This window comes from Nicotiana tabacum, chromosome 16 (assembly GCF_000715075.1).
Source record: "Nicotiana tabacum cultivar K326 chromosome 16, ASM71507v2, whole genome shotgun sequence".
Classification (NCBI taxonomy): Eukaryota; Viridiplantae; Streptophyta; class Magnoliopsida; order Solanales; family Solanaceae; genus Nicotiana; species Nicotiana tabacum.
In genome coordinates, this window is record NC_134095.1 from 131,707,797 (window position 1) to 131,779,885 (window position 72,089).

Below are 72,089 nucleotides of genomic sequence, written 5' to 3' on the forward strand. Positions count from 1 at the left end.
ATACTGGCCTCGTCAGTATATCATACCAGATCTAGAGGCTCTCCACCTCCTCCTCCTACAAGCAACACAAAAGGCAGATGAAAAGCAAAAATGGACGACTTAAGTGGTATCCGAAAGAAAAATCATGGTACCACCTTTGGGCTCGGATACCAGTACGTATGGAAAGAATACAGGAATTGGTCGCCTCCTTGGCGTGGACTATATTACCCTCTTGAGCAACCAGTGCCACGTTCGGAACAAGCTTTCCACCAGGCCGACACAATATGGGGAACTGCAGAAGAAGAAGCACTAGCTAGGTTAAAGAATTTATTCTTGGAAGATGAGGACATGGACTGCGGCTCCATAATTGAGGAGGAAAAGGAAGAAGGCCTCACTATTCAGACTGTGGCGAATGGAACTCTTCTTAGAAACTGGACCGCCACACCATCCCGAGCCTGCCGAGTTCTTGGTGCTATTATTACTTTTCCTGATGAACCAGTGACTGCGACATGTAATGAGGCAACGCAACATGAGAACAGTGACTCAGAGGAAGAAGATGAGATACCCGAGGAAATTGTCAGGGAGGTTGAAAACTTTGAGAATAAGCCTAAGTCCAACCTGGACAAAACAGAAGCAGTAAATTTGGGAAACGCCGAGACCGTCAAGGGGACCCGCATCAGCATTCATTTGTCACCAACAGAGAAGGAAGAGTACATTCATTTCCTCAAGGAATATGAGGACATCTTCGCATGGTCGTATAATGACATGACCAGTTTGAGCATTTCCATAGTAGCTCACAAGTTGCCTATTAATCCCATGTGTCCGCCAGTCAAGCAGAAACTCAGAAAATTCAAACCAGACATGAGTCTGAAATTCAAGAAGGAAGTTACCAAGCAGATCAAAGCCAAGGTTCTCAGGGTGGTTGAATATCCAACCTGGTTAGCTAACATTGTGTCAGTTCCAAAGAAAGACGGGAGGGTCAGAGTATGTGTTGACTACCGAGATTTAAACAAAGCAAGTCCCAAAGATGACTTCCCACTGCCAAATATACATACCCTGATCGATAACTGCGCCAAGCATGAGCTCCAATCCTTTGTAGATTCCTTCGCGGGTTATCACCAGATTTGCATGGATGAAGAAGACACAGAGAAGACAGATTTTATTACACCATGGGGTGTATATTGCTACAAGATGATGCCATTCGTTCTGAAGAATGCTAGAGCCACTTACATGAGAGCCATGAAAACTATTTTCCATGATATGATACACAAAGAAATAGAGGTGTAAGTGGATGATGTCATTATCAAATCCAAGAGGGTCGCAAATCACATAGCGGACTTGAGAAAGTTCTTTGACAGTCTCAGGAGGTACAATTTAAAATTGAACCCCGCAAAGTGTGCATTAGGGGTTCCCGCAGGAAAGTTATTGGTATTTATCATCAGTCGTCGAGGGATCAAACTGGATCCGACTAAAGTCAAAGCTATTCAGGAGTTACCACCACCTAAGAGCAAAAACAATGATGAGCTTCCTAGGACGTCTCAACTACATCAGTCCCTTCATAGCATAGTCCACAATCATATGTGAACCCATCTTTAAGATATTAATAAAGGATGCCGAAACGAGCTGGACCGAAAATTTCCAGAAAGCTTTTGACAAGATCAAGGAGTACCTGTCCACACCACCAGTTCTGGTCCCGTCAAAACTAGGACGACCTTTGCTACTTTATCTGTCTGTATTGGATAGAGCCTTTGGGTGTGTTTTGGGACAACATGACGAAATAGGAAGAAAGGAGCAAGCCATATATTACTTGAGTAAGAATTTCACACCTTATGAAGCACGGTATTCTCTGCTTGAACGCACTTGCTGCGCTCTGACCTGGACAACCCAGAAATTGAGGCACTTCTGTGCCTACACTACATACCTCATATCCAGGATTGATCCTCTGAAGTACATATTTCAGAAACCCTTGCCTACTGGGAAGTTGGCTAAATGGCAGATACTACTAAGTGAGTTCGATATCGTTTATGTAACTCAAAAGGCGGTCAAGGGACAAGCATTGGCAGATCACCGTGCTGAAAATCCGGTGGGAGGAGAATACGAACCCTTGAAAACGTATTTTCCTGATGAAGAAGTACCATTTGTAGGAGAAGATATTACCGAAGCATATGATGGTTGGAGAATGTTCTTTGACGGAGCTGCAAATTTCAAAGGAGGGGGCATTGGAGCAGTTTTGGTATCAGAAATAGGTAAGCATTATCCGGTATCTACTAAACTCAGATTCCCCTGCACCAACAACATGGAAGAATATGAAGCCTGCATACTAGGGCTCAACATGACAGTCGACATGAACATTCAGGAGTTGTTGGTAATCGGTGATTCAGATTTTCTTGTGCACCAGGTAAAAAGAGAGTGGGCCACCAAGAATTCCAAGATATTGCCATATATGCACCACGTTCAGGAATTGAGAAAGAAGTTTACAAAGGTAAAATTCCGCCATGTGCCTAGAATTCAGAATGAGTTTGACGACGCATTGTCCATTTTGTCATCCATGATACAACATCCAGATAAGAACTACATTGATCCCATTCCGGTGAGGATCTATAATCAGCCGACATATTGTGCTCATGTCAAGAAAGAAGCAGATGGAAAGCCTTGGTTCCATGACATCAAAGAGTACTTATCAAAAGGAGAATACCCGAAGCATGCAAATCACATCCAGAAACGCACACTCTAGAGATTGTCAAACCACTTCTTCCACAGTGGAGGAAACTTGTATAGAAGAACTCCTGATTTGGGTTTACTAAGATGTGTCGACGCAAACGAAGCTTTTAAGCTACCTGAGGATGTGCATGCTGGGACCTGTGGTCCACACATGAATAGTTTTGTCTTGGCTAAGAAGATACTCAGAGCCGGTTATTTTTGGATGACCATGGAAACGAATTACATTCAGTATGTCCGCAAATGCTTTCAATGTCAAGTGCATGCCGATATGATAAAAGTGATGCCAAATGAGCTCAATGCAACAAGTTCACCTTGGCCATTCGCCGCTTCGGGAATAGATGTTATTGGTCCGATTGAGCCCACTGCTTCAAACGGACACAGGTTTATTCTGGTATCCATTGATTACTTCACAAAATGGTTAGAAGTTGCATCTTACAAAGCTGTAACCAAAAAAGTTGTCACAGATTTTGTCAAGGATCGTATTGTCTGCCGATTCAGAGTTCTCAAGTCCATTATTACTGATAACACTGCCAATCTCAATAGTGATCTGATGAAAGCTATGTGTGAAATTTTCAAAATCAAGCACAAGAAATCCACAGCCTACAGACCTCAGATGAATGGAGTCGTAGAAGCCGCCAACAAAAACATCAAGAAGATACTAAGGAAAATGGTAGAGAACCACAAACAATGGCATGAGAAGTTACCCTTTGCTCTATTGGGGTACCGCACCACGGTTTGCACATCAATCGGGGCAACTCCCTACATGTTGGTTTATGGTACCGAGGCTGTCATCCCAGCTGAAGTGGAAATTCCTTCTTTAAGAGTCATACAGGAAGCTGAACTCAGCGATGAAGAGTGGATAAGGGGCCGTTATGAGAAATCGGCCCTTATCGATGGAAAGAGGATGAACGCAGTATGTCACGACCAACTTTATCAGAACAGAATGTCCAGAGCTTTCAACAAAAGGGTCTAACCAAGATAGTTCGCACCAGGGCAACTGGTGCTGAAGAAGATCTTCCTATATCAAGATGAGGCCAAAGGGAAATTCTCTCCCAACTGGCAAGGTCCATACATGGTTCACAGAGTACTAACAGGAGGAGAACTCATACTTGCAGAAATGGATGGAGAAATTTGGCCAAAACCGATCAATTCAGACGCAGTCAAGAGATACTATGCTTAGATACTTTACATTTCCTCATTTGATATATTGAACTACGCTTGACTTGATTCCCATTTAAGAGGGGATACGTAGGCAGCCTTATGTGTTCGGTCATATCATAATAAATTTTTCATTTTCCCTCAAGCTTAGAAACTGGGGCAGAATTTTGAGGAGGACCCTCAAAATTCCGAAGCAAGTTCATCCAACACCAACATGTGTTAGACAGCCAGTAATCAGTTAAGAAATTGGGTAAGAATTTTGAGAAGGATTCTCAAAATTTCGAAGAAGGTTCAGCAAGGCCTACTATCCGCAAACAGCCAAAGGATCATCTACCAAATTGGGGCAGAATTTTGAGGAGGACCCTTAAAATTCCATAAGAGAATTGCAACGTCTTTGAGTTGTGTCGCAGTCACTAGTTCATCAAAATTATTAGATATATCAATACGTTTCCAAAACAACTCTATTTTTTTTATCAAATTGTATATTTTCGAAAACTCTACTTCCATAACAGTCAGGTGTCACCTAGTGGAACTCGAAAGGCTTTTAGAACGGAGCAAAGCAAAGCCAACCGACAGAAGCACGAACCAACCTTCCCCCCACAAAACTTACAATTTTTCTTTGAACGCAAGCACGTCTGACGTAGCGATAGCATCCGCAAATATATACACGTAACAAATTCGCTATCAATTAGGCTATCAGACACCGAACATACATCTCCAGCTAAGAAATACACTACTCTTATCTGTTATTCGCTCGTTGCATGAGTCTAATCCCTAAATCCAAATTTACATGAGGCTAATCTTTGCTTCCCTATTTGCATAAGTCTAATCCCTGACTCCCACATTTGCATGAGGCTAATCCTTACCTCCCTATTTGCATGAGTCTAATCCCTGACTCTACATTTGCATGGGGCTAATCCCTGCCTCCCTACGTGCATGAAGCTAATCCTTGCCTCTCCATCTGCATGAGGCTAATCCCTGCCTCCATACTTGCATGAGGCTAATCCCTGCCTCCCTATTTGCATGATTCTAATCGTTCACTCCCCACTTGCATGAGTCTAATCTTTGACTTCATATCTGCATGAGGCTAATCCTTGCCTCCCTATTTGCAAGAGTCTAATCCCTGACTCCATATTTGCATGAGGCTAATCCCTGCCTCTATATCTGTATGAGGCTAATCCTTGCCTCCACATTTGCAAGAGGCTAATCCCTGCCTCCCTACTTGCATTAGTCTAATCCTTGACTCCATGTTTGCATGAGGCTAATCCCTTCCTCCATATTTGCATGAGGCTTATCCCTGCCTCCATATCTGCATGAGGCTAATCCTTACCTCCATATTTGCATAAGGCTAATCTTCGCCTCCGTACGTGTATGAGTCTAATACTTGACTCCATATTGCATGAGGCTAATCCCTGCCTCTCTATTTGCATGAGTCTAATCCTTGCCTCCACATTTGCATGAGACCTAGCACTGTCCTTTTTTGCATAGATATTGCTCTATTTTACTATCTATTTGCTTTCCAATCGGGCTAAGCTCTGCCCTCCATTTCAAAAGACTAATCATTGTCTTGATAACATCATGGCTATTGCATATCATGGGCTGAAATATAGCCAATCTATCCGAAGGTGTCATAGTCTAAAGGCATCATCCTCATAGCCGGAAGACACCATGTCATCGCCTAAGGATCTCTCAAATTTGCATATCATTATTCAAAGGTGTCATGGTTCGGAGGCACCATTGTCATGGACCAAGAACATCATTTCATGGCCTGCGAATCCCTCACTAAACAATTCATGGCCCAGGACTTCATGGTCCAAGGATGTCATCTTTAACCGTCCAAAGACAACCTTCATGGTGCAAAGGGAATCTGCATCATGTTTAAATTATCGAAAATACGTTTGTAGCATCTTTTATCTGCAGGTAACCAACCACTATCCTAGTAGGAGCGATCTCGATCCAGTTCCTTCAACTATCCCGAGCTTTAACCACTCACCATAGCCGCTTCCGCATCGTGTGTCCGTTCTTGCAATAATTTCATCGGCATACTCTGCAGATGAATCCAGAACTATACATGGCCTGATTCCTATAAAACCAAGGATATATAGGCTACTCGAAAACCGTAGTCTGGCCTATATCTTTCAAACATCCCATCCGATAAAAATTGGCCATCATTTCTTTACCCGAAAACTCTTTCATCATTCCCGGGTAAAGATGGACAGTTGTTGATACCCAATTTTTTCCTATATTTTTTATATATGCATAAATACCTTCAAAATAGTATATATATGCATATATAGGCATGCACAAGGTTTTTATAATTTTTTCCATAATTTTAAAGATTTAAATTGATTTATTTCCTTCCCTTTTATTCATAAAATCCCCAATAATTATCTCTCAAATTATTGTTGTGATGATTTAGTCATTTAATTTCTATATTTATTCCAAAATATGGTTAAAATATTTTTTATGCATTCTTATAATTGCATTGGTATTTTTAAAACTAAATTGCATATAATTGCAATATCAGCCCATTTAAGGTATAATTACATTTATATGCATAAAATCGACCTTCTATATTTTTAAAATGTTAAATATATATTTTAAATCATTTTTGTATACAAAATTATTTTCTAGAAATTATTTATTATTTATTATAAATTATATAGGGAAAATTGGTTATTTAAAATATAGCCAGATTTGCATTTCAATTGTAGCCTAATTTAAACCCAACCCCAACCCAATTTCTAACCAAAACACCCGACCTAAACCTGAACCTACCTTCCCGACCCAAGACCCATTAAATCCTAGCCGTTGATCTAAAAGATCAACGGCCCTCATGAGTTCTTTCCTTTTTTTATCCCAAACGACCCTCTAACCCTATCTCATTTCTCAAATTTGCTGCCTCTGTATTCTCTCATCTCCTCTCCTCTCTCAACCACTCAACCTAACCTTAGCTCCTTCAACTACCGACTCCCTTCTCCGGTCTTCTCCGGTGACCTCCCTTCAACTCCTAAGCATCCAATGGCTCCTCTATTGCCATGCTCGCCTTCTCTGAGGCCTTCAAGGGCCCTGGGCCACGCCGACTTGCATCTAGGATTTGCTATTTTTCTGTTCTTGGCTACTTTAGTTGATTTTAAGTGAAATCTTGTTGTACTTGTTACGATCTTGGAGATTTTAGACATGTTCTTTCATCTTTACTTGGGTTTCTTCTGAAACCCTAATTTTTGCTTACATCTCCTAGATCTGTAGGATTCTTAAACAATTTGAGTCTATTTCTTTGATGTTTTACACTCTCCTGGTAACTCTTTACAAGAATCATCGATTTCAAAGTGTTTCCACCTTCTTCTAAAATTAGGGTTTCCAGAACTTCTTCTAAAAAACTTGTTTAAACTGATTCTTTATGTTAAACTTCTATCTCTTGCATATTTCGATTGATTCTATGATTTTACTACCTTTTCAACTTGCCTATGTTGAAAACCCTAATTTCTTAGTTCCAATCTTGGGTTTCTGAGTTTTGTTTTGATAGTGTGTTCAGTTAATCTATATGTTTCTGTGATTCTATGATTTTACCCTGTGATTGCTTGCTAAGGTTCCTAATTATGGTTATCCCTGCCTATTGTGTGATTTTACCCTATTTTGTTCACCAATGTTTCTGATTCTTCACTTCTTCTACCTGTATCATGCTTATTCTATTAATTCAGACTATGCTCTACATGAATCCCTAATTTATATACGATTTTTGTCCTACTCGACCTCTTAGAGTTCTGGTTTTTGCTTACTATGTGCTTGTTCTTATAAAGTGGTGCTAAATCAGTATTATTTTCTACTTTTGAATCCTTGAGTCTTTGTGATTGATTTTTCACTGATTTCGCGTGATATCTCTACTGATTTTTAACATTGTAAAATATTTTCTAATCTTATTCTACGGTCAATTATGCTATTAATTGATTTCTTAAGTCTTTTCCTTGATTGAAATATGCTGAACCAAGCCTCTATTACATGTTGGGTACTGGTACTATGCAAAAATATTTCCTTATTTGTTATGCTCAGCCTTATAAGATTTCCTTCCTTATTTGCCACATGTTTATTACCATTTGAAGTTGACTCCTCAACTAAAGGAGTACTTACCTTGATTTCGCGACTTATTGATTCTGAGTCCCCATAATTACGGATGAACTTTAACTTTTACCTTATTTACTACCTGCTTTCAAACTATATATACACACACTCTTATTAGCACAAACAGACGAACACTCTTGGTTCAAAAGCTCTCTCTCTCTCTCACTTAAACTTTCTGCTCTCTCTCTCTCTCTCTCTTTTGTGCTACTTCCTACTATTCTAAGTTAGCCGGCTGCAAGCCAAGGCTAACCATTATATTCTCCTGCTCTTTCACTTTGCTTGATGTCTTCTTTACTGGTATGTTCTAGTTTCAATTCAAGTTCCAACAACAATATGGTTCTTTTATTGCTTCAGTTCATCATGTTTCTAGTTTGCTTCTATTTATGGTTTTGCTATGAAATTTGTAGTTGATATGTTTACATTATTAGCATGTTATGTACTCCCCTTCCTTAGGATCGGTATATTACTCCCTCTATGTTGTTTCTAAACATGTCTGCAACAATTATCTCTACCTGTTATGTGTTTACCATCATGTGCTCCATGTACCCCTCAAATCCCTATCACCCATGTATGTAAGTTTGTTCTTTATGTCTGGTTCTATGACTATGTCTAGTTAGTTGTGTCTCGGCATGTCTATACCAATTCCTAAGACCTTTACTTGTAATGTGTGTACCATCGGGTGTTCTATATATCCCCAAATTCCTTGACCCCTGACTACTGAACCTGCTTTGGTTATGTGACCCCTGGCTGTGTATGAACCTATCTTAAAGGCGTTGTGTTTGGATTGTTGTTTGCTCCTCCACTATCTTTTCAAACTGTCTCTGTTGTTTTACTAAGTTATTTCAAACAAACTTCCTCTTAGTACAGTCTTCCCACTAAAACCTTTCAACTTGTGTCAAGCACTTTCACTCTACTCCTAAGTCAATAAGTTCCGCCCCTCCAGTATGTGTACTGCCTTGGGATCCTCTTGAGAACCCTCTAAACTCTGGCATACTGAGGCTGGCCCTTCCATACTACACTTGTCCATTTTGGTTACCAAGTCTAGGTGTAAGCACTTCCCAGGATCCTTGAGATCCTTAGGGAACTTTGATGCACCTAGACTATGATATTGTCTATGGAATTGAGGTATTTGAGGCTTTGGGAAATCTGGGCCTATCTGTAGGCTCCCTATAGAATAACTTCTTATTTTCTTTTTTACTTATGTAATTCATTCATATGGTCTGTAATAACTTGTAAACGAATATTGTGGTAATTAGTGAAAGGGTGGGTAGCTACATGTTTGTGGGTAATCCGGGTAGAAACCATGCCTATAGGACTTTATAATTTGTTGTGTTTGCATTTATAAGTAGAAACCCTGCCTATAGGACTTTTGTATCTTGTTATGTTAGAAATCATGCCTATAGGTCTCAATTGATTCCATAATAGATATCATGTTTAATAGGTCTTAATAAGTTTCACAAGTAGATGTCATGCCTATAGGATATAATTCAATCCAAATTCTGTTATAACAAGTGTTTACGTGTGTTCATGCCTGCGAGCTTCTAAAATCAATATTAAAATAGATATCATGCCTATAGGGAACAACATCAAATTCTTCCTATAGATCTAACTAGTTTGGTTTTAAATAATTAATCTGGTTAACGATTAGTTCACTTCTAAATCAGTTCAATTAGTGGTTTATATTTCCTTGAAGTGAGTTCTTTTAAAATTGCCTTAGACAGTATGCCTATAAAGATTAAAAGATTCTGTTTTAAACCTGCCTTGTCTCGTTCTATACAAAATATAGTCACCATTATTCCACGCGTAGGCAAGCCTATAGGGCGTTTCCAAAACTTGCAATGCTGAAATGTTTTTTTTACTTGATGTCATTCTGATCTTTTTAACAGGCTTTAAAACATCAGTAGGCAACTGATAGGGTCATTACTTCTGGGTTTAAAACCAACTGCCTGTTTTTCTATACATTCACTTAGACATTATGCCTTAGGATACTGTTTAACAAAAGACCTTTTTTGTGCTTGAGTCGTGCTGTTTATGTGCCTTATTTGAGGAGGAAATTTTGAGCCTCTAATTGCTCTCTTTTGTTCTTATTTGCTAAGAGTCCTAATTGTTCTTGTCTGTCGCCTTAGTATTTTCACCTTTAAAACCTTAGGAGTCTGTCTAGAACCGCCTATAGGTAGAGGTCCTAAATCCCTCCAGGACCATTAAGAAGGGACGGGTAACAGCACGCAATAGAGATCGCTGACCAAACACTCACTTTAAATGACCACTGAGGGGATAGGAAGGGTAGATATGGGATATGATGACTACGCGTTAATGCCACGTGTAGCAATTCATTGAGGAGTGTTTACCGGACATTGTGTGGGGTGATCCTATAGGCTAACCAACCTAGGACTCCTCATTTTCCAAAATTCCTTCTTTTGTTTAAAGTTTTGTTTTATACAACTTGTTCAAAGTCTTTATCTTATTTGAGTTATCCAATTTGCTTTACTTGTAACCTATTTGATTCAACTGTTTATTTGCAATGGACTAATTTGTGAATATGAGTACGGCTGGGACACACAGTTGTGGACCAAGAGAGGTGTCTAACACCTTTCCCTCGAGGTTATTTCGAGCCCTTACCCCAAATCTCTGGTAATGCAAACCAATCCAAGAGTTAATCACTCTAGGTGCCCTAACACACTGTAATTCGTTAGGTGGCTACTCTTCAAATACCCAATTCCCAAAAGGAAATGAGTTGTCATACCCCATGGAATGTCAAAACCCGGACCTCTCTCCGCGGAGGGAGAAAAGGGGGTGCGACACCTACCCAACGTGAAACTGAATTAGTTGGACTAATGACTTTCGAATATCAGATGATTGTACCCAAAATTTATTTGGAGAATTAAATCACTAATTTTAGTAATTATTTGGCTTAAAATTTAGCACAGTACTCCAGTCATCCTATTAAGTGTCTCATATTGATTGAGAAATGAATTGTCGTTCTTCATATAGTATATATAAAATAGTAGCTCAACTTCACCATACTCTTCATGCCTTAAACTTGCCATGCTCGTTACATCTATTAAAAATCTATCAACATAATGAGATAGCTTCACCCTGGCATCAATTCAAGGTTACCCGTCATATAATAAAGCTTCAGTCTAGATAGCTTGATGGAGAACTATATCAATCAAGAAAATAAAAAAAATTCTCCGACCACATATAGAACCGATGTAATAATGAAATCGGTCAAAAATAACTAACACTGGCAAGTTCAAGTAGCCTCTCTACTAAGTTAAATCCATTGTCTGTTTTATATATCTAAATAGGAAAAGTTCAATACCTGAAAGAACCATGAAATATTTAAACATCTTGTCCATAACTAATGAAATTTTTAGACTAACAAAACATGAAAAGTTCAATACAAGAAAAAAATGAAATGATTCAAACATCTTGTTTATAACAAATGAAACTTCTAAACTAACTAATCAAATAGTTATTGGTTCATCTTGATCTTATTTTCTGACAATTGTGCATTCGGATCTTCTTCAACTACTGCTACGACATTAGTTATATATATTGATGTGTGTCTATAATTCCATAGTTTCGTACATTATTTGCCTTGCATTTTTTATGCTTTAATGATAAATTACACTTTACTTACATGTAATGGAGTCTATTTTGTGTGTAGGTGAATTGAAGATGAAAGTAGAGCAAAAGGGTTACTTAAACATTAAAAGCGCGCTCGAGAACAGTGAATGAGAGACCCTGGCGACGCTAAGCTTGAAGATGGCGAGGCCAGGTAAAGGCCATGCTTGAAGCTGGATTTAGGCTAGCGAGACCAGACTAAGTCCAGGTCCACCAGGCGTTAGGCTGGCGACGTCAGGCCTGGGGCGAGATCCATTCCGAGTTTTGAAGATTTATTTCGTCTCCTGGTTTGACTAGGACTTGACCTACACGTTTAGGTCTTTTCCTACACATATAAATAGACCCAAAAACGTCACTTTTAAGGGAGACAGTCGAGGGAGATCGAGATTGGACAGATTTGATAGGGGATTCGACCTAAGGAGGAAAAAACACACTAGGAGCAAGTCAGAGAATTCTTCTACGAGATTTTCACTTCCTTCTTCCTGTTTCCATTATTGGTTATGAATTCTACAATTGTAATTATGCATCCTATTATGAATAGTTAATTTGTTATCTAGGGTTTTAATTGAACCTATTGGAGGATGATTTTCCTGTTACATTAATATAATTTTGTTGTAGTATTTTCTCTATTTGTTCAACTACGTTATTATTGTGGTTGGTTGAAGAGCTCTCAATTGACTGTGTCTATTTAATGTGTATTACTCGGGAGAGAGAGCATATTTAGGTAGTTGTTGAACAACATCACTCCTAACGTATACGAGGGATCAATACGAAGGGTTTAAAGGTGGGATTAGGGATAACGAAATCTTGGTGCGATCCGAGTGAGCCGTACTTAATGCTAGCTAGCGTAATTCGGGAGAATATGTCTAGTAAATTGTGATAATTAATTGGGAGAAAGTTACGACAGTCAGAGTACTCATGATCGGTAGAGAAGACTTAGGCAAATTTATAGAAGACGTAGCGGAAAGGATTCCGACAATAGAAAAAATCATAACTCAAGACCTCCTTAATCTTGTCTCCAATCCTTATCCTTGTTAATTGATAGTTTTACTGCTTTCTAGTATTTATTAGTTAATTAGTTAGAAATAAATATTATAATCTTTATAATTAGTAAATTGTTTGTACTTGTGTTTCTTAGTAATATTGAACAACTGTAGCTAAGCCTTAGTTCTTTGTGGGATTCGACTCCGGACTTGTAAATCAGATTATATTTGCAACGACCGATTAGTTGTGCGTGATCAATCTTGGGAGGTGTATTTGCAATATCGATCAAGTTAGTATCTTCAGTGGAATCCTACTTATTTAAAATACAAAAAATTATAAAATCAGTAGTGCAACTATAGATTCTATTGCTTTATTATTATATATAGCTGCAAATTAATTAATTAAAAGAATCAATAATGTAAAGAAATATTAATAGTGAGTTGTAAAATCACCGCGATTTTATTATCTTCATGAATAACTTGGTTATTATTGAAATTCGGATCCTATAAAAAATGTGTATCATAATTAAAATTTATTTCAATCATAAATAGAAAAGTTAAGAAATAATTCAGTAGAGAAATATATTTTGAATGTCTCTGCACGTGAAAAAGGAATGTAATTGTTTATAATATCCTCGTTGTCAGCAAGCATTACAACTGCAAATACTTCATCTTGATTATCATAGTTGAAGCTCTTAACACAAACTTTAAACATGTATATCTTTTTAACAATATTTTCTATTTCCATTGGATATGAAGAGTCATCTGCAACACCAAAAGTCTAAAAAAGGACATATTCACAGTGGTTAAAAGAAGCTACAACAACAAACTAAAAAAATGTATAATCTGGGAAACTTGAATAAAAGCAGAAAATTTCTACTGCAAAATGCGCCTCTATCCATTAGCTTTTCATCCATCAAAATAAGCTTAACTGAATAAGGACTATCAGCTCTATCGCGATTCGGATTTTTCGAAAGCCTCACAATACAAACCTTTAATTTTTAGTTCATTAACTTGCTGTTAACTTCGTGAATGAAATTACTTTTAGCTGCCATTAAGTCCTTTGTTAATTGAGAAGGAGTATAAATCAAAATAAAGACACTAATATAGAGTGTAATCAATTAATTAATGAACAATATGATGTCTTGTGGTATGCACACATTAAAGGTTTGATTTTGTAATATAATTCTTAGTAGCCTGTTGCTATTTCTATTAAACAAATCCTATAACAATCAAAGAAAAGAAAAGCAAGGAATGAGAAGAAGAAAAAGTGAAAAGTTTATTGCTTATTATAATTAAATATCTGTTCATAATCCAGGGAAGCATCAAAATTAATTCTGAACATTTTGGAATCGAATACTAAAGAAAGTTGTACTTAATATATCTGTTATCTGTTATAGAAATTTAATTAGTGTTCTAAAATTACAAATCATACAGTTCACCTTCTGTATTTCAAAATTTTTGAGTGATATGCATAGGACGGAGAAAGAATTGAAAGTATATACCGTAAAAGTGAAAAACAGATATGAAAAATCTGCGAAATCATATTACTGGGAATCCGGCGAATAAGGATTGATGAATTAGGAGTTGAGATCGTGGTTCGACATCGTAGGTTGTTTGAAGCGCCAACTCCTTAGGATTTAGAATTTTAGACGAAAGGCGTGCAGGAATAAAGTTGTACTCTTTGTTGGTAACTTTCGAATTTTATTCCTTGTTGGTAACTTATTTTTTTTTAAATATACAAAAAAAATAGATATTTTATTATTTTTAAATTCAAATTTAAAAAATAAATTAATTATCATTAGGGTCTGCTCAATTTTATGTATTCCGCCCAATCGTTTTCGAATTTTGTTTCTTCTTGGTAACTTCCGAATATCAATCCTTGTTAATAACCTAATTTTTAAAAATTGTAAAAAATAGATATAAAATTGTGGTCTAAACAAGTCAAAAAGAGGTCGAGAGTATTTGTGTGGTTATAAAAGCTTCTCCTTAAGGGTGGAATTGGAAGTTTAAGCTAAATTATTTTCAAATTTAGAAAGGGATCATTCTTTTTGGAATGGACCAAAAAGTAAATAAGTTCACATAAATTAGAACGGATGGAGTAGATATTAACTAAACTAACTAATTTTGTCCTAAAATTATCATATTTCTTTCTCCTACGCTGCCACTTGTCATAATTCTAGGCTAGACTTTCTTCTTTTTAATAACAGATAGATGATTTTGAAAATTCTCACTTTTGGAATTGTGTTACACTCAATGTTCATTTTCTAGAACATTTTCTTAATATAGTAACAGAGCTAGATTCACTTCAATTTTTGTTTACCAATTATTGGGGGCCTGTTATACTATTCATGTTTAAAATGTTTCGGTCCTCCTTAGCGTAAGGGTTGTATGAAGTTTCGCACATTGCTTATTGAGATTTGGGATGAACTATCTTTCACCTTATATATATAATATTGGATAGTCATCATCTCATGAGCTTTGGAGATTGAGTCATATCTGAATTTTATTTTTTCCAACAATCTCGAAAAGAATATAAGAGCGTTCGGAGAATAAGAAATCCTCTGACTTTTTTATGTCAACCCGGACGTATCTCTTTTTAGAAACAAATTTGCATTAGAATCTATAAAATTTTCAAAAATAAAAATCAATTGATTTCTCAAATAGTAATAGTGCACTATAAATTAAATTGGGATAATTTCACATAAATACAACTCACACACCTGACTTGCAACATAATAGCCTAGATACCACTTTGTAAATCTATAGCCCAAAAATAATAGGCTAATTTCCAAAAAACAACTTATTTCACACAATCAACTATGGTTATTGCTCCCTCTTTATACAATCAGTTGTTTTCATTCTCTTGATTTCCTTTGATTATTAAGCATTTGATAAAAAAATGTAAATCAGCCACAACGCAACTCAAAAATCCTGAATAATACATATTATCTGAAGGTAAGAAATTCAAACACTTTTATGTGCAATTGCTGAAGCAATCCAATAGGATAAAAGAAAAATAAAAACTTGGTAAATGAATTGTAGAATCCCTCCAACGCATACAAAATCTTCTTCATATAGCACATACACGAAAAAGAAGAAGAGAAGGAAGTGTTAAACTTCCGTAGAGGCCTCTTACACACTGATAATGTATATACATCCTTATAAACTGAAAAAAATATATAATTATACACCATTATACATAAATATACACATTTATACACAATTATCAATACTGTATAAGTGTATATAAACACCACTTATACAATATTTCCACTAGAAAACATAGAATGTCCAACACTACACTTACTGTAAATAATGTATTAACTTGTATAAACATGTATAATAGTGTATAAGAGGTGTTTGTACATTCATATACACTATTATACAGTATTGACACAAACTGCTGCATAGTTATGATTTGTTATCCAAGCCTCGAGTTGTAGTAGAAGGTATTGGATGATTCAACTCGTCAATAGGTTAACAATTTTGCGCCAACGATTCGGAATTCAACACACAGATAAGATACACCCAATTTCAGATTCGAGACTTCAAGGTCATAATAATAATGACCAGAACTTCAAACTTCAAAATGTTCCAAAATTAGTGGTTATTTTTTTGTACAAATCAAGTTTGAGAGCTATTTATTTTCAGATCTGTGTGTATTTTTATTTTTCTTTCAAAAATATTCAATATTCTTCTGCTTGCCACCATGGGCGACGGAGTAGGAGTTCGAGCCTTCTTCGAGCCATTGATGGCAGAACTGCGTAAGGGGTAGGGGAGGGGGAATATGGGGGGGGGGGGGCTAGGTTAAGAGAGGATGAGGGATTTATGTGGGTTAGAAAGAAAGAAGCGAGAGGCGGTGAGAGAGAATTTGTCGTGCTGGAAATGAAGAAAGAAGAAAATAATAAAAACCCTAAAAGTGTGTCTTTAATAATGGCCTAAAGGTTGAAAAGTTTCTTTCAAGTTATGTACAATATGGGCTAAATAGGGTAAGAGTTTCAAATCTGGGCCATTTTCGGTTGGGCTGTTAGGCCAAGTGACAAGGGCCGTAATTCTTTCTAAGTTAAAGGATTAGTTACCCCCTATAGCAAAGGTTGATACTTTATTTATTTTAAATAAATACCATTTTAAAAAATTATATTCCATAGCTACCTTTTGATTTTTTATACCCATATATCTATTTATAGTCACCTCCTACCCTTAAGCCATAAAATAAGCTTTGTATTATTTTTCTCTCTCATATCCCCTCAAATTTCTTCTATCCCCCACCCATATCTATTCTCCCTCTCTCTCTCTCTCTCTCTTTCTCTCTACTTCCTGATGTCTTCTCCTCCGTTGGATCAAGGCTGAAGATGAACTCCGTTATTTCGCCCAACTCCATCTAACAACTCAACTGCTTTTTTGTGTTTCTTGATTTCACGTCAACCATGGTCGGACCCTATCTGAATGGAGCATATTACGACCCATCAATTCTGCTGCCGTCCAAAACCTACCACTGCCCAGGCCACGCCGGCGGGTGCTACTGCTACAACCCATTCAACTACATCTGCACTTGCATCTTCCAGATCCTCTGCACTCTTTGGTCATCGTTGGTGTCGTAGCCTTTGTCCTCTGGTTTATCCTCAGGCCCAACAAAGTCAATTTTCCGTTAATATATTTCAATGTATTTTAATGTATCTCGCTGTATTTCATTGTATTCATTATCTTTTTTTTTCATTTTATTTCAATATGTCTCGCTGTGTTCTATTTATTTCATTGTCTTTTTTTCATTGTATTTTATGTATTTCATTGTATTCACTGTCTCGCTATATTCCATGAATGTATTCATATGTTTTCTAATTAATATAATTTATGTATTCAGATGTATTATAAAATTTCTCTGAAGATTGCTATGTTTTTGGGGTGTTTTTCAGTTGAGAATCTTTTTTATATACAAAATTTGTGTGTTATAATTGAGTTTGTTGAGTTATATTAGGAGTCTATTATGTTAATTGATTCATTTTTTCCGTTTAAAAATAGTGTAATCCTCTGTTTCACGCCGTGAATATAGTCGAATATAATAATATGTCCAGCTATAATCCCATGTTTCATGCCATGAATACAGTCGAATACACCCGAATACAAAGATCTATCTAGCTGTAATCCCCTGTTTCAAGCCTAGAAATGCTACTGTATTCATCAATACAGTAGTTTAAATACATCGAATACACTCTAAAAATCTGAAAACATAGCTATAGGAAGTAATATAGTAAATGATAGCTACAACTAGCTAACAACCGCTAAAACATAGTGGTTTTATGAAACTTTCTCAAATCAGCAACCTGGGACGTCAAGTTGTGAAGATGTTAATCTTGGGCAAAAAGTTTTTTTATTTTCTTGAGTACCAGCAAATTAAATTTGGGCAATGATGATATGGTAATGATTTGGACAAGATATTGATTATCATTGTCCTTATCACACACAAAAATAAGGGGGAAAATTGTTGATTGCATTTTTACCTTTTAGTACTAATTAATAACCTTGCCACAATAATTTGTTTAGTCACCTCCAATTATCCATTTCCCTCTAAAATCAGACTCCCGTTCCCCACTTATGAAAAATATTAGGGCAGAGAGAAACTCAACTGAGATGGCAATGAATACTTTATTGCATCTCTAACTCACGTGTTTATATGACCTTTATTTAAGAAAATAATTTAAATTTACACTACGAAATATGATTAGCTTATCAAAATATTTTCAGTGTTTATTTTAACTGAGCAAAAGTGTAACGATTAATTTAATTTAAATCTTATAGTATTCACACTCCTAGTATAGAACAGTGTATGCACCCTCCCAACATTCTTAAGGAAATTTGTAGCAACTGAAAATGTTAAAGAAACTAAATTCATCTATTTTGTCGAATTTTAGCTACATGTTAAATACTTATGTGAAATAGTACAAGAACCAAATCTTGAATAATAATCAAATTAAACAGAAACTAATAAGACAAAATTTTGGGTACTTCAAACGTATAACTATTACGATGTCGATGATTCTGGGTGTGTTTGGTACGAAGAAAAATATTTTTCGGAAAATATTTTTTAATTTTTTCATATTTGGTTGGCTTAAATGTTTTAGAAAATATTTTTCTCATCAACTCATTTTCTTTCAATTGGAGAAAAATATTTTCTCTATCAAGAGAAGAGAAAATATTTTCCAAAACTCTTTTCCAACCTTCCTCCCATTCCCCACCCCCACCAACCCACCCCTACACCCCTACCCCAACTCCACCCACCCAACCCAACCCCACACCCTCGCTCCACCCCTACCCCCACCCCCACCCCCACCCTCACTCCCACCCCAGCCTAAATAGCAATATTATTAATAGTACTTTCTTTTCATGTTATAGATAGAGTATTTTTTTTAATTTCAAAAAATACGTATTTTCTTTTCGCGATATAAAAAAAGTTTTTTTTTCATTTTAACAAAAAAAAAAAAAGAACTTTCTTTTCATGATGTAGAAAAAATATTTTCTTTCATTTCAACAAAATGTAGTAAAAAGTATTTTCTTTCATTTCAAATAAAAAATTATGTAATAAAAAGTATTTTCTTGTATTTCAACAAAAAGAGTATTTTCTTTTCATGATGTAGAAAAGTATTTTTTTTAGTTATGGAGCACAAATTTGAACGTCATTTTTGTGTAACAAAGTAAAGCAACACATTAGTTCCTTTAGATTTGTATAAATTTTTGGAAGAATTATTAAATTCTTGAAGAAAATAGGGTGTTGGGTATTTGGGGGAGCACATAAAACATAGAGGGGGAGGTGGGTGGGTGTTCAGATTGTAATGTTGCTATTTGTAAATTCTTTTAAGATTTTTTAATTTGTTTAATCATGAGCTGATTGGTTCCTTCCAAGAGATTTCTTCAACAGACAGCTTAAGCATCCTCCCGTACACCTCAACCAAATGAAAGCGACATCTAAAGTTAAGAATGTTTGGAGATAAAGAAAGTAGAATAAACCCATCCTTACCCGTTTCTTCCATAACTAACTACGTACAAAATAAAACATACTCTAATATAGGAGTATGTTTTATTTTTATTTTTAACTGGATATCATCTTTTTGCTTATAACTCATTTGTTTCTCTTTTTGGTTTGAATTTTGTACAGATACATCTTACTCTACTCATGGATTAATACGAGAACGTATTCACCAATGGATGAGTAATATTACGGCATAAGCCCATGGCACATATTGCTATTGGTCCCAAAAACGCGCGTACCTTAAGAATTTGTTGTGTGCCTTATAAAGCTCTTTACTTTTCTCTCCCATTTCGATGTGGTAACATGATATGTACACCCCTTCTTCAGAAGCTTGCCCCATCATCGTACTGAGGGAGATTCGGCATGTATGTTTCACTTTGGCCCAACAAATCTCATGAATTTGTACCTTGGCTACGCAAAAGCATGCGTACCATATGAACTTGTATTGTACCTTATAAAACTCTTTACTTTTCTTTTGTTTTTCAATGTGGGATTAACCTAAGGTGATATGTATACCATTTTTTCAGAAAATTACTTGCCTGAAAGCTTGTCAGTCCTGTTTGATCCACTCTCGTTGGCCCACCCTCCGTCATGGACAAATAACACGGCTTTCAAAAAATAAAATAAAAAATTAGTTTCCTTCTCACTCTCGAACACCTGAGAGTTTGTGATGGTTAGTCCCATGGGAACATAACATATATTCTTAATTTGTTGATGAGACAAGCTCGAATATATGCTTCGCTGCTTAAATATAAGGCCCTTTACTAGCATTCTTATCTTGGTAGTGAATTTTTTTTCTTAAATTTTTATGAGGGAAAATATTCAAATTTACCATCGAACATGCGAAATGATCTAATTTTGCAGTCCTTTAATAGTTGGAGTTAAACATATCCATTTCGTTACCAAATCAGCTCAAGTATATCCTTATTCACAGACATCGAACTATTAGAGATTGATTACATACGATCAATATTATATGTATTTTATTGTGTTTGTGCATCCTTTAAAAATATACTACTTACTTATTAACCTTACTCATAAAGTATTTGTCAAAACTATCCTTGTCTCTTCTTAAATCTATCACTTAATAATATTCCACTGATATGAACATGTTGATCTAGAAAAATATAATACTCCATTGGAACGACTTCTTATTTTTTAAAAATATCAGTTTGAAATAAATTCATCTTACTAGAACGATTAATATTTGGGACAAGAGAAAGTAATAATATTTCTTAAAAAAAATATCATCCTGGAAAAAACAAGGGTAATCTACACGGTATGCCCACTAAAAATACTAGTTAACTCCATATACCTTTGAAATATTTATTTTACCTTGTATACCTATTTTCTAAAAGTTTATTACTTTTTAAACTTTTAATATCATTATATGTCATTAAATAAATCCCACCTTTTAAGGAACTAAATTATCTCTCACTCCAACTTAATAAATCCCTTAAAACACTCCATCATCCCATGTTTTAAGGAATTGAAATTATACACGTTCACCAAAAAGTTCACCCGAAGTAATTGAAGTCCTCCATAATCTTTTTCTTCTCTTTCATCTATGTAATCAAAAGAAAAATAAATAACGTGACAATATTCTAATTTGGGATTTAATATATAAACTAAAATAAAATATTAGAATATTCTATTCAAACGAATACACCACAATATCCTAATAAAAAATACATTATTCAAATCAAACAACGATGAATATATAAACTAAAATAAAATATTAGAATATGCTATTCAAACCAATACACCACAATATCCTAATAAAAATACATTATTCAAATAAAAAACGATGGAATATTCAAATCAAACATAACACAATATTCTAATTTGGAATATAATATTCAAATCAAACATACCACAATATTCTAATTTGGAATACAGTATTCAAACCAGATTTTTCAAATTAAAAAAATTGTAGAATATTTGGTTTGTATATTGTATTCCAAATTTAAATATTGTATTCCAAATTAGAATATTATAGTATGTTTTGTTTGAATATAGTATTCCAAATTAGAATATTATGGCGTATTAGTTTGAATAATATATTCTAAATTAGAATATTGTAATATGCTTGGTTTAGATAGCATACTTGTCATTATAACATTGTGATATATTCGATTTGAATTGTATTTCAAATTAGAATATTGTGGTATGTTCAAAATATATGGGAAGATTGAAAGTACAGAATATACAATATCAAAAGTGAAGTACAGGTTTCAATAATTACGGCTACATTTAAGGGATATTATTCCCTTATTAATAGTGGTTGTTACACGCATAAGATTCTCTATCAAATTATAGGTTGTAAGGTATAGTGAGTAAAGAGAGGGGTATATGGCGTTAAAACCCCAAAAAACTTTGGATGTGGAAGGGATCTCTTACAAAATGAAGCAAATAAAAAACGTGTATTCGAAGGTGTACTTATTGTCCACGTTATATTATACCAGAGCAAGGAATCGAAATTTCTTTCAATTTTATATACACTTATTTTTCTGCTCCAGATAGCCGCGCTGTAACGGCTACTTCATAATTAACACCCACCACAAACCTTTTTCCAGCCTAGCTTTCCCCATTTTCAAAAGAAAAAAGACACCTTTTTAAACCATTTTCCAAAAGCTTTCCAGACGCTTCAATTATGAAGAACCCCATTATTCCAAGGCTAGTTTCATTGAAAAGAGCAAGAATACCAATTTTCTCCTTCAAACACACCTTTGCTAAAAAAATCACTCAAAAAACAGACAAGTTACAGAGATTTTTGCTCTTGGAGATGATTTAGTGATGATTTCATTGATGAGAGAGCTGACAAGTTTATTGAAAGGTTTTATGAAGAAATGAGATTCTCAGTTCAATGCAATGGTTGATAATTAGTCGGGAGAAAAGCGGGTATCAAATTTTCAATGGTTGATAATTATATCAGTTAAATGAAATAATGTCTTTTTACATGGTAATTTTAGGAAAAGGTGTACACAAAGATAACTCTTAGGATTGATAATTGATTCTCCGGCCAAGGTGTGCAAACTTGTAAAAGTCTTGGTATGATCTTAACAAGAATCACGACAATCGTAGCTTAAATTTCTAAAGATACATAACCAATGCATTGTTCCTTGGCTATTTCACTATTCTTTCTTATGAGGTAAAGGGATTCAGTAGTCTTTTTTGCAGTATATGTTGATAATTGTGCTTCCATAGCCAATAATGAAATAACTTGTATATGTTTGAGAAAAGGTAAGTTTACAAGAACTGGGGAATCAATAGATCCAATTCCATAACATTCAAATTTTTCTGTAAGAATGAGATATACCCACCACTGAAACATTACAATTTCACAGTCACAAAAAAAGAAAAGAAAAATAGAACGTGTTCGTTGGCGGAAATTACAATACCTCTGAATTCTATAATCTGTATGGATTGACAAATGAAGATCAGCCTAGTTGAGATTATGGTACATCACAAGAATCATGCATACAAACACAAATAGAACCTATATTTCAAACCTCACATGCCTCAGAGAGATAAAGCACTTGGCGAAGCACAAGACCGACCAATAAATAGAGCAAAGGATATATGAAGAGACTTCTTCCGGTAGCACAATACCTGCACTTGTGGCCTTGACAGCAATTCTAGAACTCGAAACTCAGCAGGAAGTACGTAGAGAACATAAATAACCATCCAACATTTCAGTTCTTTTTATCAGACCCTTTGAGGTTAAGGTTGAACCATCTTTTCTTTGATGACTTGTCCTTGGAATCTGAACTGCCATCTTCCCCTGGACTATCCGCTTTATAATCTTCACCAAGGACCTTACTGCTACTTCCATTACTGAAATGCCCACTCCCGTTGCCACTTAAATTAGCAACGGACCTTCCAACTGTGAAAGAAGAGTGGATGCTGTCTCTTTGTTTCAGCATCTCATCGACCTTTACAAATGGCAGTACTAAATCAGCATGCAGGAACTATCAGATAATACAAGGAACAAAGTGAAGTAGAATCTAAACAAACAAGAGATGCATTAATTATAGCAAAATCTGGGAAAATATATTGTTGTAACACTTCCCAAGCCACTAAATGAAAGCCAAGCAACTTGTGTTGCAAAGAATTTGGACATACCATCTCAACACGAGGACATTTACGTAATATAATAATCGGAGAAGGTCATATTTACCCCTGTACTATTGAAAATAAATCATATCTACCCTACGTTTCACTTTCTGAATATTTAAGGGCCTACCGCTATACTTATTTTTGTATTTGCCCCCCATCCGTAGTGACCAGTCCCAACTTTAAAAAAGACACGTCGAGTGTCTAGAATCAATTTTACAGGACCGGTTCATTTTATAAAAACCAACCCCAAATAAAACATAACCCGACCCACTGATTTCCCTTAATGTTGCAGCTTTTATTTTCTCCTTCTTTTGACAATTTAGAGAAATTAGTTGGTGACATATCTTTCCTCTCATACTCTACTCCAAATTCCAAACCAACAACCCACATCATACAACAACCCACATCATACCAAGGGGGATATAACTCTAAGCTTTATCACATCCAACACCAATGGACTGTGAGTACCAATGATGGAAGGAGGTAAGCAAAGAACCCTCAACATTGTCCAAATTTTAATTTAAGTTTGGTCCAAAGCCAGTCCCAACTGAAAAAGCAGTTCAGATAACTGAAGAAACTGTGCTGGGGATGCGGGAGAGGGGATTTGATGCTTGTATTTCCAGTTTGCTTCATTCACTACACCAGCAACCAATAACAAAGCTAGTTAAAAAAGATTTCAAAGCTAGTTTGAGCTGGTGGTACAAATTTACTTGTTACTTTCAAGCCAGTTAATAATGCCTTCGCTGATTCAGAAAGCTGCTCTTTCTTTGGTTTCAGAGTTCCTTCTAGCATGCTAAAATAGTCTGAATATGCGTTCATAGTAATTATCCAATCTCTAAATATAAGAAAATTTATATCTGGTGTTTAGTTCCTCATTATTTTTTTGATAAGATAAAAGTTTATTAATAAAGGTACCAAGAAGGTACTCAAATTACAACCAAACAAGACAGACCCTACAACAATCTCTAGTTACATATTTCCAAGTGAGTCTAAAAATTCCATATACTGATCAATACTCTCTAGAATACTCCTTTTACACCAAAAAAACAGATTCTGCATACGAAGGTTCCTGACTCTAGAGATGTGGTTCCTTTTAATTCTCGAAACAAGCATTATTCCTCTGTCCAAATAGTCCAGAAGACTAAAGGGATTGTTCTCCAGATCTGCTTTTGTATCCTTCCAATCCTCTGCCTGTTCCAGCTCTCCAACAAGCTTTTAACATCTGACGGCATAAACCAAGCTACACCACACGTATTGAGGACAAGCTCCCAGCATTGCTTAGCAAACTTACAATGAATAAAAAGATGATTGACTGATTCCAAATCCTCTTCACATAGATACCATCTGTAGCTTAAAGGAAAACATCTCCTTTGCAAATTGTCTTGGGTTAAGCATGCTTTCCTATAGACAATCCACCCGAAACAGGCTACCTTAACAGGTGCCTTGGTCTTCCATAGTATTTTCCAAGGCCAATTTGACTAAAAGTGTTCAGATTGTTTCTGAAGAAGGTTATAGCAGTTTTCAACAGAGAACTTCAATTCATTGTTCGTTGTCCAGATCATAGAATCCCTCTTTATCCTCTTCTACCATTGCTGTACCCAGTAGATGTATAAATTGCCCCACCTCCTCCATCTCCCAATCATTAAAGTCTCTTCTGAAATTTAATTGCCACCCATTAGAGGAATAGAAATCAGAAACACTGCCATCTCTATTAAAAGAAATATTGAATAGAGTTGGGAATCTGTTTTTCAAGCTTACCTCCCCCAGCCAAACTTCAGACCAAAATTTTATTTTGGCACCATTTCCCAGTTTCAATTTTGTGTGCTGCTGAAACTCAGTCCACAATCTGCTTGTGTTACTCCAAATACTACCTCTTGAAGCACTTTGGGCAATAGGAGGGCACCATATATCCTCCTTCACAAACTTTGCATTTATCAAATTCTTCCAAGTTTTTTCCTTACCATCATTATACCTCCACAACCATTTAAATAATAAACTCTTATTATGTATTCTCAGATTTCTAATCCCCGAGCCTCCCCCTTTCTTATCAATCATTACCCTCTGCCATTTGACCAAATGAAACTTCTTTTTATCTGCCATGCCTTCCCATAGAAAATTACTTCTTAGGGTATTTAATTTCTTCTCAACATACACAGGCAATTGAAACATAGACATTAAGTATGTTGGAATTCCATCCAATACACTGCTTACTAAAGTAAGTCTACCCCCAAAAGATAGATATTGCTTTTTCCATGGAGTCATCTTACTGTTACATCTATCCAGGACCCCTTGCCATATTCTTTGATCATTCTTCTTAGCACCCAGAAGGTAGCCCCAAATAAGTTGTAGGCAATTGCTCCACCTTACATCCCAACACCTCCGCTAAATCTTCTATACAATTGTCTGCATTAATACTAAACAAGCTACTTTTTGACAGATTCACCCTCAATCCTGTCAGTGCTTCAAAAATCAATAGAACCCTCTGAGATACATGAATTGTTCTCTATTTGCTTCACAAATAATCAGTGTGTCATCTGCATACAATATATGAGAAATGTTACATTTTACCCCTCCTCTTCTTCCAACCTGCAACCCCCTGATTGAACCTAATTGCTCAGCTTTTTTTAGCATTCTGCTAAGTATTTCCATGATCAAAACAAATAGATACGGGGATAGAGGGTCTCCTTGCCTTAGCCCTTTGGAAGAACTAAAGAAACCTTGAGGACTTCCACTGATGAGCACTGAAAATCTTACAGTGGATATACAATATTCAATCCATTTTTCACCAAAATTCGTCTGTCTCATGATATCTCTTAAACAAGCCCAATTGACATGATCGTATGCCTTCTCAAGGTCCAATTTACAAAGTACCCCTTGCCTTTTATTTCTCACCAAGTATTCCACACATTCATTTGCAACCATAGAAGCATCAACCATTTGCCTCCCCCCCCATAAACACATTCTGATTATCGGAGATTAGCCTTCCTATCACCAATTTAAGTCTTTCTTCCATCAATTTAGAAATAATTTTATAGACACTCCCCAAAAGACTAATTGGCCTGTAATCTTTAATTTCCACTGCATCCTTTTTTTTTGGAATTAAAGCTATAAAAGCGGCATTGAAACTTTTAGCAACGTTTCCTTCTTGAAAAAACAGTTTCACCGTTTCCCAGACATCTCTCTTGACTGTATTCCAGCAATTCTGAAAAAAATGAAGATTGAATCCATCTGGACCTGGTGCCTTGTCTCCTTTAAAGAGTTTTATCACCCTCTCTAATTCTTCCACTGAGACAAGTCTTTGCATCCATTCTTTTTCTTCTTCTGTTAGTTTAATTAGCTCATCATCAAACCATTTTGGCCTCCATGATTCAGCTTCCCTGAACAATCCTTTATAAAAATTCACAATATGTTCTTTGATAAGGTTTTCATCTTCATTATTATTGGCCTTTTTCTCTTCTGACTTCTTCAGATATTCCAAAAAAAAGTCAAATAGGAAATTATTTCCATGGCTGTGTCTAATTCGACAAAAAAATCATGAAAATAGGAAGGATAACGTAAAATCCCAGAAATGTTTCTAGGCTTTTTCACTTGTTCCTTTGACTAAGTGGGTAAATTGGTTTCGAAGGGTCGGGTTATGTCTTATTTAGGGTTTGGATTTGTATAAAATGAACTTGATCCTTTAAAATTGATCCTAGACACTCCATGTCCCTTTTTCAAGTTAGGACTGGTCACTTAATGGATGGGGGGCAAATATAAACATAAGCACAACGGTAGGCCTATAAAAATTCAAAAAGTGAAAAGGAGGGTAGATATGACTAATTTTCAATAGTACAGGGGTAAATATGACCCCTTTCCATATAATAACTAAACCGAGAGACTTTTCAAGAGAAAAACTTACAGACTGCTTCTCTTGGCTGTATCTGTTGGTCACTTCCTGGAAATGTGCCAGTGCCTGTGAACATTAACATGGAAAGTAGTGCAATGAGGATATACGAAAGAATCAATGACCCATGATAAACATTTGTCTAGAAGTAGATTGACAACCTTTCTATATTCTACTTCAAACTGCCGAAGCTCATTTCTTTTCCTCAAAATCTGAGCCTCAATATCCTTGAGCTTAAGAGTAGTATCCTCATATGACTTGGCACAGAGAGCCTCAATCGTATAAGTAGCAGGCTTGAAGAAATTATCTCCTGCAGAGGGATCAACCAAAATTCAGCCTTAAGGATTTGGCATTGGAGAATCAATTGGAATTTGATAGTGTTTCTCACAGCAGAAAAAACAATGTATTCAACAAAATAAGTAGCTCCAACCATAAACAGCGAATATGTGAGTGCCAGCTTTAAGTTCTGAGACCTCACAAGGTTGAAGTCCCTCCAGCTTCTTAAAGAAAGCAGCTTCAGGGTCCTTAGCCATCGCTAACTACAATATTTCAGATTTTTTATTAGCTCTGCGACAACACTGCATAATGAATTTGACCAACAGGGTGATATTCACATACCGCATTTACAGTTGAATCCATTCTATACACCTGAAAGTGCAAGAAATACATTCCTGCTGACGTCACCTTACCCGATTTCTCACTATCTTCCTGCATACCGTGACAATTCATCAGATTTGATCAGTCAATTGCTTGGCTAGAATACACAAGACATGCACGGCATGTCCATCTAAAGTACAGTAGACTAGCTCACAAATCACAGAAGTTTGAGGCATGTTTAGACCTTGAAATTGAGAAGAAAATTACTCGAAAGATAACTGTGAAAAACGCAACCCCGATGTGCAGGCAAATTAGAGGTAATTACTAGTGTTGAGCTTATATATCTAAAGATAAGGGATTACAGGTCCAGTATCTGCTCTGTATAAGTAAAACTCACTTATGCAGATTGCAGACCATGAAGAGCTTCAAAATCAGAAAATTTCAAAATTACACCTTAGAATGAGGTCTAGTTGTTATACCTTGGAATGAGGTCTAGTTTTCCAAAGCAGTCGATTGATACCGTCAATTATACACTTCAGTTTACTGAGATCCTAATAGGATACAGCTTCATCTATTACAGCTAGCCCCTGACTATAACTTCCTATGACCGCATATAAGTCATGAGCCACGTGGCTTAAAGCTTAGCTAACGGAAAATTATCAAGTGGAAATTTTGTAGGAAAATAAAGATACTAAGATGAAATCAGGAACACAGAGTGTGAAAATAGTTACTATTTCCATTTCTAGGACACAGTAAAGCTTTTAGAATCAGCTAGCAAAATATTTTTCTGAAAATTAGAATTGACTAACAAATTTTTTACTTCTGACAAATTCCATAAGCAACATTTTTTGTTAGCATTAGCAAAAGATATGAAAGGTGCATCACAACATGTTAGTTAAAACATTTTATTTGATCGGTAAATGCGGATATACACTTAAGCGTTACAGTTATGTTGATCAAAGAAGTCTGGAGTTCATATTGAATATATAAATGTCATAAAGGACATGTATAAAGGAGCCAACCAACAGAGTGTGAGAACAGTAGTAGGAAATATACAGGAGGCTCTGATAACTGTGAATTTACACCAGGGATCGGCATTGAGCCTATACTTGTTTACCCTAGTTATGAATGAGCTAACAAACACAATACAAGATGAAGTGCCCTGGTGCATGCTATTTGCCGACAACATTGTGCTAATTGACCAAAACCATCAATTGTTAAAGTACGAGTTTTAAGATAACTAGAAGTAAAACTGAATATATGAACTGCACGTGTATTCAGCATAAGAAGAGTGAAGTTGAGGTGAGACGACGAGATTGTGGTGCCTAAATGCAAAAAATTCAGATATTTAGGATCGTTGTTCCAAGAGAATGAATGATGAAGGAAGATGTTGCACATTAGCAGCCTGATGAATCTGTAACTACCTACTTCAAATCACTAAGAACTCAGCATCAATGAAAAGTATCTTGAGCTCACAATGGAAACTGATAACTGTAAAATGCAGTACCTGCAAAGCCAGGCCATAACCCCCATTTGCATCTTGTTCAAAATAGAGCAGCTGAAATTACATAAAATTCAGTTTTACCATCTCAACCCATGGCAAAGAAGAAAACACAAAAAACATGAAAATATACATGACTGCTTACAAAGTACATGCAAGAATAGCTACTATTAAAATTCTACAGATCTGGAAGTGTACCTTAAATTTGCTTTGAGCTGCTGAAGTAACTCTAACTACAAGCCCTGCCTCCGCTTGTTCACTGCTAATCGTTACACCAAAAAAATGGGCACTTTGCTTTTCAACCTGCAGCAAAACCAAACTAAAAACCTTGATACAGCTGAAACATTGTCCTGCTAATTGAAAATGAAAAACAAATGCTACCTTTCCGCTAAGTGATGTCCCAACTGGAAGAGGGCGAATTGTGACAGTTCCATTCAAAGCTTCTTCAAGGACATTAGCAGAGACCGTTGTTTTGATGGGAACACCCAACTTGCTATCAGACAGATAAGGAATTCAAAAACCAAGAAAAAACTACTAGAATGATAAGTTTGGTATGATGATTACCTAAACAATGCTGCAAACATTGTGTTGACAGTTCCAAGATTGGATAAATCGATTTCCATATCCGTTCCTTCAGCATCAAGAGCCTTAAAATTTTAAAGATCAAATGTCAAGAGAGTAGGCAAATGGCACATGCGCGTGAGCAGTTATATAGGAACTATAATCAGTTAAAGATTGCCGCGTGTATAAGTCAATTGGGAGTCTGTCTACTAAATAAATAATGCACATCATACCTGACAAAAAAATAACTAGCACAATTTAGATAGATTGCAAAAAGCATAAAAAAGAAACTATACACATACTACTAGAGAGAGAGAGAGAGAGAGAGACAACCACCTTTCAAAATTCATGCATACATAGAAAAGAAATTGCAGAAAGAACACCCGCAAAAAAATCCCAGCTACTGCAATACACAATGATACCAGTGGAAGATAACCAATGTCATCAAATGTATTAGTTTGAGTCTCTCTTTGACCTTGTCGAATTCTTCCTATAAGTTTTCCTATAGCTGACATATTAACCCCCCCCCCCTCCCCACACACACACACACACAAAAAAAAAAAAAACATATGTTCTGCTCCATAAGTCAAGAGCTCAAACATTACCTACACATTTTTTATTGATACAATAATACACCAATCCTAAAGTAGTTGAGGTTGACTATATGAATCCTTTACAACCACTCCGTTCTATTTACTATTTAGATCTATTTCATTCCAATATTCAATTATTTGTCTTCTCAGAAAACTGAGAGTTGTCTAAAACTAAAAGTTTTCTGAATCGCAAACTTATCTTTAAACTGGCATACAAATCTCAAACAAAATTAAAAACTTCTAACAAACACCAAAACTAATGTAAGTGACCAACAATGACTAAGCCTTAATTCAACTAGTGGATATTTTTTTCATGAGCATCTTTTGCTTCAATTGTATTTTGTTCTTAGCTACTTCTCATGGATCCCATGAGATTATAGGTTATTTGAGACAATTTCTGTGCATGTGATCTTAGGTCCATCTCGTCCTTTCTAATACATTCAATCATCACATTTAGCGATCTACGACATTCAAATATCTGGAAGCTGCTCTGGTCCAAAAATAAAGTTCTGACAAATTAAAATATTATATAACCACAAACTTTTAAAAGCTGGTAGCTTTATGAGCGCAGCCAGACCAAGATTCAAGATTAGTACCAAACTAAGCCTAACTAAAATTTGCTATTGTCTTTGTTGTTAGTTAGTTGTTATGTTAACAATATTTTCCGTGTATTAATTCTCACAGTCTTCGCCAAGTCCGACCGGAATCTTCTGTTTTTCTTATTTCTTCAAGGACACTAAGGAACTGCGGAGTATCTAACTTTACCAATAGCGATCACAGTAACTCAAAACATATAAATATTGACGTTTACTTCAAAAGTCATAACTCTAGTGATAAACCACCTTGCAAGAAAATTATGTACTTGACAGTGGACAGGGGACAAAATACCTCAAAACCTGCCATATCATATTGCCTCCTTTTTTCTGGATCAGATAGAACACTATATGAGTATGCCACCTCCTTGAATAATTCTGAAGCTTCAGGATTGTTAGCATTCTTGTCCGGATGATACCTGCCATTAATATAGGTTGTGTATGGCTAATGTATAAGAGACTTTTTATGTTTCTAAAATAGTTAATGCATGAGAGACTATTAGATCAAGAAATTTCCGTCTTTATTAAAATGTTTTATCATTTTTTTTAATAATTGAACAAAAGCTTAGCATTAGCACAGAGGTGATACATCAATAAACTTCCCAATACCTACACCACTAAAGCCATTTTTTTCCTCTATACCCAACCTAGCATCACATCACAATTAATTTTTCCACGTAAGAAATTCTAGGTTCCAATAAAATAACTTCAATAAACTAATATACAAGTAAGTATCAATCGTCTATCTATTACCCAATTACCAAACACGTCAACCGTCAATCTACTAACTTCAATTCTTGGAATACTAAATTTAACAAAATTTCATGCTATAACTACATTTTAGTCTCAACATGCTCAATATATTTTAGTTAAGGTACACCACATTTAAGTACACATATGCAAAATTCCAACAACAATAACTCAATTAATGAATCAACTACACCCCAACACCACATTTAAGTGCATACATGCAAAACTGTGATAATGATAGTACAACTTCAGTTAATCAACTAAGCCTCCATCAAAAATAATCAGGGTTACATATATGAATCCTCTAGATACTTTTTTCCTTCTATTCAAATCCATTTCATTCAAGTACTAAATAACTTGTCCAGCTGCTCTATTCAAACCCATTTCATTCCAACACCAAATACTTTATACTTTGCCCGACCGATCCAATTGGACCCATTTCATGTCAATACGAAATAATTAGACGAACAACAATAAACGTACAAAACGAAATTCTTTACAATAGGGCGATACGTTTGACTTACTTGAGAGCAAGTTTTCTGTAAGCACTTTTAATCTCCTGATCAGATGAATCCCTTGTCACACACAATACCTCATATGGGTCTCGCCTTATCGCCGGAGCCGATGACCCCTCCATTTTTGAACCGGACATTACTCCCTTCTAATCTCTATTTCTTCCTCTTAAGAAAAACCCAAATCACTATCTGATATCAATTGTGTATCATTCAAATAGCTTTCTTGTCTGCAAATACACAGGCAGAGAAAACTTATACACACAAAACCATACAAATTCTTTCTTTTTTTTGGGAAGTCACAGAGCCATCAAAATTTGAGAGGCAATTGAGGGGAATTATGAAGTTTTTTCGCGGAATTCAAGGAATTGGATCGTCTTTTCATTTCCTTGGGATTTATGCTAAGCGCTCAATAAAAATTGAAAAAGATTAATGGGAATAGCTATAAGAGATCTAACCGAACGATTTTAAATTGATAAATAATATTGGAAAGAAAGAAAATTAGGGCTTTTGGGAAATTTACAGGATGTAAAAGATGTGTGTGTGTGAGAGAAGACGGAGTTCTTATTTGAATTCGAAAAAGGATTTCTTTGAAAAGGAAATTGAATAGCAATACTCCGCAGACAACTATTTTTAAAAGTAAAATATAAAATTGAAAATTTTAATGTAAAAATTAAATAATACAAAATTAATAATACAGTATATATACTAGTAATATTTCTTGCACAATCTATACTTTAAATATGTTTTTTGTTTATTTAAAAAAATTATTTAATACATGAGGATTATTTTGGTTATTATAGTTATTTTAATCCATATTTTACTAATTTATGTATTCTTATTCCATTTCTTATCATGCATAAAAATAACACATAGATTTTTGTATATGCGAGCAACAAAATGGATAATGCCTAGTTTATATAAATTAATCTAACCAAACGCTGCATTACTTGTGTAGACTTTTATACGTGGATTCCTACATTTTAAGCTTGAAATCAAACTAGCACTTTATTGCCTATTGGAGATCTCGGTCTAGGCTACTCAAATCAATTTTTGACATTGGTATGGTAGGTCTAGCCAAATTAGTTTTTGATAAACATTCAAAGTATAAACTAAAATCTATCAAGTCAAATCAGATAAATATTACTATAACTTGTTCATTCTCAATATATTCATCTCTTATATCTTTTAGAGGAGTAGGCGACCCTCTAAGCTTGCAAATTTTTCTTTTTCATTTTGACATCGAAACGGAAGAAGTACCTATTAAACACTTAAATAGAAATAAGTAGTAATTACAAGAAAATACACATGACTTCACACCATAACAAAAAATGGCTCATGTTTTTAAGTTTTACCCGACCTAACCCATATTGTACATATTTTGAAAACACTAGCTCTTGCAAATTCAAAATCTATGTTCTTACAACCATTGCTTCTAAAAATTATCGAGTTAAATTTGTGTTCTCACAACCATTGTTTTCACTCTCTCTTCTTCTCACATTTTTTACATATGCTTCAAAGGGTCGTCCGCCATTACTGCTTCTCCCCCTATATTAACTGGTTGCAATGTAAAAAAAAATTGAATAGTAGAAGTCCACCACTAAAGGTCATTCAAAGTTTTACTTTAGAAAATAGAATTTCTTGTAATTCTTAATTGTTTGGATTGGATGTTGTTCCAATTGATTGAAAATATCAAAAGGATTTCAAAGTTTAAATTTGAAGTGATTTGGAGTAGATTTGAGCAAGATTTGAGTTAAATTCAGAAAAAACGCAAGGAATAAGACGAAGTCCATTTTTGTATAATCTTGTATAATAATGTATATGAGTGTATAAACACATCTTATACACTATTATAACTTTTTATACACCTTTATACAAACAACTATAGACGAACTTTTTCGACGATTTTCAGTTGCAATTCTTGTTCAAAACCGGTCCAAATCTCCATTAAATGACTTCAAATTTTATATACAACCTCCTTATACTATTTCTAACAAGTCTAAATAACACTCACTCCAAAATTCTCACAAAATCAAATTCAGAATTTAAACCCACATATTTAAACTTGTTAAAAATCCAATTTTCACCACCCAAATGGATTTGGTTTGTTAAACTAATATTTGAGTCACAACTATTGATTCGAAAATTAACTTAAAAGCTTGAGCAATCTCTTTTAAAAATTAAATGATAATTTTGAGAACCTATTGGAATTGAATGTTGAGTCTTAGCTTATTATTTTTGGCCTAATTAATTGTAAATTGAAATATAGGTTATAAAATTACAAAAATGGGGAGCCCAATTAGGCACGCTCACATGCACAGTGTGCGCAAATACACCACTTTTGAACATGTGAGAAAATAATCTTTTCATTTTTCATTTTTTTTCTTCCTCTCCAACGCCACCATCTCCACCGTACCACCCCCTTTGCCACGGGAAAGTTGACGGCCGATCATCTTGCTCTTAGAGTTACCATCGAACAATGATGGCGAAAGAGCCTGATCTCCTCCTAGATCTTCATCTTCAAACCCACGGTCCAGTCCTGAATGATGGCGGGTCTGAATAGTGGGTTGTCTGAGGATAGGTGGGTTTGAATAATGGCTATTTCAGTTGGCAAGTTTAGGGAACCGCCTATGTATTCAGCCTTTAGAGAACGTATATTTAGGGCTCGGATTCAAAATTTAAAATTAATGAGTTCCGGTGAAGCCAGTCTTTATACTCTGGATCCGATCCGCCGGTAGGGTATGAGTATCGTTTCCAGTGATTAACAAGAGAGCGGAAAACAGATAGCCAAGACACTTAATCCACTCTGTGAATTTTGTGGTGTTCACACCTAGTAAATTTTCTTGTTATTTCACTGTGTCAACTATTTTCTTTGGGTTCTAGGTACCGAGTAGTGACTAATCCGAGCCCCCTCATCCTGAACCATGTTAGACATTAGCAGATTATACAAGTTAACACAAGTAGGGCTTAGGAGATCAAAATCAAACATAAACCGGTCCATTCCTAAACCGTATAAGTAGTACTAGTAGACATGTCTCTGTCTGACCTTGAAGGAGAATACAAAAAAGGCTTAGGAGGCATTTGCAATGATCCGACTTCACCTTGTAACATCTCTATAACCATACTGATCGATGGTCGGCTGGCCGGAACGGTTTGGATACACCACAGGCTTACCAGTATCATCTTTTCTGCAAGTTTGTTGTCCTCCTCCTTCGCAATGTCAGTTAATCCAAGCTCTTCCTTTTGTTCAATTTTTCTGTAAATCCAGTGTGGAAAGTATATTTCACTTGTACGATCAACAGCAACATCAACATTTTTCCTTCCTCCAACCATCTCGAGGACCATCATACCGTAGCTGTACACATCTGACTTGTGAGAAACTCCTCCAATGTTTTTACACACAATTTCTGGCGCGATGTATCCAATAGTCCCTCTTGCCCCCAATAAAGATACAATGCTTTCCTTCTTGTTACATAGTTTTGCAAGGCCAAATTCAGAAATTTTTGGACAAAAGTCTTCATCCAGAAGAATGTTGTGAGGCTTTATATCGAAGTGCAGGATTGGAGTATTGCAACCGCGATGCAAATACTCCAATCCTCTAGCAATGCCAAGTGTAATATTGTATAATGTTTGCCATCCTAGTTGACGATTCGTCCCTGATTTTGCGTCGTAAATGAACTTCTCAAGGGATCCATTGGGCATGAAATCATAGATTAGAGCTCTGTTTTGACCCTCAAAACAAAATCCCACAAGTGATACAATATTAATGTGAGAAGTCCTGCTGATACTTGCCACCTCGTTGATAAACTCTTCTCCCCCGCCCTTCGATTCCTTCAAAACCTTGACTGCCACAAGACTACCGTTATGCAACTTTCCCTTGTACACACAACCATAGCCTCCTTGACCAAGTTTATTTTTGAAATACTCGGTCATTTTTTTGACTTCAGGATAACTATAATTTCTTGGAGCAAGTGATCCACAGTTCTTAAGGAAGTCCTTTACATTTCTGTAATCCTCTCCTTTTTTCTTCCAGAAAATCATGGAATTAAGGGAGCATTTTGTTTGTAAGTACAGGAGTAGGATAACCAGAATTACGACTCCACCAATAGAAGAAGCTGTGGCTGTCAAGACACCAATTGAACGATTGTTACCAATTTTGCATCTTTGGTAAATTAGAAAATATTTAGCACAGATTTATCAGTACTCTTTGTCTGTGTTTGCGTGTTTTAATGCACCAGTAGCACATTAGGACTTGAGAAAAAAATAACTACTACTTATATTTTGCTACGAACAAAGAACTGACATTTCATCACTTGACTAGACAGCTGTAAAGAGTGAGCTAACTCAAAAAGATCAGACCAATAACTGCAGGTAACAAGGAAGAAAACACCAGAGCAAATAGATCAGATCTTGATTAATGGCTATGTAAAAAGTGGAAAGAGTTTGATGACTTCTCTCAATGGTTAGGCATAGTAAAATAAAGGAGCCTATGGATTTGAAGAAGTTAACATGTAAGTATAGTGAGAATATCTAGTGATACAACTAACATACGCAGTATATTCCCACAATGTGGGGTCCGATGAGGGTAATGTGTACGCAGACCTTACCAGTTACTCCTACCTTGTAGAGGTAGAGAGGCTGCTTCCTATAGAACCTCGGCTCAAGATGAGAACATCTAGTGATAGGAAATAAATATTTGTAGCTATAGATTTACCTGCAGCTAGAATTCGTTTTGACTTTCTCTTCACTGCAGCCAAAGTAAATCAAGAAAGGTTAGATAGATGTTGCGCGAGGAGGAGAGGAAGATAAAGTGAAGTTAGTGCATAACAAGAGTAAAAGAGGATAACTTAAACATTCTGCAGGACACAGACATCGGTTAGATTGTTAACTTGGTGATGGAGTAGTAAAAATTGATGATTATATAGGTGCCTTCTGCAACTACTTTGTATCTGCTCTGAGCGAACAGAAAAATCACTTGATGAGCAAAAATGAACTATTGAAAAATGAAAGAGCTACAGCGGTAACTCCTGCTGACATAAAAAACGCTACGAGTGTATTTTAACCTGCTGTATCATGTCACTTGCTTTGTTTTAGGTCATTTATCTCACTAATTATGCTCTTTTAAATGACCTAATAGCATATAAGTTCTTTTCAGATATAGAAGTTAAACCTTTGTAAAATACCATGTCCGCAGTAATACGTGGAAAAAGCAGAGTATTTGACATATATTTATGGCTCAGTAGTTACAATCATTCTTTCCTTTAGCATGCCTTCACAAGTTCTTTCTTCTTTTAAGATGGCTGACCCCAAAGCCAACCATGCAAATTGCAACGATGAAGCCAATCATTACAGTTAAAAGTTAAAACTGAATGGCAAATGGAAGGCAATAGGGTACCAGAAAATGGAGAAATTCAAAATGCAGGTTTTGAATTCCAACGTGAGAAGCAATTATTATGTCTGAAATTTTTGATGAATCAGTTACGGTTATGCGCTTTCTAACTGGAATTGTGATCAGCAGCAAAATATGACAGAATATAACTGGAATACTGGACCCATGAGTAGGTGATGACAAGAACATCTCAAACATCTTTCAACGTAAGAAAGAATGGTCAAGAAAATAGACTTCACTTTGGAAGTAAAATTTTTTACCTTTGGGATTGGAGGAACAAAGAAAATTGTTGTTGCTGTCAGTTAAACATCGACCTCCTTGATTGTAACACTTACTACAATCATCAGAGAGGCTCCACTGAATTGTAAAATTCGCGGTTAAGAGATCAAACAAGCTACTATTTTGAGTTAACTGTTGTGACCTCCATTTGATTGGCAATTGAATAAGTGAACAGTTATTAGGAATATCTCCCTCTGGTGCATCCGAGTAGCCTTCCCTCCATGTTGTCGGATACTTGTAGTAAATGCTGAAGCCACTACATTCAGTGTAGTTCTTATAGTCACGAAAATAGTGATCATTCGTGCCCCTATTGATGTCTAGACTGTTGTTGCATCTGAACAAGGTAAGATTGCCCACTATTATGTCCATTTGACTAGCCATATAAGACTTTTCAAACTAAGTCATTTTCTTCAATTTCACCAATATATACAGGTCATTAATAACGACATTTCAAGAAAACATGTGCTTAGTTTGAAATGTTAAGGAAAAAAATCTGGCTTTGCATCTTATTTTCTTGTAATTATATTGATTCAACGTGAAGGAGCCTTTGACCAGCGATAAAGTTGTCTCCGTGTTACTTATAGGTCACGGGTTCGAGCCGTGAAACCAGTCATTAATGCTTGCATTAGGTTAGGCTATCTATATCACACCGCTAGCAGGGGCGAAGCTATGTTGGCCCAAGGGTGGCCAACTGAATACCCTTCACTGAAAAATTATACTACGTATAAGGTAAAAATATTACTTGTTATTAATTAAAAAATAGACTTTGAACACCCTTGCATAGTCCACTGGCTTCGCCACTAACCGCTAGAAGTGCAACTCTTCCCCGGACCCTGCATGTAGGATGCTTTGTACCCCGGGCTGCCCTTTTATTTTATTTTATATATTGATCCAACGTGGGAGAAAAGTGGAAAAAAAGAAGCATACGGACAAATAAAACTTGTATATAGGTTGTCCTTATTCTAAATGAAGTCTCTCTTGCCATCATTTTTCGCAGTATTAGTAGATAAATGGAATCAATTTTGAGTTCGTCTTCTTTCTTGAAGTCATCAAATTGAAATACAGACATTACAGCTAGTTGGAAATTAACAAGGGAAAGTTAAGGAAAAAAAATTATAAAATCAAACTATAAACCTATAAAGGAGGGATGCTATCATGTATAGTTTACCTTGACATTTTCAGTCATCTATGAAGACTTAGAATCCAAAGTCTGACTCCTTTTTCAACCAATTGAACAGAATAAAGGGTAAAGAAGGCACAAATATTTTTTATAAAATAAACCTTATCAAACAGAAAAGTTGTTTGTCTCTCCAAATTAGTGTCATTTTTTGGAACCAAAGGCGTATAGATCTTAATTAAATTGGAACCCCAAATTCTAGTGATATGAGTAGTAGTCATTCACACAAGAGGTTTGAGCTCAATTTTTACTGTTCTCCTGTTTAATAAAAATAATTATAAAAAAATGCAATTCTAGTTATGTTGTGTCTATTTATTAATTGTGGGGAAACCAAGTTGGAAAAGCAGTGTAAAGATATACTAAGGGAAATTTTCGTTCCTATACCATATAGGAAACTATATTACCTATGTTCATAGTTTGCATATTACCCTTCATGCTAATAATATTTCTACATAATATAGACAATGCATTAAATAAGAAATCACTGTAGCTGTAGGCTTCCTTATTTAGGCGCGCTAAAATTGGGGGATTAAATATTCTTCCAGATCTTTCACAATGCAAATCACGCACATTAATCTTCTTTGTCAGTTTCGTTTCAAATTTAGCATCTCTGCTTTTTCGATACACTGTTTTTCACACTTTTTTCTGATTTCACAAATCAAAAACGACTAAATCTTCTACAATTCTTCTACATCAAACGCAATTATGTCCAAATTTCAATAATACAAAGCAAAGGAAAAGAGAGTAGCAATTCCACCATTGACAGTCATTAAAAGGCTTTGAATTCAAATTTGGGTTTTCAAAAATCATTATTTGTTTGGATTGGGTGTTGTTGCAAATAATTGGGAATATGGTTTGGAGTTTATATCTCAATTTTGAGAGGTTTTGGTGAATATTAGACTTGGTTTTGACTGAATTTCGAATTGAAACTCGAAGAAGAAGAAGAAGAAGAAGAAGAAGAAGAAGAAGAAGAAGAAGAAGAAGAAGAAGAAGAAGAAGAAGAAGAAGACATGACATACATTATATTGTAGAAATTGTAGAAAAATTGTAGATAAATTTTAGAAAAATTGTATTTTGTTGTTTATTTATTTTTCTTTTATTCATTTAATTATTGTATGAAAGTTGAACAATATTGTATAAAAATTATATTTAAGTGGTATTATATTGTAGTTGTATATAACTTAGTGGAAATAATGTACGAAAATTGTAGATAAGTTGTATAATATATAATTAGTTGTATGAAAATTATTTTTACTATGTATAAATCAGACACAAAATATACAAAAGACATATTGTATAAATTTTGTATAAAATTTGTATGTAAGTTTTATGTTATTGTAGTTGTATTTCACTGGGTGAAAATAATGTGTGAAAGTTGTAGAAAATTGTAGATAAGTTGTATTCCTCTATAACGGGAAATGTTGGCATATCGAGTAACTTTAGTATTGCAGACGAACATGCATGAAAATAAAGATAAATTCTGTTATGAACAGTTTGTAGATAATTTGTAAAAACATTGAAATTCTGTATTTTCATATTAATTTTTCAAATGATATGTTGTTTTATTGTAGAATAAATGTAGAAAACAAGCCATTGTGAGTCTTATTTGACTCATTCCTCACATTCAACCTATTCTACAAATTCACGCCTCTTTAAATACAATACGACCATACTTTCTTGAATTTAAAGGTATAGCAATATATATAACTTAAAATAACATCTTCTCCTCTGCACAAGTTAGCTCCAAAACAGACGAAGTGGAATAACAAGCTCCCCTCAAAACTTTTAACACAAAAATACAAAGCTCAAATTTTATGTTATTGTAGTTATATTTAACTAGGTGGAAATAATATGTGAAAGTTATAGAAAATTATAGATAAGTTATATTCCTCTATAACGGGAGATGTTGGCATATCAAATAACTTTAGTGTTACAGACGAACATGCATGAAAATAAAGATATATTCTGTTATGAACAGTTTGTAGAAATTTTGTAGATAATTTGTAGAAACATTGAAATTCTGTATTTTCATATTAATTTTTCAAATGATATGTAGTTTTGTTGTAGATTAAATGTAGAACATAAGCCATAGTGAGTCTTATTTGACTCATTACCCACATTCAACCTATTCTACAAATTCACGCCTCTTTAAATACAATACAACCATACTTTCTTGAATTTAAAGGTATAGTAATATCTATAACTTAAAAAACATCTTCTCCTCTACACAAGTTAGCTCCAAAACAGACGAAGTGGAATAACAAGCTCCCATCAAAACTTTTAACACAAAAACACAAAAGCTCAAAAATAAATAAACAACAGTCTACAATTTTTCTACAATTGCTACAATATAATGTATGTCATGTCATCGTCTTCTTCTTCTTCTTCTTCTTCTTCTTCTTCTTCTTCTTCTTCTTCTTCTTCTCCTTCTTCGAGTTTCAATCTGAAATTCAGCCAAAACCAAGTCTAATCTTCACCAAAACCCCTCAAAATTGAGATATAAACTTCAAACCATATTCCCAATTATTTACAACAATACCCATTCCAAACAAATAATGATTCTTGAAAATCCAAATTTGAATTCAAAGTTTCAAAGCTTTTTAATGGCTGTCAATGGTGGAATTACTGCTCTCTTTTCCTTTCCTCTTATATTACTGAAGGAACCCGAAATCATAACCATCAAATCGACCAGGCTTGTGCTAATCTTCCCCGGGCACAAAAACATTGGGAGAAGATTGCAGAGGTGCCGATAGTGCCTTGGCTATGGAAGAAATAATGGGATATTGATACAGAAATCATGGGTGTGGGAGGGAAACGTGGGTGAAGATGTGGGAATTGGAGAGAGAAACGTGGGGGGAGTGGTATTAGAAGGAATATACGGTACCATTAAATTATGAGTGTAATTAATACCCTTAAAAACCACTAATGGTATATAAATGATAATTAGGTATACTAAATATAATTATATCAAACTTTAAACATTGAGGGTAATATAGTTTCCTATATGACATAGGAATGTAAAAATTTCTACTAACAAAGGCCGAAAGTTCTTTGGTCTTTATCCCTTAGGAAGGCCACTAGAATCCATAGTATCAGCAGACTGCTAGTCGCTTTTAGCCTAAATTTTAAAGAGAGAGTAATGTGATACACAATTTTTAAGGGGTAGAGCTAGAGTTAGCCAAGTAGTTTTTGCTCAAAAATACAAAAAATGAGGCGATACAACAAACATATACATTGTATTTACTATTCGTAGCTATACTTTTAAAAAATTATTATTCGTAGTTATAATTGAATTTATAGCAAATCCACATGTAGTACTGAAATAAGAGATCAATTGTTTTGACATGAAATAATAGCTCAGTTGGTTAGACCACCCTCTTAGTGAGTGGAGGTTTTGACTTCGACTCTCAACGAGAACATGTTAGTTTTCGGTATTTCTGTATTTCACTTTGATTATATTATTCGTTGCACGAACGAATATAGTCAATACGAATACAGTATATACACTCATGTATTTTGCTTTGGTTATATTCGTTGCATGAACGAATACAAATGTATACACTCCTGTATTTCACCTTGGTGGTATTCGTTATACGAACGAATACAATTGATATAGGTTGTATTTTTTACGTGAACGACGTAAACAAATACAGTTAATATAGGCTATATTCGTTACGTATTGGTAATTAGGTTCTAAACTGTAGTGTTTTGTGAAAATTACCATAATTCTTTTGTTACCTTGGCCCAATAGGTTGAGCCCGAAACGACTCACCAAATTATCAGGTAAAGCGGGTCATTCAAAATGCCACCAAAGCCCAAATGCATAAATCAAATGTGGAGATTGGGGATTATGTAAATAGAAGAACTTAAGCTAAGAACCTAAAAAAAGTATATTTTCACATTTAAAAAAAAAGTAAAATAAAAAAGGAAGAGACAGTGGGCAAGTTGATTAATACCCGTCATTCGATCATCTTAATACAAGCAAATTTTGAGCTGGTTGAGTCCTGACTATTTATTGATTTGACCCGTTTTCCACCTCCGGGAGAAACCAGTCTCTATGTCTTGCAAGTAGGGTTAAAGATGAGAAATAGTGAAACGTGAAATATATGGATAATGCATAGGTTAAAGAAACATTTAATTCATACTCCCTCTGTTTCTGAACCTATTTCCTTTTTGTTCCGTTTAAAAAAGAATGAACCCTTTCTAAATTTGGTAACAATTTAGCTTGAACTTACAATTCTACCATTAATGAGAAGTTTTTATAACCACACAAATACTGACCCCATTTGAACTTGTTTAGGACCACAAATTCCAAAAATCTTCATTTTTTTCTTAAACTCCGTATCCGGTCAAACAAGTTCACATAAATTAGAACGGAGGAAGTAGCATATAACAACCTGATATTGGGTTGCTAGGATTTGGAAAGCAGAATTCAGTGATCCCTTGGACGTGTTAATCAATGGGACAAGGGAGAATAAGTGATTTCTGTGAGTGATTCAGAGCCCGTTTAGACGTAAGAAATTTTTTTCTTTTTTCAAAAAAAATTTTGATTTTTTCTGAAATCAGTGTTTGTTCATATAATTTTTAATTTTCACTTGAAGATGTATTTCAAAAATTTGAAAAACTCCAAAAAACTATTTTTTAAATTTTTTTACTCAAATCACTCATAAAACTTCAAAAACAACCTAAAATTATATTAATGTCCAAACGCCCACTTATTTGTTACTTCAAATTACTTAGCATGTCCATTTTGAAAAGCTAGGATTGCTCAATTTCTTTACCTGCTATTCAATGCTTATTTTCTTGATTTTTTGTTTTATTATGGAAAGAATACAAGTTCTAAATATTGTACTGCAAATTATGCTTTCCCATATGTGGTCCTGCAAATGTTCCAGAACTCTAACTACAGAGTGCATCTGAGCATAGTCTTCAATAATATCCACAAATATCATCTTAAAAATTCTGTGCAGATTTTTATATAACAAACAACTAATTGCTATTCCATAGGCAAAAGGCAATAGTATACCTTGGATCCAAATACTAGGCCGGTTCTACAATCTCTTTTGATTCGGCTATGTTCCATTACTTTTGGCTCCAATAAACATCAATACACCTATAGATGGATGACTCGTGTCCATATAACTATAAAGGACTATGATTGCCTTCTAATTTATTCTTGTATTTTTGGTTATTCTCCATCTTTTGCGACCGGAACAAGAAGGAATTTGTTGACGTCAAAATTTTTATCCTTCTAATATACTTATATCATGCCAATACCAAAACCAATCATTCCCTTCCATAAAAGCATAGACATAGCAAAGAGTGCCACAAAGCAAAAAGTTATCGAGTATATTGTATTTTTCTAAAACAAATTATATATATGAATTAATTGTTTAATAGAATAAAATTTGGTTAGCTTTTTATAGGTAGAAAATCAGTAGTTAATTCCATTAATTAATAAAATATAAAATCAGTGCACTAGGCATGTTTGTCATACTCAAAGTAATAGTCAGTTGGAACTATTGTTGTTCTTGTTCCGGTCCACCAAAGACGGAGAATAACAAAAAATATAAAAATAAATTAAAAAGCAATCACACCTTTCATAGTTATATGGACACGTGTCATTCATCTACAAGTGTATTAATGTTTATTGAAGTCAAAAGTAATGGAGCAGAGTCGAACCCCTAATCTTGAGGGAGAATATACGTAAAGGCCTATAGGAGGGATCTGCAAAGAGTCCAGGTACCCTTCTAACGTCACAAAAGAATCCCAAATTTTTAATAATCCCTCTCACCAGCTCCATCTTGAGGGACATCGTCAAATTTTGCGATTTTGCTGGCATTGCACCTTTTTATGTGCTCCTACAATGATCATAAAAAATATGGGCGAGTGTATAATTTATGTATGAATAATATATAATATATATATAATCGTATATAATTAATGTACAATTTATATATACTTGCTAGAAAAAGTACACATTGAATCCGGCATGTTATGTGTAAAGATCCTACAACAGCCGAATTCGCTGTTTAACTTGCCTTATTTTTCATTTTACTAATCTCAATAATAATTAGCTGTAATTATCTTTTGCACGATTATTATATACAACGTAAACGCTTTTTCCAATTAGCATCCTAGGTTCCCTACAACGTTGCTTTTGTCCCCCTAATAATCTGACAGAGAAAGTGCAAAATTCAACTGGATATCAATAGAAAAAGATCAACCACAACTCTGCCTTTTGAATAATGAATTCATCCTTGTACTATAAAGTTGATACATTAATCTTCTTTTGTAGTATCAACTGTTTTTCTAATCAATTACTCAGATCTATTTTTTTAATAGTCTCAAAAGTGTAACGATCCGTTCGGTCGTTTTGGAGCTTTTGCACTTTGATCGTCAGTTCTCGTGCATGACTTGCCCCGTATGATGTATTATGATTGATGTAAATCGTTGATTTTGGTTTTCACGGAAATCAGTATGAATTTGAAAAGAACAGTCTCAGTTGAAAGGTTTGAATTTGAAAGGTTTGACCAAGAGTTGACTTATTTGTATATGAGCTCGGATCGGAATTGTTATGATTTGGTTAGCTTTGTTGGGTGATTTATGACTTAGGAGCGTGATCGGTCGGTTTTGGAGGTCCGGTGTAGAATTAGTCTTGAATTGGCGAAGTTAGTATTTTAGCGAATTCCAGTTGATAGGTGAGATTTTGATCCGAGGGTCGGAATGGAATTCCGGGAGTTGTTGTAGCTTCGTTATGTCATTTGTGATGTGTGTGCAAAATTTCAGGTCATTCGGACGTGGTTTGGTTGGGTTTTTGATCGAAAGCGTATTTCGGAAGTTTTTAGAAAACTTAGGCTTGAATTCGATGTGAATTGGTAGTTTTGGTGTTGTTTGATGATTGGAACAGGTTTGAATGAGGTGTTAGGATGTGTTGGTGCTTTTGGTTGAGGTCCCGGGGACCTCGGGTGAGTTTCAGATGGTCAATCGGACCAATTTCTATGTTGAGAAGTTGCAGAATTTGAGCAACAGTTGCAGAGGATTTGCGTAGAAGGAATTTGGGTGGGCCTGAGTTTGTGCTTCGCGTTCGCGTCTGAAGGCTCGCGTTCGCGGAGAGTGAGCAGCTTGCTTCGCGTTCGTAGGAGAGAGTTCGCCTTCGCGTATAGGGAATCAGGTCCCAGAGCAATTGCTCTTTGCGTTCGCGTATATGGCGTCGCGTTCGCGTAGCTCTGGGAAGTTAAAGCATCGCGTTCGCAACGGCATCATCAAGTTCGCATAGTGTTATTTTGAGAAGCCAAAATTTAGTATTTCGCGATCGCGAGACCTTGGATGTGATCGCAATGAAGGGAATCGAGAACTGGGCAGTGAGTTTATTAAATATTTCATTTGCGATTTTGAGCCATTTTCCCACCATAGCTGAGTATTTTGAGAGCTCTTTGAGGGAAATTGAAGAGGGATTCGAGGAGAAGTGATTGGAGGTAAGATTTATGAGCATAAAGCGTAATTCTATTGTGAAATTAACCTAGAAATTAATGGAATTAGGCTAAAAATGAAAGAACTAGAGCTTAGGATTTTGAAACTTTTAAATTGGGATTTGAAGGACCATTGGAGGTCGGATTTGAGAACTTTTGATATGTATGAACTCGTGGAGGGATAAGGAACCTGTTGATATAAAATTTTATGAGTTTCGAGAAGTGGGCCCGAGGCTCGGGTTTTGGTAATTTCGGGATTTGTGCCTGTTATTGATTGTTTTCGCTTGGGCTTTATTCCCTTAGCATATTGTGACGTATTCGTTCTGATTTTGGATAGATTCAACGCGCGTGGAGGGCGATTCAAGGGGAAAAGGCATCGCGAGCTAGAGTCATAGCCGGTTCGAGGTGAGTAATGATTATAAATAATATCCCGAGGGTTTGAAACCCCGGATTGCACATCGTAGTGCTATATTGAGATTAGACAGGCGTTGGATGACGGACGTGGGGTCGTGCACTATTGGGGATTGTGACTTGGTCCGTCCTGATTGATGATTTTACCGCGTATTTGACTGAAACTTATTTGCTATCATTATATTTTGGGTTGATTGCCATATTTGGGCTTCGTGCCAGCTATTTGAACCCTTTGGGGACTGCTGTTGATATTTCCTCACTGTTTTGGTTTTATACTTGAACTCAATCATGTATTTTCCACTGTTTTCAAAACTCAGCCATGTTTATTTCGCTTTAACACTTGAAATGATATTTTCAATAATATTTTGGGCTGAGCATCATATTTTACTGTTGCCCGAGGGGCTTATGTGATTTTTGACTGAGTAAGGCCGAGTGCCTGTATTGTGAGGATACTTTTGGATCGGGCTGCACGCCGCAGCAGTGAGATTTTAATTTGATTATGAGGCCGAAGGCCTGAGATATGTACGCCACGGGGTGGCTTGTGAATTATATGAGTCTGCAGGCCTAGATTTGATGCCACGAGATGGCTTGATATTGCGCTTGGGCCGTAAGGGGCCCCTCCAGGAGTCTGCACACCCCCAGTGAGCATCGTCGACGAGATATATGGATCGGGCTGCACGCCACAACGATATATGGATCGGGCTGCATGCCGCAGCGGTGCTGGTACTGTTCTATGTGCTTTTACTTTATTCATTTGTCTGCCATTATCTGTTGTTTGTGCTCCTTCATGTGGTGTTCATCTGATTGCTTGGCATTATCTGTCAATTGAGTGTCGTGCTCGAGGGCGGATTTCTGTGCTTATCTGCACTATTTGTGTTGCACTCATTGCATAACCGTTGAAAAAGTTATTTTTTAAAAGAGTTTTAAACTGAGCTAAGATGTTTTTCCAAGGATTTTATAGTTTCACTGCTTTTATTCAAAGGGTTTTTGACTGCTCTATACAACATGATGGTTTGTTTTACGTGATTTCTTGCTGCTCAGTTATTATTTACCCTTATTACTCACTGAGCTGGAGCACTCACTTTACTCTCTGCACCTCGTGTGCAGATGCAGGTATTTGTTCACCCGGTAGCGGGTTTTGAGCTGGTCGGAGGCTAAGTTATCGGAGTTTAGTGAGGTGACTGCCAGCGTTCGCAGCACCGCATTTCTTCCTTTTGTTTATCAGTCCTATTTTATATGTTTCAGTATTTATACTCTAATAGATGCTTTTGACTTGTGACACCCCGATTTGGGCTGTGATTGGGTTGTATTCCGCACTTAATAAAGAAAACTTTTGTTTAGACTGTGGTCATTTAATTATGCTAAAACTGTTTATTCATATTAACTATTCTGAAAAGGCGAAATGGGTTGGTTGGCTGACCTTGTCTTCACGAGAGGCGCCGTCGATCGGATCTTAAAACAAATTTTGAAATAAACTCAAATTTAAATATCCCACAAGATATATATTCCACTCGGCCAAATTTGTTACTACTAATTTCTTCATTTTTAACAACTTAAAGTAGTGTTTGATATTGAGTCATTAATTCTCAATAAATAAATAAAAAAGATATTGAATCATTCACCCCTCATAAAAGACGCACTACTGTTTAAATGCCCTATTAGCTTAACCCGCCATTGACAGAAGTTCGTAATAAAAACATAAGCTTTAACTATTTATTTGCAAACAACAATCACTCTTTTATTTCTTTTCCACCTCTTTATGAAGAAGAAATTAAGAACACATAGGGTGTGACATATATATATATATATCATGTTCTAAACACCCAAATACCCAGAAGAAAATCTTTATTACCAACCAAAAAAACAAAAGAAAAGCACCCAAATAACAAACTAAACGGTACAGCTGAATCTGGAAAGCATGTCTTTGACAACAATATCTGTCATACGACGATGAGCTTCATCTGTCAAATGAATACCATCCCAATGCACGTATTGAGCCGGGTTAGGACAAGCTTTTACACTAGGTGATCCACACACAGTCCTGAAATTAAAGTTGTATCGTCCTCCAGTTCCACAGCACGCAGTTAACAACGTATTCTGATTAAATCCAAAGGAAGAAGGACTACGAAGAAGAGTCAAAAGCGCCCCGTAATAATCTCCATAGACAATTCTAACATTCGGGAATTCACGTTGTAGAGATGCCAAACCTCTGTTCAGGTATCTATTATGGTACGAAGCAAAATCATTATAATTTCTCAAGCATCCCAATTGGTCGTAACCATTTGCATTAGAATCAGGGAAAGTTGTTAGATACAAAGGAAGACACCCGAGAGGATAAATTCCTGGAACCAAAATACGAGTTGCCCCAAGCTGAATCACATCTTTGATGCTTTTCATAATACCAGCAACAACAAAAGGAACGTACGTACGGACCTCGGGTAATTGCTTTCTTTGGAAAAACCCATTGTAATAATCATTGCCACCCCATTCTCCCATTACTATGAGAGAACTCCTAAGAGTTTGTGCACAATTAGAACCACATGTGGATTGGAGATGAGATTTAAACCAACCTAATTGAGCAGACAACGGCGTATTCCATGTGGGCAGCCGAATACCTCGAGCTGCCCAGAAAGAGGAATCTAGCGCCGTGGCACCAGCCACGGCGAAGTTAACGCCTTGGCTAAAAGAAGCACCTCTGTCCAAGTAAGCATTGAGGAAGGAGAGTTTGAAAGCAGAGGAAATGAAGTCGATAATAATACGGCCGTTTGAGAAACGGCCGGTAGGTCTTCTAAAGAAGGTTTCGCCGTAAGGAGCTTGATTTGCTCGGAATATAATGGAAGCGCCGGGTGTACGGATGACATTTCCGGCATCAGCGAGTGAGTCACCGAGTTGGTAAACTGATCTGATGTTGCATTTTGTTTGGGCAGCTGTGGGAGAAGAGAAATATGCGAAAGCTATAACTAAAAGAAAGAAAGATACTTTGGGTAGAGACAGAGAAGCCATTGAAGAATGTTTTTTGCTTGTTAAACTTCCAGTGGTACGTAGTGCAAATATATATACTCCACAAAGGAACAGAAGTCTGGGAAACAACAGGAATATAATGTCTCTTTAGGATTACAATATATGTGGTTGTCACTTTCTTGCTTTTTGAATCTTGTTTTATTTTCAACAATTTTTACCATGTGGAAAGAAAGTACGTAAAGTTTTATTACTATTATAACATGGTTGGAGTGGCGGCTAAGTCTAAAGCTAAAATTTAATCGGAAGGCATTTTTTGAAACAAAACTCTCATAGATATAAAATTATTAAGAATTTTTTTATAAACTATTTAGTTTCTCCTAAGATATTGTTGATCTTAGGAAATAGAACCAATTCAAGAAGAACCTATTCTTAAAAATGATACTCATCAAGTTAGCAACTCCCAATCTCTCCTAATATATTGAATAATATCCATCTTTAACCAATAATTTCGATATTTAAATTGTTTTAAAGAAAATGCAAGATTACTGGACCCTATTTCCAATTTAATAGGCCGAATTATTAGGGAGGAAAAGCGAAATTAGTAAAAAAATTGGGCACGATGCCATCTTTTTGCTAGCTAACTTTTAGTTTAAATCATTTCCCGAAACCCAATATGCTCAAAGCTAGAAATGTTATTAAGCCTGATGGTATAAAATCTATTTACACTGTGTGGATATAAAGCAAAGTCACATCTGATTATTTATTTTTAGGCAAAATACATGAATTACCACCTTATTTATAGACCAAATCCCTATTATACCTTTTTTGGGAACTAAAATAACTTTACACCCTCAACTTTTTTAGAGTTTGTTTAATACACACTACTCTTGTTATGTGACAACGCACATGTTTAACAAAAATTATAAGCGCTTGTCCCAATTCTTACTTAAAGGACACGTGTCTAAATTTTAATTTTTGATTATTTTTAAAAATATTTTGTTTCCCTTCACTTATAAGTTTTAACCCGCCCCCTCCCCTGTTCTTCTTCCCCAGAATCCCTCCCCTATATATTAGTTGCTGACGTTTCCCCCTTTCCCCATTTTCGTCTTCTTCCCTACCCCTATTCCCCATCTTTTCTGTCTACAATTTTAAAAATAATAATAATATATAAATGTTTTGGAAGAAATTGATTAAGAAAGTTCAAAATAATCTATATAAGAGAATTTTATAGATTTGGATTTGAATCTTAATTTAGTAGTTACAACTTAGAAACATACATTTAATGTGGTAGAATATTAATTTGGTGGTCGAGAGATATCGGAGATGAGCCAAAAGAAGCTGAGATTTGACCGACTCTATCGGAGCGAATTGAGCAACCATGGATCTCGCCGTAACCAATTTTAATGGAGTTTTGAGTTTTGCATCCTATTTCTTGTATTAGATTTGAATCTGGATTCACAAAGTCGTGACTAATGTACTTGCGTTCCTGATTTTGCTTTGTAATTGGAAGGTAATAATTGTGGATGTTTTTATGGTGGTCGGCATCAATGAAAATTTGGTGGATAAGAGAAAGAGATGGAAGGAGAATAGTTAAGGGGTATATTTGTAATTTTATATTATTTTATTTTATTTTAAAATTAATGACACGTGGCATTATATTATTGGTGCATGACACGCCTCACTTTTTGTGAGATCCTTAAATATAAAAGTAGTGTGTATTAGACACACTCTAAAAAGGTTGAGTATTTAAAGTTATTTTCATCCGCAAAAAAATGTATAACATGAATTTGGTCCATAGGTAAAGTGGTAATCTATGTATTTTGCTTTATTTTTAAGTGAGACAAAAGATAAAACAGATAAGAATAGATAATAGATTAATTGATCTTTATGGTGATTATAAAAAGGCTGTGAAGTATTTTTCCGCAGTTCTATAAAGGTTCAAACTAATCTTTAAATTTGTTGTTATTATTATTTTGGTTCAAGCAAAGAAATCATACTTATAATTTGATTTAAACTTTAGAAAAAGTAAATTTGAAAATTCTCTTTTGCATATTATATATTTTTGTCTTTTTGATTGGGACAGAGAATATTGTAGGGCCAAATTATTCAAAGATTTTTTTCCGAGAATGCAGCCCATATGAAATTAAAGGTCAGTTGACTGTTTCAGAGATTCGTAAATTAAAGAAAACGAGAAAGGCATTTCACATGCAAAATTTGATCTAAAAATATTTCCATTGATTTGAAAGTGATGCAGCTGTTTGTCGCTTTTGCAAATTTCTATGATTAATATAGTACTGTCTTTGTTGGCTCCCACCATCAAAATCTCTAGAATTATGAACATGCATTACGAGTCTCGACAAACAATAATATATAACTGTTGGCAAATGCATTGTCTTTATCGTTAATTTGTATTAATATTAATAAAGCATGTGTAGAGAATCAAACGTTTGTTGGCCTTTTAAAACTGTATACTCGCACTTATCTTTGCTTACAGCTTGGAAATGTAGCTAAAAAAGATTCTGGTTTAGTTCTGAGTATGAAATCATATAAAAACGTTTTATCTTTCAAGTTTTTAACGCATATCTAATACCTAGTGGTAAAAAGAATTTCGTTACGTACTACGTCTATGTACCCTACCTAGTATCGAAAACCAAACCAAACCGACCAAAGAAACTGATACCTTTTGGTTTGGTTTGGTTTTGGTTTTGAATTTTAAAAACCGATCAAATTTGATTTGGTTTTGGTTTTAATCAGAAAAAATCGAACCAAACTGACCATAGGAGTAGCTATTTCAAATTTATTATTATACCTATATATATATATATATATATATGTATATTATTATACAAAGTTTCAAAAAATTTATGGTAAATGTTAATAGTTTGCACTTTTAATATAGTTCTTTACCTTTACATTCTATTTTGATTGGTAGTTTTCTTTTGTTTAGTGTAAGAATCCATTTCGTGTTAAAAATAACATATGTTTAATTGAGTCCTTAAATTATTCATCACTATTTGATTCAATTATCATCAATATATTTTGGTAAATAATAGATTTCTCAAAGGGTAATTGATTTGATAGTGTTACATTGAAAATATGGTCGCCGGAATATGTGTTTGGTAGTGTATGTCTTATATTTAAGAAAAAACGACAAATAACCGAAAAAACCGAAAAACCGACTTAATTGGTTTGGTTTGGTTCTAATATTTGAAAAACCGACTTACTTGATTTGGTTTCTTTTCAGAAAAAAACCGATCCAAATCGAACCATGAACACCTTAATCTGAACTATTCGAATGTTAAATATCAGTTACTTTTTCATTTTGGTACAGTATATGTATATGGCTGGCTTTCTCAACAAAATTGAGGGACTAGTCATGATATCGAGTAAAAGGAGATTAGTGGGGTTTTAAAGAAAAATAGAAATTCAAACCAAACTGAAAATTAATCAAAACAAAAAATAAAACAGACATGCTTTTTGATTTAGTTTTAAATTTAAAAATTGTTTTGGTTCACTATTAAACCCGAACCAACCGACTCTATATATCTGTGTATACGTATTATATAGTATTATTTTATAAATTTTTATGACCATAAGTATTTACTTTTATAGAAATCTTTTAAATACTTTATATAGTTTAACTAGCACGGTATACATGTATTCATGGTGCTGTCACGATCCGGAGTTTCTATCGTCGGGATCGTAATGACGCCTAACATTTCATTTGCTAGGCAAGCCAACGTTAGAGGATTCTTAATGCCAACCTTAGCCAATTTCAATAATAAGAATAATTAAGCTAAACAGAAACTAAAAATGATTTACGAAATAATACAAACCCATAACATCTGATACATTTAGGATTTGGAGTCACAACTCACGAGCTACTACGATTTACTACAAACAGAGTGTGAAAGAAAATACACTATTATGAAAGAAAAGAAACAGTTAAATAATAAGACTAGGAGGAGACTCCACGGTCTGCGGACGCCAGCAGATCTACCTTGGGTCTCCCGACGGACAAGTCCAGTTGCTAACCTCACGATCAGCTAAGGCCAGTATCAAAATCTGCATAATAAGTGCAGAGTATAGTATCAGTACAATCGACCCCATGTATGGGTAAGTGTCGAGCCTAACCTCGACGAGGTAGTGACGAGGCTATGACAAGACACCTAAAAAATATACCTATGCAATTTAATGGTATATGTACAAAATAACAACAAATAGAAACTAGACAAGTAATATCGGGAGGGGGACATGCTGAGGGGGATACGAGATAAGAGAATCACAGTAGAAATGATGACCAAAACAATCAATATGCCTTGAATCGTGAAAACGATTAAACACAATTAAAAAAAAGTGCACTGCATCACCCTTCGTGCTTTTACTCTCAACCTCACCATATAAATCAACAGATACAGCACGACATCAACCTTCGTGCATTAACTCTCATAACATGGCACGCCATCACCCTTTGTGCATTAACATTCACAATATGGCACAACATCACCCTTCATGGATGAACACCCACAATATGGCACGGTATCACCCTTCGTACATTAACACTCACATATGACACAACACCAACCTTCGTGCATTAACACTCTCCCTTACCATATAACAATGAACAAGTAAAAATAGGGGGATAGGATCAATAAGTATTAAGCCTTACTTCAATAACGGTCTCACAATACCAGTCTCAACTCGGAATCCATAATCAATTATCACCAAAGCTCATAAACATGATAGGAACGATCAATTTAACGATTAACTAGTCTAAGCATGGATAATATGATCAAGGAAAGCAACAATTACAAGAACAAATCCCACCCGCATGCTATAACCCGACAACAACGCATAAGTACTCGTCACCTCACATATACGTTGTACCCAACATCTAAACACGTAGTAAATAGACAAATAAGTTCTAATCCCGCAAGTCAATATTAACCACGACACTTATCTCGCTACAAAGACCAAATTTACAGCTCAACCACAGCTTTGCCTTTCAAACAAACCTCTAAACCAATAGAATCTAGCAATTTACCAACCAAAAGATCCAAATTAAGCCTTAGGAACTACCCACGATTGTAAAGGATTTAATTTAGGTCATTATTGAAAAAGTCAACACCCGGGCCCACTTGGTCCAAACCCAAAATTCGGATCAAAATCCGAATACCCATTCATCCTCGAGCCTGGTTATGTAATTTATTTTGGAATCCGACCTCAATTTGAGGACTAAATTCCTATTTTTCAAAAATTCCTAATTCTACCAAAACCCCCAATTTTTCACCATGAAACTCTAGATTTTAGGTTGAAATCTTAGGAAAAGTAGTGAAAGATTGAAATAAACTAGTTTAGAATCACTTACCAATGATTTGGGGAAGAAAAATTCTTTGAAAAATCATCTCTAGGTTCTTGAGTTTAAAAATTTGAAGAACGAACCAAAAATCCCGTCTAAGTTAAGTTTTGATTAGTTGCAGGTGTCGCATTTGTGACTTGTGCGAACCCCGCAAATGCGAGGAATCAATCGCAAATGCGAAGATCCTCACACTTCTACTTTCTTCGCAAATGCGAAGAATAGTTCAAAAATGCGAACCTGACCTTCCGCAATTGCAACCATATGATCGTATTTGTGTTCACTGCCTTCCCCTGACTCACTTTGCAAATGCGACGAATGTTTCGCAAATGTGAACTCTATGTGGCCCAGCTACTCTTTACAAATGCGAGGAGTAGCTCGCAAACGCGAAACTCTCAAATGTCGCAAATGCGATGCCTGATCTCACAAATGCGAGATCAGAGGCCTGCACCAGAACTGGAAATACCAGCAATGTTCTAAGTCCATTTTTGACTCCGTAGCCTATCCGAAACTCCCCCGAGCCCTCGGGGCTCTAAACAAATATGCACACAAGTCTAAAAAAATCATACGAACTTGCTCGCACGATCGAATCGCCAAAATAACACCTAGAAGTACGAATTGAGCACCAATTCAATTGAAATTTTTAAGAAAACTTCTAAGATTCTATTTTTACAACCGGACGTCCGAATCACGTCAAACCAACTCCGTCTCTCACAAAATTTCACAGACAAGTCATAAATATAGTATTGGACCTACACCGGATTCCGAAACCAAAATACGAACCCGATATCCAAAAAGTCAATCATTTCAAATTCATTAAGCCTTTAACTTTTAAATTTCTACAACGCCCGATAACTCGGGCAAGGGAATTTTGAAATCAATTTTGGACATACGCCCAAGTCCCAAATAACTCTATTTGCTCTAAACGTTGATCGAAGTCAACTCAAATAGATTTTAAAGCTAGAATTTCCTATTTTTATCAGTTTTTAACATAAAAACTTTCCGGAGATACGTCCGGACTACACACGCAAATCGAGAAGGGATAAAGATGAGATTTTAAGGCTTCGAAGCGCAAAATTAGGTTAAAAAATATAAGATTACCTATCGGGTCATCACATGTGCTTATTTGAGTTTCATGTTCTTCTCTGTGACTTATTTAGGAGAGACTTCTATATTGTTTTAATCATTAATGTTAGGAAAGTCTGAGAAATATATGGACATAAGGTTGTTAATTGATTTATGAAATTTAATAATTATTACTATGTCTTACAGTGAAATTTGTTACTTGTAAATGTTTCAATAGATAAATTAAGTTAGCTGAACTTGGTAAAATATCTTAGAAGGCAATTCTATGTTTTGTAATGTTGATGACAAATTTAAGTATTAATATAAGTATCTCCTATTCTGTCCTAAAAAAAAAAATGGATCCAAGTTAATTAATAGAGAAAAAACATAAGTTTTAACAGCCTTAATTACCAACAATTAAGATGGATACTATGCATCAATTGATAGAGAAAGAAATCCGTTAATTGTCCGTATCGTAATGGCAAAATTAGCTCCAGTACTTGGGGCCGTATTCCTCCACTTCCTTCGTGGAGAAAAATAGATCATGCACAGTATATATATGCTTGCTTTGCTCACCAAATATGCTTGTTTCTCAATTGATCTTTATTTAGTTACTTGATTTTTCCAAAACAAAACAAAGTTCTTAAATCCGATCGATAAAAGTTCATAGTTCTATACACACTTCTCCTTATACACCCACCTTTATTTTCTTTCCCCTTTTTGTAATACCTCTTGGGTGAATATAAAAAATAATGATTTGTTTAGTGGTTATTGATATTCTGTGTTCTCTAAGAAGTTTGAATTAGAGTACATAAAAATGAAATTTTCCGGCCAAATTTCGATTTTTTCGATCAAATTTTCTGGTGATAGTCCACGTTGAAGGTGATGAGAGATCTTTAAGTTTTATTATAAGAGAGCAAGAAGGTTGTTGGAGGAATAAAAAGAGAAGAGATGGGAAAAGAGAGGATTTATTCAGTAGACCACGGTGGAGGAATTTGTTGAAGGTGATGAGAGATCTTAAGTTTTAATTGGTTACAATTTTAAAGAAAATATTCGAACACTATGCCTAGCCAATAGCCATTAGAGATCAGTCAAAGTTGAATCGGGCCAAATTATTTTTTCAATCACAGTATTAGACTTCTCATATGAGATAAAAGCTTTGATTTTGGAAGCTGATTTTCTTTTAGATTTTTGAAGGCGAGCAGAGATGTTCTGGAACTGTTGGGAGAATTTAGATCTCTAGTACTAGTAGGTGGATTTACATTGTATTTTAAAGCATTCAGTCTCTCAAGTGTAGAGGAACATTTTTGTGTGTGTGAAGTAAGCTGGAAAGAAAAGAAAGAATTAGACGAAGAATTTTGGAAAAATGACACTGTATAACCGCTCTCAAAATTATAGCAAAAAGAATATTTCTTTTATGTTATATACAAAAATTATACAAATTTTATATATTTTTTCGGCTACTGAATATAAATAATTTCTGGCACGGGTTAGAAGGGATAATACCAAAAAAAAAAAAATTTTAAAGAAAGTAAACGACGATCATATGAAAAGGAAGAATTGATCAGGATTGCATACCCACAGGGGATGGGTTAGAGGTGAGGGATAAAGAGATTTTTTTTGGTCAACAAAGATGCATATTTCGTGAACATTACAAGGAGCAAGATTTGGTACAGTGGTACAAAAAGGATGGAGTTCACTGGTACCAATTTGTATTAAATTGCCATAGTTACTACAACAAGATTTTACAACATATTTAAACAAAATGAGGGGTGCTGCATGGTAGCGGTTGTTGTGCGCTTGTGGAACGTACCCCGTTGGTCTTCGGTCAACGCGTGCAATACAAAAATAGGTGGTTCCAAAAATTCAGTAGTGTTGGCATTTTGAGGTAGGGTTTCCCCCTGCTTTGCAGTTTGTCTGCGACTTGATTTTGCTCCCTGTAAATGCGTGTCACCCAAGGACTACTCAGCTGTTGTAGGAGATACCTGCATTCATTAGTCAAGGATGAATAGTGTGAATTCTGGGAGTAGAGTAAAGAAATTACCTCAGTTGAATCCACATTGATCTCCAGTGGTGTGAAATTATATTGTAGAGCAAGTCGTAACCCTTCCTGTAGGCCAGTCACTTCCATATAATTTGGGTTTCCCATTGACCTTGTACCCGTATACCCTATCAACCATTCACCTGTTGAGTCTCTGATTACTCCTCCAAGCCCTCATTTTTGATGTGTTACTACAAGCTTCGTCACAATTTAGTTTAAAGTAATCATTATTAGGGAGGTTCAATGTGACGTGCATGTGTGAAATTTGTGGACAGGTGGTGGGATTGTTGAGACCTAGGCAATAATATTTAGTGGCTTGGCTAATGATATGCTCAAGATTGGGGGGTTTATATTTTCCTTCAAACACAGTACGGTTCCTAGTTTTTCATAGGTGCCATAGAGCATAAGGAATTAAAATGTGGGGAGGAATTTGAGTAATGTTGGAATTTGTTTTTAAAACGAATTGTGAGAATTTATGAGAGGTGTTATCATGAAACCTATGTAAGTTGGCATCTAGTAAGTTAATGCTTAATTGGTGCCAAAGTATTTGTGTGTTGTGGCATTGGAAAAAAATGTGGCTTATGATTTCTTCATGGAAGTGACAGATTGGGCAATTTGCATTTTGTGAGATGTGGATATTGTGCAGATAGCTGGATGTGGGTAGGCGATGGTGGCTCATGAGCCATATAACCTGTTTTAGTTTTTGGGGTAACTGGAGGTTCCATATCCACTGGAATGAGTTGATTGGTAAATGATAATGTAATTTTTTATAAAGAGATTTGACCATGCAGATTCCCTTTGGGGTTAGACCTCAATATATGTGGTCAAAGGAATTTGTGTTTGTGAGAGTAGGGATACAGTAATTTGCAGTTAGATCCTTTAGGTGAGTTGGGAGATCAAAGAGTATTTTAGGGATAATTATTGAATTCTCCGCAATATATAGGGATAATGTGGAAGCTTGCTCATTATAGGGTAGGAGTCCTTCAATAACTTCCTTGAAGATCAAATTAGTGTCTAACCAAGAATCAATCCAAAAATTTATGTGCTGCACATTAGTAGTATGCCACTTAATGCCAAGTCGACATGAAGCCCAACCTTGTTTTATAGCTTTCCAATTTGAGGATGTATTTGCAGTAGTAATAGTTCGTAAATACTTTGATAGGAGTATTCTAGTCCATTGTGATGAAGGCGATTGGAACAATTGCCAAGGAGGGCTCCCAGTAATGCTTTATTTTTGTGTGTGAGGTTAGAGATTCCCAATTCACCACTTTCTTTAGGTAATTGGATAGTTTCCCATTTAATAAGGTGTAACTTTCGTTTTTGGGGTGTGGTGTCCCAGAGAAAATTTCGTTGATATTTTTCTAGCTTGTTAATAATATCAGTGGGTTTTTTATTGGTTGCATTACATGGTTTGGCAAACAGTTTAGAGTAGCTTTAATCAAAGTAGTTCGTCCTGCCATTATTAGAAAATTTATTTTTCACTCTGCTAATTTATTTTTATAATTATCTAGTAGGAATTGAAAATTGCATTTAGTAGATTTTTTTAGTAAATATAGGGTAACCTAGATATTTGCCGAAAGTTGACCCCTCAGTCATATGGAAAGAAGTGGTCACACTTTCTCTATCTTCTTTGGATGTATTTTTTGTGAAAAAGATTTTTGATTTGGTGTAATTTATAGTTAAACCCGACACTTTATTAAACTAACTTAGGGTGTCAATTATTGAGTTGATGCTCTTATTAGTAATTTTTGATGTTAAAGTAATATCATCAGCGAAGAGTAGATGAGAGATTGGTGGACCTTGATTAGATAATTTGATAGAGTGCCACTTAAGGTAATCTACTTCAACATGTATTTCCGTGAGAGCATTTTCATACATAATATGAAGATGTCAGGTGATAGGGGGTCTCCTTGACGAATACCTCTTGAAGGAGAGAAGAAAGGGGTGGGTTGGCCATTAATTAAAATGAAGATTGAAGAAGTAGTTATACAAGACATTATCAGTTTAATAAGCCTTGGTGGGAAGTTGAAGTAGTGTAGAGTGTCATGTATAAATTACCATTCAAGTTTGTCAAATGCTTTTTCTAGGTCCAATTTGAGTAGAAAAGAAGCCTGAGCACCTTTTTTTCTCCTGAAATTGTGCATAATCTCTTATACTATGATGGCATTATCAGTGGCTCTTCTATGAGGGTAAAAAGGCTGATTGTTCCGGGCTACTAAGAGTGACTAATCATAGTTTAATTCGTTGGACTATGATTTTGGTAATTAATTTGTAAAGGGTGTTACAAAGACTAATTGGTTTATATTGGGTAATTAGTATAGGTTGTTTTGTTTTAGGTATGAGACATAAGTAAGTTTTATTAATTTGTGATGGAATTTGCTATGTGATAAACACCTCCTCATAAAAAGATTTGACTGAGGATTCCACTTGGGGCCAGTAATTCTGAAAAAGTACGGATGTAATTCGTCTGGTCCCGATGCCTTAAAAGGTTGGAAAGACTTAAGTGCATTAGTGATTTTTATGTGTGTGATTGGGTAGCCCAATTTTGAGTAATCACTGGTGTTGATGGAAGGGTGTGTGTATGAGTAGTAGTGAATAAGGTGTGATGATAGTCTTCTATAGAAGCATTTATCTCCTTTTGATCTAATATCTAATTACCTACTGAGTCTTTAAGGACAGTAATACGGTTACGTCTAGGTATTTGTAAAGTAGTTAAATGAAAAAAATTTGTGTTGACATCACCATGTTGTAGCCAATTTATCCTTGATTTTAATTTCTAAAATTCTTCTTTTTGTTGTAAAATATCATTATGTAAGCATGCGATTTTTTCCCTATATGAGAATTACTCCCAAATTTTTTTTTTAAAAAAAATAATAAAATGATTTTCCTTGGTGCGCAATTTTGTGGTATTTTTGTGTAATTATTTGTATGTTTGTATGTGCATGTTTATTTGTTAAATTAATAAAAATATAAAAAATGTCGCATTTTGCATGTAGGATTTAATCCTACAATTGTTAGTAATTAAGTTTGTTTTACAAAAAAATAAAATTACAAAAATTGGCATCGTTTGCATTTTTAGCATTTAATGTCCAAATATACAATTTTATGCTTAATTACTACTTAATTATGCGTTAATTGTTATTGGAAATTAATTTGCGCTTTTATAACTTAATTTAGTTCTTAATAATAATTTAAGTATTTTTATAATTTAGTTCTAGAAAAATAAAAGAAGAAAAAGAGCAAAATATAAAGAAAAATCGGATTGGGCCATTTCTTCAAATTTCAACCCCAAGCCCAAATAATTGTCCAATCTTCTCCATGACCCGGTCCATTTCAAACCGGGTCGACCCAGTCCATAACCCCATAACCCAACACCCCTATTATCTTACATTTCAAAAAAAAAATGAAAAACCCTAAAAAACTAACCTAAACTACCCGCCCCCCCCCCCCTTTCTCTTTCTCTCTTTCTTCTTCTTCCTCAAGCTCCCCTCCCATGGTTTCCCCCTTTCCATGGCTGCCCTTTCCCCCTCACCCTCATGCCACACACACACGTCAACACATACACACACATACACAACGGGAAAAGCACACACGCAGCGGCTGCTCTTCTTCGTTCTTCGCTCCAAACGACTATCGTCGTCATGCCACTGCTGCTTCGTTTTCTTCCAGCTGCTGCCACTGTCGTTGCTGCGTTCCAGCTTCTTCTGCCTTCTACTACGTCCAGCCATGGACGAGCTTCGACATCGACCATGTCGTCGTCCATTGCTGTCCGCACCGTGCTGCTGCTCGCTGCTTCGGGCTGCTGCTGCTTCACGTCATCTCCTCCGTCGTGCTGCCGCCATGGTTGTCGCTGCTACTGCTTCAACTTTCTTCTGCTGCTGCTCGCGTTTCATGGCCAGTTGCGGGCTGCTTCATCTTCTCTTCATCTTCGTCGTCATTTGTTCGAAGCTTTGGTTCGTAGAAACAGTCCATATACATTTCGTCGTTGATTCATCTCCGGTTAGTTGTTCTAAGTTTTATTTTTGTTCATATTTTTGTTTGATATTTTCCGGATCCAAAATCGTTAAATGATTCAATTCTTGTTTTGTTCGTTGTTCATCGTTGAATTAATTTTTAGTTTGTTCATGTGTTTTGATTGAATTAATTTTCAGATTTCAAATGGAAAGTTAATTAGTGGTTTTTCATGTTTATTTCATGTTTGTTTTATTGTTTAGGTAAGAATTTGTTAGTTTAATGTTTGTTAGACTCAAATTGAAATTTAATTAATTATTTCTTCAATTTGTTTCATGTGTTTATGTATCTTTAGAAATTGTTAATATTGTTAAGTTCAAGCTTAAGTTCATAATTGTTTCTTCGTCGATCTTGTTATTTGTCTAAAAGAATTTAGATGTGTTAAGGGAAATATATTGATTTAATCGTTTGAATCCATCATGTTTGTTGTTTAAAATATTTTCATTCATGTTCATACTTTGTTTGGTTGATCTTGAATCCGAAATTTGTATAGTTTGATTTCTTGTTTATCACTTATGATTATTTCTTGAATTTGTCTCATAATCTTGTTTAAGTTTAATATAGGAATTGTTTGTTGTGATGTTGTTAGAGTTGATTTTAAGTTCAATATTATTGAATTTGGAAATCTAAATATACTTGTTTGATTGTTGTTGTTGAATCTGAAAATAGGATTGTTTGTTGCTAAAAAATATTGTTCAATCATATTTTAGTTGTTCTTTGTTGTTCAATTTGTGTTCATGTGATTTGTTGTTGAAGTGTTGAAGAAATCATGTTCATGTGATTTGTTGTTTAAATTTGTGTAGAAATTGGTCATATTGGCTATAATTTGGTTGAGTGTGATTAATTGATTTGTTATAGCTGATGGGGTAGTTTGGTAATTTGCAGTACGTTCAGGGGTAGTTTGGTAATTTTAGTAAGGTCGGAGGGGTAGTTTAGGAATTGTATATTTTGTAATTGTTTATATGAAGCATGTGGGACAAAATGTAATGGGGTGGGTTGTGATATAGTTGTTTAATATAAAGGGGGGACAAGACAAAATTTAGTGGGGAGGAATCTTGTATTTATTTATGTTAGGCATGGGGGACAAAAAATAATGGGGTGTTGTGATATATTTATTTAATGTAATGGGGATAAGTGGGAAGATAATGGGTTTGGTAGAGAAAATGAATTGATTTTAATTGATTAAAGGGTTGAGAGTATATATAAGAAGTCTTGAACACAAGACAGAGAGATACGAGAGAATACAGAAGAGAAAGAACGAATCTGAACAGAAAGAAAATAAGAGAGAAAAAAAAGGTTGAACATTTAAGAGAGAGAAAATTCCGAAAAATATTTAAACTTTCAAAAAAAAAAAACTAAAAAAAAAATCTTTTGTTTTCTTTCATTGTTTGAAATCAGAATTAATTGTTTTTCATCAAAGCTTGAAGCTTTTGTTTTGAGATTAATACTCCACCGGTTTGCAAACTCTGTTCCTGGGTTGTTACTGCTATTGGACTTTTGTTGCTGTGCTGTATTGTTATTACTGCGTGACTGACTTTATTCTTCTTATATTGGCAATACCAGGTACACAACTGTAATTTTGGCATTTTGTAAGCTGAAATGAAGAACGGAATGTTAAATTTTTAATTTAGTTTTAATTTTTTTTGTATTGTATTTAGATTATTCATGTATTATTATTCTGTCAATCACTGTCATTTGGCATAATTAGACATGTTATAGCGATATATTAAATAACGCCTTAACCGGATTATTAGGAAATATATTCAAGACGGATTACTAATTAAAACTGTTTAATAATCAAAATAGAAGAAATAACGTAAAAAATGACGTTATTGAATCAGTTTGGCAAAAATTGATTAATTCATTATTCATACGGTTTTTTTTGTCAACATTAAGTTAATCGGAATCATGTAGTTAATTTCAGTTAAAACATGAATTAGTTTGCGAATAAAGTATTATGACATGATGTGAATTAAAACAAAGTTAGTTAAGTTTAAATTGTTTAACTTCTAGAAATATGGTTTAGTAATCAATTTTTTTTATTTAATTTTCAGTATTTGTAAATAATTAATTTCAATAAGCTTAAGTCATACTAACAATATGTTTTAATCCAACTACGGGATAATTAGTTTTTTTTTACTTTTTGGGAAATTCCATGTTGTTCGTAATTATCATTTTAGTAATATTACTTTCCATTAATATTTGTTTTGAATTAGTAATTAATATGTTATTTTTAAGTATGTAGAGATTGACTTCATAATTATGGACAAACTTAGTAATAATAAAGATGTAGTCATTAAAGGGTATTCATAAAATAAGGGAGGATCTCGCTAACAAATAAATACATATAAATAATACAAAAAATTGCAGTCCTCCAATCTTATTTATTTATTTATTTTTATATAAGAAATTACCTAGATTTCAAGATGGGCGATTTAGTAAAATTCACGGTCTTACCTAATAATATCATAACGCGTAGTATTTTGGCGCATATTTAATAAGGTTATTTTCTTGAATACGGGTGTACATTTATGTAACCCAAATCACGATCTTGACGAAGTCAAAATGCGTCAACAAATCACGCGTGCACTGGTTGTGGCATGGCTCGAGATGCGTTTTCACGACGTTGCAATTTTGTATAAAATAAATAATGATAAAAGCGGTTTTTAAAAGTTAAATTTGCACATAAGTTTATAATACGTATTATATCAGATAGTCAAGCCAAATATAACAGTTGAGTGACCGTGCTAGAACCACGGAACTCGGGAATGCCTAACACCTTCTCCCGGGTTAACAGAATTCCTTATCCGGATTTCTGGTTCGCGGACTGTAATACAGAGTCATTCTTTTCCTCGATTCGGGATTAAAATTGGTGACTTGGGACACCCTAAATATCCCAAGTGGCGACTCTGAAATAAATAAATAAATCTCGTTTCGATCGTCCTTTAATTGGAAAAACTCCCTTGTACCCTAGCGGGGGCGAAAAAAGGAGGTGTGACACATTAAATTGAGTAATTAGGTCCTTTTCTAGGGTTGGTAGAAATTGACTAGTTGTGTATTTGGTGAAATCTGGATCCTTGTAATCGTGCTAGTAGAATTTTTTTCTTTTGAAGTATGTTATCAAAGGTGGTTCAATTCCAATCCTAGATATGATTGGTAAAATCTTTTATAGCTTGTAGGGTAGAGTTATTAGGAGTGTTTTGGGCAATTATGGAAGGAAATTGTGGATGAGTTGTCCAAATTGTTTCAAAATGGAATATTTTGTCATGAGGAGTTTTATGTTTTTTTGATTAAGTAACAATGGGCTATGGTCTGAGTATGTTCTTGGCAAGTGGTGTACTGAAACTTCAGGGTAGTTTTTTAGTCATTCATAGTTTGCTAAGCATCTATCTAATCGTTTTAAAATACGATTTGATAGTTTTCGATTATTAGATCATGTATAATGACTATCCGTATACCCTAGGTCTAATAAATTACAATAATTAAGGCACTAAACAATATGATCAGTACGTCTATTATTGATTTGTAATCCACCAAATTTTTCATTAGAATTAATTATTTTATTTAAAATCACCTCCTATTAACCAAGGTAATCTAATTTGATCATGTAAAGTACGTAAATTTTCCCATAGAACATTACGTGCATGAAAATAATTTTTTGCATAAATATTTCATAATAAACAAGCTTTAGGGTTAGGATGTACCTGGACTATGGAGTGTATTTCCTGGCTTGTGGCAGCCACTTGATCAAGCTTGATTTCGTCCTCCCTCCAAAGTAAGGCTATTCCTCCTAAGATATCTTCAGCGGGTGATTGAGCCAAATATGAGAACCCAAAGTCAGACTTGAGATGTTCATGATCTTGCATGTGAGTTTCCAGTAAAGCCACTAGAGATGGTTTGTGGTAGTTGAGCATGAAACGAAAATTTCTTTTGAATTTCGGTGACTGAGCTATTCTACAGTTCCATATGACAAACTGCATGGATTGATTATTGAGTTGACTTGGTGGAGTATCCCTCTCCATTGTTGAAGATATGTTCATCAGTGCTGGGATTAGCACTATTGCAAACTTTCCCATCTCTGGGTTTCTTATTGGACGTATGTTTAGTGAAACACTTTGTGGCTCGAGTGGACAAGTTATTATGACTTTTCTTTCGTACTGTTCTTTGAAGATGTATGTTTTGTTTCCATTGAGATAACTCAGGATTGGAAGAGTTTCTCGTATCTCTGCCATAGTTGCTGCTACTTCCAGTTGAGCTATTTCGTCTAGTTCGTTGGAAAATGGAACGGGTAGGTGAAGCGGACTTGTTGGAGGGGTGAGTGTGGTATGGAGATACTTGTATATGGAGTGGTATTATGGGTGTTATTGATGAACGGGGTTGAATCCAGGGAACAAATGTTTGGGGTGGTTGTTGTGGTGGATAGAATGGAAGTTCCAAGGTGTTCACTGGTGGTGATGGTGGTACTAGCATGGAGAGAGGAGTTGGAATTGGTGTTGTCATTTGTTGTTGTTGATGAAGGACTGAGGGGGGGGGTGCATGGCCCATAGAAATTGATTGTAAAAGGGTTACTCCCATAAGCATCCCCTTTGTGACTATCTGAGCAACGTCTGTCGGATTTTGTATCATCACTATGACATATTGATTGTCTATTTCATGGTGAAGGTCAATGAATTGTCCTACATGTTCATCTCTAGCCATGACTGGGGGTTAGTTTGAGTGGGTGGATATTGTGCTATGTATATGGGTGTGGGTTGTGAGGTTTGGTCGTGTGGTGGTTGCATTATGATTGTGTTGAGGAAAATGGGGTGTTGGAGGAGATTAGTATTGGTGAAGGAGAGGGTTCTCCTGTGTTGAAGATTGTAGTTTGATCGGTTCATTTAGTAGTGGATGGTGTGTTCAGGAGGGATTATCTGTAGTTGTATGGGTAATAGTAGTAAATAATGAAGGTGCAAAGTGTATTGGATTATGAGAGGTTAATTTGGATGGCTGATTTGACGTAGGTAATGAAGATGTAGTCTCACGTGAAGGGCTTACTGGTTTTGGGGTTGCTTGTGTTGGGTATTGGGCTGTGCCAGTCATTGGCTTTGTTAATTGGGCGGGGAGTGTAGATGTTGGGCCTTGTGTGTGAGAATGAATTTGGGTTCTGAGATTAGGATTATTTGCCATAATGTAGACCTGTAATTGAGTACCTATAGTTAGGGGTGAGTTGGATTTGCATGTGCCATTGGTGGCCGTGTTTTTAGGATGATGTGCCACGTGTAATTGGCTCGTGCTAGGTGTAATGGAGGTAGAAGATGAGTCAGTTGTGATGTTTGATGATTGGTTGTCATTGTAGTGGACGGGTTGTGGGCTAAGTGTGAGGTTGTTGGTCATATGGGCTGGGTTATCTGGGCCTGTGGTGATGCCCGTTTGGTCCATAGTTTCTGAATTGTTTAGGAAATGTAAAGTTGTTTCATTAAAATTTTTTGGGTGATATGATGAGGCCTTATGGATTATTTTGTTAATTAAAAAATTGTTAGTGGGCACGTGATTACATGCGTGTGTAAGATTAATGTTAGGAGATATACATGTGGATCCCGCACTGCCAGTGTTGAACTCGTTGAGTCAGACTTTGCTTGTTGTGGGTGATTTTGCTCTAGATCGGTTCTTCGATGAGAAAATAACTGTTTGTCATTTGGTGGTATTATGATTGGATTGTTTGTGTTGTTCTTGGTTGTTGGTGTGAGTGAGGTTTGAATTTGAAAGTTTACTTGGTATTGGGGTGTGCATAGTGTTAGAGATGGATGGTATGAGAGTTGTTGGAGATGGAGGAAATTTTTTTATATGGCCAAGTCGACCACAAAGTGTACAGAGCATATTGAGGCCCTCATAAACTATTTGTTCCATGTGAGTACCAATATACACATGTATTTTGAGAGACATTTCTAAGGGAACTTCTATACATATTCTTGCATAGCAGCCTCTTGTAGTTCGTGCATGTATCAATTTTAAGTAGGGAACCAATTTTCTCTCCTACGCATTGAAGTATTTCAAAGTCATAGAACTCTGTAGGTAGTTCAGGTAATTTTAGCCAAATGGCTGTGTACGTGAGTTGCGTGTTGGAAGCTATGAATTTAGGTTCCCATTTTTGGACGGAGAGAAAGTGATTGAGTATAAACCAAGGTCCATTGTGGAGAGCAGTGAGCATATTTTCTTCTCTTTGGAACTTGACTAGGAAGAAATCACATCCTAAGTCGATTAATGGAAGTTCCTCTGTGGGTTTCCATAGAGCAGTTAGTTTAGTTCGTAGTGTTTGGTGCCCTTTCCTGCCATATACTTTGACGATGACGGAGAATTTTCATGGCAGGTATAAGCATGATTTATCGGCTGATGTGAGTGGTATGAAGGTGTCTCTTTGGAGATCGTTTGTTGTTTCGTCGGTTAAGTCAATATGGGAGTGTGTTTGATTGCATGTATTGGTGTAGTTTGTGAATTGGTTGTTGTTGAGCAAGGTTTGTGCAAATGTGAGTGGTTGTTGTTTAACAATGTGTTGGTCGTTTGATGGAGTTGGAGGTGGATCAAGGTGCATTGAACTTATGTACGGTGGTTCCGGTGCCGGGGGAGGGGGGGAGGGGGGGGCTTGGTGGTGATATTCATTTGCTAGAGAGACCTTTTTCTCTATTGAAAATGTTATCTTTAATTACTCTATAAAAAATTCGAGGGGATAAATAGATGAGTCACAGGTTAAAATACAAGTTATTGAATAAATGGGACGGATTAATGAGTAGTAGATTTTTTTTATCTATATATGCTGACATGAACAATCGTTAATTTTAAGGGGTAGAAGTGGTCTACTTTACTAACGGCAAGGATAGTTTTGATATAAAAAAATAACAAAGGGCAAAAGTGATCTATTTTCTATAGTTGAAGGGTAGTTTCGGCTCTTTTCTATTTCTTACGACTTGTTTTGGAACTTTTAAGAGAGAGTTCAAGTAACTCTTTAAAAAAATTACAAAGTAAGTTTATTGGGTCAATTCGTGGCTAAATCTAGTTAGATATCACACCCAAAATAGTTGAGACTAACACTATTATGGATTGAATCACTATGATTTCATTCAAAAGCTTCAAGAACACCCCATAAAGTTAATTAGGATTTGAAGTTTAAAAGGTAATCTTTCACCCTACTTTTAGATATTGTTTTAATTAAAATTATGAATAATGTTAGCAACTTGAAAACACTACAAGGGTAAGATTTAACACAAGACTTAGAAAACTAAAATCTTGAATTAGGGTAAGGCAAAGTTTAATTGAAAGGAATAAATTTCTTGGGGATTAATAGGTTGTTTGGCCAAGCTTCTTTTTGGCTAAAAGTGCTTGCCAAAAGCACTTTTGACCAAAAATTGAGATATTTGGCCAAACTTTTGGAAGGAAAAAGTGCTTTTGAAGAGAAGCAAAAGCATTTTTGGAGAAGCAGAAAAAAGTAGTTTCTCTCCAAAAGCACTTTTTTGAGAAGCACTTTTGAGAAAAATACACTCAGAAACAGTTTTTTAAAGCTTGGCCAAACACTAATTGCTGTTCAGAAGTGTTTTTCAAACTAATTAGCCAAACACAAACTACTTCTCACCAAAAATACTTTTGAGAAAATCACTTTTGAGAAAAAAACATTTCTCAAAATAAGCTGATTTTTACAGCTTGGCCAAACGGGCTATAGGACGGATTGTAGCTGCGTTACTTAATGTAGGTTGAGGTTCTCGAATGTTATTGGCACGCATAGAGGCTAGCTTAGTTGGAAATGAAGGATTTTGAGGTAAGGTGAGGCACACTCTCCTAAGATAGGATACTATGTGTTTAATAAATTACTTTAGTATAGAATTTAAATTTTAACTTACCCCATAACTTCTGCAACCACAATATAGACGACCCAAATTTTTTTGGCGTGCAAGATAATCTTAATTAGTAGAGCTTCTTCTTCACAATAACCGGAGGGTGCGGAATGTGCTATTGGCTAAGATATAAGGAAAATAATAGAAATCTGAAAAATTAAGAATTGTAGAAGAAGGAAGGCGAAGATTTGGCTCTATTAAATAACGGGGATGGAGAAAATATTGGGAATTTTAGAGAAGAGAACATTGGGGAAAGGGAATTCCAATTTTGGGCATTTTTAGAAAAAGATTTCTCTGGGGCTATTTTAAAATTAGATTTAATCAGTCTAATATATCATTAACCGATATATTATTAGCTCAATCCTACTAGAGAGTTGTTCACCTATGAAACAATATTTCGGGTTTCAGACCAGCCTTGTTATATGGGGTTGAATGTTGGTCACTTAAAAATTTTTATATTCAGAAGATGAAAGTAGCAGAGATGAGGATGATGACATGAATGTCCGGGCACACTACGCTGGATAAGATTAGGAATGAAGATATTCGGGAGAAGGTGAGCGTGGCTCCCATAGACGACAAGATGCAGAAAACGAGACTTAGATGGTTCGGACATGTGCGGAGGAGAAGCCAAGATGTCCCAGTGAGGAGGTGTGGGTGGTTGGTTTTGGTGGGTATGAGAAGAGGTAGAGAGTGACCTAAGAAGTATTGGAGTGAGGTGATCAAACATGACATGATGCGACTTTAGATTTTCGAGGACATAACTCTTGATAGGAAGATGTGAAGGTCGAACATTAGAGTTGAAGGTTAGGAGGGGATCAAACGTTTTTCTTCTTTGCAACCGAGGGGTGAGGCTAGTGTGCTAGGGTTTTGTCTTGGACTGCTAGTGGTTTATATTGTTTCCACACTATTTTTTCGTTTTTTCATAGTACTGCGGCTTTATTACTGGTTGATGTTATTGTTTTTTCATCGATTTTCTGTTTTTTACAATGCTAATATTATTTTTCTAATTTTGTTGCTGTCACAAATTCTACTGTTTATTTTCATCTTCTTGAGCTGAGGGTCTCTCAAAATAGTCTCTTTATCCCTCCGGAATAGGGGTAAGGTATGCGTACCCTCTATCCTTTCTAAACTCCACTTATGAAGTTTTAATTAGTTATCGTTGTTGTTGTTGTTCCTCGGGGAAAAGAAAAAGCAGAAAAAAAAAGCTGAGTCGGGCCTTATAATTAAAGCCTCCCTTGAAAAAGAGTGTGGTGTTATTTCTTTGAATAAGCCAAAACACGTGGAAAGAAAATACTGGCAAGAAGGTAAATAGTGTTTCGGTGGCTATTTTTGTCTCGAGGGA

The 72,089-nt window shown here is 35.3% G+C and overlaps 3 protein-coding genes across 3 annotated transcripts; all 3 read right to left on the reverse strand.

Annotated features, from left to right (window-relative positions):
• Positions 1–22,893: 22,893 nt before the first annotated feature.
• LOC107814861 (chaperone protein dnaJ 15) lies at positions 22,894–33,299 on the reverse strand. The gene is made up of 11 exons (XM_016640356.2): positions 32,736–33,299; positions 31,757–31,880; positions 30,279–30,361; positions 30,096–30,207; positions 29,913–30,017; positions 29,721–29,771; positions 28,235–28,324; positions 28,047–28,155; positions 27,778–27,926; positions 27,632–27,685; positions 22,894–23,549 (listed from the first exon to the last, which is right to left on the reverse strand). Exons 1-11 carry the CDS (start codon positions 32,861–32,863, stop codon positions 23,310–23,312), a joined length of 1,245 nt encoding a protein of 414 aa, XP_016495842.1. The 5' UTR covers positions 32,864–33,299; the 3' UTR covers positions 22,894–23,309.
• Positions 33,300–35,587: 2,288 nt separating this feature from the next.
• LOC107814859 (rust resistance kinase Lr10-like) lies at positions 35,588–38,772 on the reverse strand. Its single transcript, XM_016640353.2, has 3 exons — positions 38,373–38,772; positions 37,438–37,470; positions 35,588–36,844 (listed from the first exon to the last, which is right to left on the reverse strand). Exons 1-3 carry the CDS (start codon positions 38,770–38,772, stop codon positions 35,727–35,729), a joined length of 1,551 nt encoding a protein of 516 aa, XP_016495839.2. The 3' UTR covers positions 35,588–35,726.
• A 10,367-nt stretch (positions 38,773–49,139) lies between these two features.
• LOC107814862 (acetylajmalan esterase 1-like) lies at positions 49,140–50,500 on the reverse strand. The gene has a single exon (XM_016640357.2). The coding sequence runs from the start codon at positions 50,452–50,454 to the stop codon at positions 49,342–49,344; it is 1,113 nt and encodes a 370-aa protein (XP_016495843.1). The 5' UTR covers positions 50,455–50,500; the 3' UTR covers positions 49,140–49,341.
• Between the last annotated feature and the right edge of the window lie 21,589 nt (positions 50,501–72,089).

What these genes read in the sequence shown, in the direction of transcription:
- LOC107814861 (XM_016640356.2), bottom strand. Translation starts at nt 32,863, where the DNA reads ATGTCCGGTTCAAAAATGGAGGGGTCATCGGCTCCGGCGATAAGGCGA. An exon ending in TCACATATTCGCTGTTTATG is followed by an intron (nt 27,927 to 28,046) that starts GTTGGAGCTACT and finishes ATCCCTCTGCAG; the next exon opens with GAGATAATTTCTTCAAGCCT. An exon ending in ACAGCCAAGAGAAGCAGTCT is followed by an intron (nt 23,550 to 27,631) that starts GTAAGTTTTTCT and finishes CCATTTGTAAAG; the next exon opens with GTCGATGAGATGCTGAAACA.
- LOC107814859 (XM_016640353.2), bottom strand. Translation starts at nt 38,772, where the DNA reads ATGGCTAGTCAAATGGACATAATAGTGGGCAATCTTACCTTGTTCAGA. An exon ending in TTGTTCCTCCAATCCCAAAG is followed by an intron (nt 37,471 to 38,372) that starts GTAAAAAATTTT and finishes CTTTGGCTGCAG; the next exon opens with TGAAGAGAAAGTCAAAACGA. An exon ending in AAAACGAATTCTAGCTGCAG is followed by an intron (nt 36,845 to 37,437) that starts GTAAATCTATAG and finishes GTGTCTTGACAG; the next exon opens with CCACAGCTTCTTCTATTGGT.
- LOC107814862 (XM_016640357.2), bottom strand. Translation starts at nt 50,454, where the DNA reads ATGGCTTCTCTGTCTCTACCCAAAGTATCTTTCTTTCTTTTAGTTATA.